This window comes from Arachis hypogaea, chromosome 3 (genome assembly GCF_003086295.3).
Source record: "Arachis hypogaea cultivar Tifrunner chromosome 3, arahy.Tifrunner.gnm2.J5K5, whole genome shotgun sequence".
Taxonomy (NCBI): Eukaryota; Viridiplantae; Streptophyta; class Magnoliopsida; order Fabales; family Fabaceae; genus Arachis; species Arachis hypogaea.
This window is the reverse complement of record NC_092038.1, coordinates 47,359,582-47,431,670: the sequence shown is the minus strand read 5'-3', so window position 1 is coordinate 47,431,670 and position 72,089 is coordinate 47,359,582. Positions and strand designations below refer to the sequence as shown.

Sequence of the window (72,089 nt, the reverse complement as noted above, 5' to 3'; positions counted from 1 at the left end):
ATACTTGCAACGCGATTTTATTGAGAAATTCTTTACCGACATTTATCCTCCGTCACCACGTCCATCATGACACTGAACAAGCGGTACACTACCACAATCCTTGCCAGATAATAGTTCAAATTCAAAACTACAATCTTTTAAAATCCTGACCTGGAGCAAGTGGGACTAAGCCACAACCCTTGCGTACCGCACAGGTATTTTTCAAATATTAAAATCTCTCTTTTTAAAACAACTCAAATCCATTTCTCTTTCATTAAACTCCTTTTCTTGATAAATCAAATTCAAACATAATACATTTCTGATAAAACTCAAAACATAATCATTTCTTTAATAATTCAAAATTAGCTAATATAATTCTTAAAGATTTTGAAAATCTATTTTGACTCCCAAAATAATCAAAATACCCTAGTTGACTGTTCATACCTAGCGTAACCAAAATCTCAAGCAAACAACAATAATTCAACAATAACTCAACCTAAACTTAATCAAACTCAAACAATAATCAATCAAACTAACATTCAATTATCAAATTCACATTTAATTATTATAAAATTACCAAACCCGACCTCTGTGCAGAAATCAAAGCAATAGAAGCTTCAGGGAAGGTTCCTGAATGAGAAATCAAAGGAGAAAACGTCAAAATCGGCTACTCCATCTCCGGGGCACTGATGTGAGAATTATCGTCGGTTTAGAATTAACCAAAATAAGAATCACTTCATTAGTAGCATAGTCTAAACCAACAATGAACTCTCACAATCAAAATTTAAATCAAGAATTATCACAATTCAAATCAAATAACCAAGAATATTTAAACTCCCGGGTCGTTCTCCCTAGGAATTGCAATTAAGTGTCATATTATTGGCTATGAGGGATTGGGGGTTGTGATTGCAAGGAGCAAGAAACTAAAGTGGCAAGAAGGTAACTTAACATGCAAGAAATTATATGAAGGTAAGTAAAGACAATGAAAATAGAATTTAAATACTAAAAGAGCTCTTGGTGAGAATTGGGTCATTAGGGCTTTCTATCCTAGTAGTGGACCACAAACATGGTAATTGTGTATGAATTAATCCTAAATAGTCAATCCTACATCGAGGGTAAGTCAACTAGGCATAATTAATCTCAATCCCTAAGTCCTAATCAACTCACTAATTAGCTTAGTGAAATATTAGCGTCAAAGGAAACTAAATTAATTAACAACCCACACACAATGTGGAATGGACATCCACCACTCAAGTTCACCCAAACCACACAAGTTTCCAACCAAGAGTATAGAAAACTAGGCTAAAACCCAATCAAGCATTTTGTCAAACACTTGGTAGGTATAAAAATAAAGCATGATAAAATGACAAGAAATAATAAATGCTACAACTACCAAGCATAGAAAATAAAGATAGCAACTCAATAAAGCAATAAATGACATAAAACATAAAATTGCATTAAATGTAAATCAAAAGTAACAAATAGTGCAAATACATAAAAATAGCAAAAATGGAGAAAATGACAAGATAAACTAAAGAGATTAAAGCAACAAAACAAGGAAAGATAGAAGAGACTAGATGAAAACAAGAATTAAAACAAGAAATTACAAAGTAAATAAACTAAAAACCCTAGCTTCAGAAAATGAGTTGGACTGGGTTTTGGAGGCCCAGAAATCGCCCCCAGCGATTTGTATTATTGACCTCACGTGCATGTAGATGTTCGTACACACGACCTGCAGTGCGTAGGCATCTTTGTGCAAAAATTCCGTCGTGCGTACGCACGACATTTGGTGTGTACACATCCTTGCATGAAATCACCATTGTGCATACGCACGCATCACTGTGCGTATGCATGCGTGTGTACGCATCTTTGCAGCAGTTTCCAAACTCTATTTTTTTCATGATTTCTCCCCTTTTGGATGCTCTTTCTTCACTTCTTCAACCCAAACTTGCCTTGAAAACCTGAAAGCACTTGACAAATACATCAAGGCACCAAATGGGATCAAAGTGAATAAAGTTTAGCAATAAAAAGGCTTAAAGAGCATGTTTTCACTTTCAAGTACAAATTAAGAAAACATCATGAAACTATGCTATTTCAATGTATAGATGCAAAAAAGTCAATGAAATCCACCTAATTAAAGCAATTAAATACCATGAATTGTGGATTTATCAGGCACCTGATGAGCGGATAATTTATACGCTTTTTGGCATTGTTTTTAGGTAGTTTTTAGTAAGTTTAAGCTACTTTTAGGGATGTTTTCATTAGTTTTTATGTTAAATTCACATTTCTGGACTTTACTATGAGTTTGTATGTTTTTCTGTGATTTCAGGTAATTTCTGGCTGAAATTGAGGGACTTGAGCAAAACTCTGAAAAAGGCTGACAAAAGGACTGCTGATGCTGTTGGAATCTGACCTCCCTGCACTCGAAATGGATTTTCTGGAGCTACAGAACTCCAATTGGCTCGCTCTCAACGACGTTGGAAAGTAGACATCCAGAGCTTTCCAGCAATATATAATAGTCCATACTTTATTCGGAAATTGACGACGTAACTTGGCGTTGAACGCCAAGTACATGCTGCTGTCTGGAGTTAAACGCCAGAAAAACGTCATGTTCCGGAGTTGAACGCCCAAAACACGTCATAACTTGGAGTTCAACTCCAAGAAAAGCCTCAGCTCGTGGATAGATCAAGCTCAGCCCAAACATACACCAAGTGGGCCCCGGAAGTGGATTTATGCATCAATTACTTACTCATGTAAACCCTAGGAGCTAGTTTGTTATAAATAGAACATTTAACTATTGTATTAGACATCTTTTGACAGTTTAATCTTTTGACTATTCGGTCACTTGATCATTCAGGGGGCTGGCCATTCGGCCATGCCTGAACCTTTTACTTATGTATTTTCAACAGTGGAGTTTCTGCACACCATAGATTAAGGGTGTGGAGCTCTGCTGTACCTCAAGTTTCAATACAATTATTATTACTTTCTATTCAATTCTCTTCTATTCTTATTCCAAGATATACGTTATACTTAACTTTGATGAATGTGATGATCCGTGACACTCATCATCATTCTCACCTATGAACGCGCGTGACTGACAACCACTTCCGTTCTACCTTAGGCCGGGCGCATATCTCTTAGATTCCCCAACAGAATCTTCTTGGTATAAGCTAGATAGATGGCGGCATTCATGAGGATCTGGAAAGTCTAAACCTTGTCTGTGGTATTCCGAGTAGGATTCTGGGATTGAATGACTGTGACGAGCTTCAAACTCCTGAAGGCTGGGCATGATGACAAGCGCAAAAGAATCAAGGGATTCTATTCTAACCTGATTGAGAACCGACAGATGATTAGCCGTGCTGTGACAGAGCATAGGAACGTTTTCACTGAGAAGATGGGATGTAGCCATTGACAACGGTGATGCCCTACATACAGCTTGCCATGGAAAGGAGTAGGAAGGATTGGATGAATGTAATAAGAAAATAGAGATACGAGAGGAGCACAGCATCTTCACACACTTATCTGAAATTCCCACCATTGATTTACATAAGTATTTCTATCCTTTTATTTTCTTTTTATTATTAATTTTCGAAACCCATAAACATTTAATCTGCCTAACTGAGATTTACAAGATGACCATAGCTTGCTTCATACCAACAATCTCTGTGGGATCGACCCTTACTCACGTAAGGTTTATTACTTGGACGACCCAGTACACTTGCTGGTTAGTTGAACGGAGTTGTGTCCACACATAAGTGCCATAATAATGATTCCATACAACAACAAAGAATACTACATTGATGTGATCACAATTTTGTCCACCAGCACCCTTGGCCGAACCTTGCATGCAAGGATAACAGCTCCACCATCAGTTTCTTCCGAATAAAAGTAATGTCAATATGAAGAGGATGAAAATACGAACACTTTTATCGGATTAGATTTTTTATCGGATTTACGAATTTAAAGAAATCGGGCTCGGAAGCTTTGAGTTCATGTAGGTTTCTCGTTTTTCTCTCTCAATTCTTTCTTTTTCTTTTTTCCCCGAGTTCAATTTGGTGGTGGGAGCAATGAAAGAAAACATGTGTCATTATTATATATATGTTTATACACATTTTAAGCCACGTTTCTTTTCTTTTCTTTCTCCTTTGGATCTCGGCCAATTAAATGGAGGTAATCAAAGATGATTCATGTTCAGTGATTAAGTGGCATTCGTTATATATGTATATATACATATAACCCATGTTTCACTTCCTTTCTTTTGCTCCCAAATGGCTTCGGCCAATTCTTTCTTCTTCTTTTTTTTTTGAACTTTAATAATAATGTTATTATACAAATCTTTATTTTAATTGAAGTGGTTAAAAATAAAACAATAATAATAATAATAATAATAATAATAATAATTTTTTTATCTTTTTTAGAATATCTCATTATAATAAAAATTATTTAAAAATCCTTATGGAATTTAAAGTTAAAGTACCATAAAATTTAATTTAATTACTCTTAAAAAAATAATTTTTTAAATAAAATAATAAATCATGAATAATTCATTATTTAATTTTCAAAAACTCTGGTTGTTATATCTTATCCACTTTACAAAAATTTTTGTCTTCAAAATTTAATATAAAATAGAAAAGATTCATATCCCAAGAAGGAAGTTTGAAACAAAGAATTTCACTATAAGCAATCAAGGAAGAGATTCACATTAGCACAAATAAGTATTATACGTTGAAACGGAGCTAACCCCTAAAACTTAACTTCTAACGTTCCTAAAACCCGTGTTTCATATTACCTATAACTTCTATTTTGTCTATAACAACCCATTAGTTTTTTCATATACATAAGTCATTAGTATTAAGTTGGACAGACTCAATACCATGAGGTATGCAATGGTAAGCTAACAGCATTAATCAACACATAGTCATGCATATAAAACTCAAACTCTTGTCATTAAGACAAGTCTTACTATATGACAGACACTCAGAGTATGCAGTGAAGCATAGTCAGTCCAATCTCAAGGCTCTAACAGGAACGAACTGCTCTAATACCATAATGTAACATCCTAACATTTAGCACATCATGATTGTACTAAAAGTTCAGGCATTGTTTACCTCTAAACTTTTTTATTTTATACTATATTTATTTAATATTGAGCCTTTGCGAATACCAACCGAAACTTTAGCCAAGAAAATGAAGAGTCTATACTTTAAACCATTTAATCACAAAAATATACATATTCACGTAGCATTATATACATAGACTTATTCAAAGATCCTCAAAGACAAGTCCTACTCCTCTAAAAACCAAAACAATAAACGATGAGAGGAAAATAAAATCTAACAACTTAACTCATAAATATAATCTTCTATACTCCTGTAGATTCGCACTAAACCTTCGCACTTGTGACTGAAAGTAGTGGAGATAGGGGATAAGAATTGGGGAGTTCTTAGTAGGGTCGGGGTGAATAGTTAGGTTCTTTATCCAAATTCAAAACTCATATTTTTCTTATATAAAATTTTGCACAAAACAGCACTCCACACATTTCACCGCTTACTAAGAAACCATTTTAACCAAAACTTACCGCGGATCCTACTAATCACGGCCTCTGGCCCAACTCAAATCAACTCGGCCTCTAACCCAAATTAAATCAACTCAGCCTCTGACCTAAATTAAATCAACATCAAAACTCAATTACAAAACATAATCAATCACAAGCACAAACAATGCAAGACAAACACAATCAGAGAGCAATTACAACAAGTACAACAAATAACAATTAGACAAAAATCATCAAATAGGCAAACTCAATTAAACAAATGCAGTATGATGCATGCCTGTCCTATTGGCCATGAGCTCATGTATTGGTTACTTTGCCAGAACCCGACACACCTGGTAGCTAACCCGGATATCGTCTTCTTGAAACCGGTGGGCGGTATACCACCATGAACCCCACCATTGCAAGTGGTACACCACCATGAACCTTGCAAGATCTTTAATTGGAAAAACAACACACACATGGACGGTAAATAACCACGATCCCACAAATACATTCACAATCCGTGGATAGTAAACAACCACGATCCCCACATTCATCGTGACACTGGACAAGTGGTACACCACCACGATCCTTGCCAGGTCATAACTCAAATTCAAAACCACATTCTTTTAAAATCTTGACCTAGAGCAATTGAGACTAAGCCACAACCCTTGCGCATTGTGATGCAAAGAATTTATGCTGGCTTAGAATTTGTCAATACAAATAGAATGGTTTCGTTGCAGGCATAGTCCAAACTGGCAATTAATCCTCAGTGAAAACTCATGTGCAATCGGCTTCACGTGAAGTTGATAACTGAGATCCATTAGATGATTTGACTAATTTGACTAAATTTTCATCTAACGGCTCTCAACTATCAACTTCACGTGAAGTCGAATGCACCTGAGTTTTCATCTTAATCCTCGCATCAAAGTTTAATTATGTTTGTCATAAGTGCAAACCAATAAAAACTGAGTATTAGATCTTGGGTCGTCTCTCAAAGGAATTGCAGTGAGGTATGTGTGTTATCGGTTATGAGGTTCAAAGTGGGTGATTTGTGGATAAGAACACAAGAATTTAAATGACAATAAGGTAAAATAATTTTTTTTAAATTTTTTCATTACAAAATAAATACTTTAGATTTGTTTTCTAAATTTACTCTATCAAACACACTATAAATTGAAAAAAAGAAAACCAAAAATCACATAAACATAATATTCATAGATAAACATAATATTCATTACCCGATACCTATAAAATTGGATGTTATTTTTCAACACCATTATTCAATATCTTACTGTTTCAATAAAAAGATACCCCAAAAAAATAAGATGACCATCCCAATTTTGCCATCTAAACCTCATCATAGCAGCAGGACCACCAGTCTCTATCTCATCTAAAATATGTTTCAACAATGGATCTTATTTTATGCGTGCCATTCTCTCCTCAAGCTGATCTTTATTTGAAGGACTAGTAAGACTTTCAAGCATGGAAGACATAGATAGATCCTGAGATAGATAGTATAGATATGTTATCAACCAATAGATATTTTATATAACGGAGTACAGGAAGTTTATAAATACCTCCATCAATGCATTACCCAGGCGCTCAGCCATGGTCATGAAGTTAGGATTCTGCATCACCTACTACAACATTTAAATTATATAATTCTGCATCACCTGTTGCAACATTACCCAGTCGTATATTTGAATTTTACAGACAGATTTGAACAGAGCAATATCACAGCTTTGAATAGTTCAATGTTACTACTTCACATATGATTCAGAATTCAGTGGCTATTTCAGTTATAGCAATTCACTTTATTTTCTGACTAGAAAACACATGAGATCTAAAAAGTTGCCAACAGAAACACCAAAATTTGAGGGCAAACATCATAAAAACCAAAATCTATCTATCATATGTAAGCTAATATTTTATTCTAGTCGATGCTTTGACATAAAAAAATAAATAAATAAATAAATAAAAATAAAAAATAAAAATCCTCCTTTCTCCAACACTTGTTACAGATAGATCTATTGTCCAACCAACTAAAATCTCAGCCTAATAAACCAACCAAATAATCAAGCTCTTTCAATATCATTTTCCCTCAATAAGTTTATATGTTATAAAAACTTAAAGGTTTAAATAAGGTTATAATCCATGTAAAATTTAGCAATTTTATGGTAAACTAAACCTATGGTTCCTATGATTCAAAGATAAGTAACCATATCCAAATTTCTTTAATTTTGGATGACAGAAGGGACTAATTTCACTTTTGAATACTTTTTTTTTTACCAAAACCACCAAAAGAAAAAATCTGTAAGGCCAAAAATCTATTTAAGCCATGATTCAAACAATCTTGTTCACGGTTGAAGAGATCTCACATGACCCCCAATTAGTTTTTTATGATCAAGTGAAGTGATAAATAAATAAATAAAGAAGGAAAGAAAGAAACAAAGAAACCTGGAGCTCAGTGGTGACAGGATACTCATCCATGTCAACATAGTTCTTGTTAAGTGAAGCCATGATGATGTGCCAGTTTATGAAACCAGTTTATGAATTTTCAAATAAGTAATATATATGCTCAAAAAGCAAATTTTATTGTCATATGATTCAGTATTTTAACAATCAGGAATTACATTAAATCAAACTATTGGCAGTTTAGTATTTTAACAATCAGGTTCTAAGCATGAGATCTGAAAAGGAAATAGAGTCACTATCACCTTCACAGTTTGAAGAAAGTCACTAAGGAATAATTCCTGTGTTACCTTGGACTGGTGACTGCAGGCCAAGATTTTCATCATATGCTTGACAGCCACACCATACATCCCAAGTGAAGCATACCACCTATAACAATGTAAAGTAAGAAAGTTTAAAGAATCTAGATGCATATGTTCTACATTATTAAACAACCAGAACCTATATGAAATTGAAAATGAACATGATCATTGATGTAGCTCCAAGTAGAAGGATCACTATCACACTGCAGCAAGAAGTAGCAGCAAAAAAAAAAAGATTGTGATAGTGAAAGGAAACACCAAAAATTGAAAAACCATGCGGAAAAAAGTTTCAACAACAAATTTTAAATCAAACTAATTACTAAAATTAGAAAAAAACAAATCTAACTAAACCTAATCTAATCAAAACCTAAAAATCCACTACACCTAATCTTTATTAGTGTTTGACAAAAATTAAAGCTGTGAATCCATTCCTTTACCGACAACTGATTGACCCTTCTATAATTCTGCAAGTGAGAAGTTGAAGAGGACGCCAATATTTAGCAACTCCGATCCCCTAGGTTTTAATGTTTAAAAGGTATATATAACAGTTTCTATTCTAGAAATAAAAAAATGTCCTAAAGATACACATTTTAATCTATTTAAGAAATAAAGTGACATGACAAACACTATTATAATAGCAATAAATATCAAATCGAGTTGATTAACAAAACTAATAAGAAAACAAAAATTCTTTTTCCCTTTTCAGATTTTTTATGTGTCTTGTTTAATAAAGTCTTTTCATCACCCTTCTTCTCCTCGTACTCCTCCTATTTTATCAAAACAACTTCAATCGAGTGAAGTACATATGACATGTATGCATCTATATTCTTCAACTTGTTATCTCACTAGAGTTATACAGTAAATAAGTACGACATAGAATAGTACATGACATGCATGTGGCAAAATTGAATGCAATAATACATAAATAGTAAATTCACCTCTTTATCCCAAGTTGTTGCAAGAGAATCAAGCAATGCTGGACAATTTCCTCCTAACTCCAAACTCACAGGTGTCAGATGCTCTGCTGCTGCACTCATAACAATTCGTCCCACCCTTGCACTTCCTATAATACAATTGCATTATTATTTCGAAACACAAATATAGTTAATTAATAAATTTAAGTGATGATTATTAGTTAATATAAAATAATTTTATATATGTATCTAATTATATTATATTATATCAATAAAAATAACTATATTTTATATTGATTATGTAAATAGCTACCAATTATAGCCTATATCTTCTCTACAACTGAATTCACACTATCAACAGAAGTACCCTCAATGGATGCAAAAGACCATTACAACAAATCATTTAGATATTGGATTTCCTTATAGCACAGTAATAAGGAGTCAAGCTGGTAAGAGGAAAGAGGCTCTACTTAAATGAAAATCCACCAACTGAGCCAATGAAAGATTCCTGCACATATAATTACTATGTGCTGGTCTCTTGGTGCACGAATTTGTGATCCGTACAACTAACCAGCAAGTGCACTGGGTCGTCCAAGTAATACCTTACGTGAGTAAGGGTCGATCCCACAGAGATTATTGGTTTGAAGCAAGTTATGTTTATTTTATTATTCTTAGTCAGTATATTAATTAAAATTATCAGTTGGAATTATTAGAAAAAATAAAAGAGTGTGAAATAGTTACTTGTTGTGCAGTAATGGAGAATATGTTGGAGTTTTGGAGATGCTTTGTCTTGATTTATTCCTGTAATGTAATATTCCATCCATGGAAAAGTGCAAGTTCCCTCCATGGCAAGCTGTATGTAGGGTGTCACCGTAGTCAATTGCTATTTCCCATCCTCTCAGTGAAAATGGTCCAAATGCTCTGTCACAGCACGGCTAATCATCTGTCGGTCCTCAATCAGGTCGGAATAGAATCCAATGATTCTTTTGCGTCTGTCACGAACGCCCAGCCTTCAGGAGTTTGAAGCTCGTCACAGTCATTCAATCCCAGAATCTTACTCGGAATACCACGGACAAGGTTTAGACTTTCCGGATTCTCATGAATGCCGCCATCAATCTAGCTTATACCACGAAGATTCTGATTAAGGAATCTAAGAGACACTCATTCAATCTGATGTAGAACGGAGGTGGTTGTCAGACACACATTCATGGATTGAGGAAGGTGATGAGTGTCATGGATCATCACCTTCTTCATAATTAAGCGCGAATGAACATCTTAGATAGGAACACACACGTTTGAATGGAGAAATAGAAACAATTGCATTAATTCATCAAGACGCTGCAGAGCTCTTCACCCCAACAATGGAGTTTAGAGACTCATGCCGTCAAAGTGTGTAAAATTCAGATCTGAAAAATGTCATGAGGTCCAAGATAAGTCTCTAAAAGTTGTTTAAATAGTAAACTAGTAACCTAGGTTTACAGAATATGAGTAAACTAAGATAATTGGTGCAAAAATCCACTTCTGGGGCCCACTTGGTGTGTGCTGGGGCTGAGACTAAAGCTATCCACGAGCTGAGGCTTTTCTTGGAGTTGAACTCCAAGTTATAACGTGTTTTGGGCGTTTAACTCCGGATCATGACGTGTTTCTGGCGTTTAACTCCAGACAGCAGCATGTACTTGGCGTTCAACGCCAAGTTACGTCGTCTATCTTCGCGTAAAGTATGGACTATTATATATTGCTGGAAAGCTCTGGATGTGTACTTTCCAACGCCGTTGAGAGCGCGTCAATTGGACTCTTGTAGCTCCAAAAAATCCATTCCGAGTGCAGGGAGGTCAGGATCCAACAGCATCAGCTGTCCTTTTCCAGCCTAACTCAGATTTTTTGATCAACTCCCTCAATTTCAGCCAGAAAATATCTGAAATCACAGAAAAACACACAAATTCATAGTAAAGTCCAGAAATATGATTTTTGCCTAAAAACTAATAATATTTTATTAAAAACTAATTAAAACATACTAAAATCTACATGAAATTACCCCCAAAAAGCGTATAAAATATCCGCTCATCACAACACCAAACTTAAACTGTTGCTTGTCCTCAAGAAACTAGATGAATAAAATAGGATAAAAAGAATTTAAGGAGTAATAAAATCTCCGAGTTTTAAGTGAAGCTCAGATTCTAATTTAGATGAGCGGGGCTAGTAGCTTTTTGTTTCTGAACAGTTTTGGCATCTCCCTTTATCCTTTGAAATTCAGAATGATTGGCATCCATAGGAACTCAGAATTCAGATAGTATTATTGATTCTCCTAGTGTAGTATGTTGATTCTTGAACACAGTTACTTTATGAGTCTTGGCCGTGGCCCTAAGCACTTTGTTTTCCAGTATTACCACCGGATACATAAATGCCACAGACACATGACTCGGTGAACCTTTTCAGATTGTGACTCAGCTTTGCTAAAGTCCCTAGTTAGAGGTGTCCAGAGCTCTTAAGCACACTCTTTTTGCTTTGGATCACGACTTTAACCACTCAGTCTCAAGTTTTTCACTTGGACCTGCATGCCACAAGCACATGGTTAGGGACAGCTTGATTTAGCCGCTTAGGCCTAGAACTATTTCCTTGGGCCCTCCTATCCACTGATGCTCAAAGCCTTGGATCCTTTTCACCCTTGCCTTTTGGTTTTAAAGGGCTGTTGGCTTTTATTCCCTTTCTTGATCCGATGATTCCTTGTAAATTTTTTTCTTAACTTTTTTTCGCAAGCTTGTTTTTCACTGCTTTTTCTTGCTTCAAGAATCAATTTCATGATTTTTCAGATCATCAATAACATTTCTCTTGTTCATCATTCTTTCAGGAGCCAACAATTTTAACATTCATAAAATTCAATATCAAAAATATGCACTGTTCAGGCATTCATTCAGAAGACAAAAAGTATTGCCACCACATATAAATAATTAGAATTTTCCTTATTAAGAACTCGAAAAATATTGCCTCTTTATTCTAAGAATCTACTAATTTATTCATGTTTGATAATGATGAGAAAAATAAATTATAGCTTAATTGGAGATAAAATCAAAATAGAGATACTAATTACTACTACTCCTATATAACTTCTAAGGTAAATTTCTATAAAAATACTATTACAGAGTTAAAGCTTAAAATTAGAACTTAACAACCTGTATTTTGGGAAGTGGATGTTCCTCTAGTCTGTGGGGTGCTTGGTCCTTCAAGGAATAGCTTCTGACGCTTTAGTTTCTTCAGTTCACATCCTTGCTCTTCCTGTTCCCTTAGGTGCCATGATCTTGATGAGTTTTAGCTCAGTGATCATGGCAACTCACACCAAACTTAGAGGTTTGCTTGTCCTCAAGCAAAAGAAAGGAAAGGAGAGGAATAGAGGGAGAGGCAATTTCGAAATCCAAAAGATATGATGAGTTGAAAAAGATTTGAAAAAGATTTGGTTTGGAAAAAGATTTGTGTTTATGAATTAAGATACATTTGACATTTTTGAAAAAGGGTGTTTAGAAATTAGGATTAAAATTTTTGGAATTGAAGGATGATATTTTAAAACATGTTTATGCAAGAAATTATGAATTGAAACATAAAAATTAGAAAATTTGTGAAGAAAAATGAATTTTACCTCCTCCCCACCATTCTGGCGTTAAACGCCCAAATGCTGCTTGTTTTGGGCGTTTAACGCCCAATTGCTGCTTCTCCTGGGCGTTCAACGCCCAGCTGTTGCTTCTTTCTAGCGTTGAACGCCAGGAAGTCCTTTGTCACTGGGCGTTTTTCTGAACGCCCAGGACGCTGTCAATCTGGCGTTAAACGCCCAGAAGGTGCTTCTTTCTGGCGTTCAACGCCCAGAAGATGCTCCTTTCTGGCGTTTAACGCCCAGATGGCTACCCTTACTGGCGTTGAACGCCCAGTGGGTGCTTCTTTTGGGCGTTCAACGCCCAAAATGTTTCTTACTGGCTTTTTCACGCCAGTGAGCTTCCAAATTCCCTTGTAACTCTGTGAATCCAATCAATTGCTATTTTACCTTTTGAAGATACTTTGACATATACTTGTAAAAATTAATTAGCAAAAACAAATAAAATTAAATTTTGTGAATGGCTGGGTTGCCTCCCAGCAAGCGCTTCTTTATTGTCCTTAGCTGGACAGTGAGCTCTCATGGAGTCTCACAGATAATCAGAGCAATGTTGGGACCTCCCAACATCAAACTTAGAGTTTGAATGTGGGGGTTCAACACCAAACTTAGAGTTTGGTTGTGGCCTCCCAACACCAAACTTAGAGTTGGACTGTGGGGGCTTTGGTTGACTCTGCAGTGAGAGAAGCTTTTCATGCTTTCTCTCCATGGTTACAAAAGGAGAACCTTGTGTCTTATAGTCTGCAATGTTTGCAAACCGCAGAGCTTCCCGAACAGCAAACAATTGTTCATCCGGAAAGGTTTCAGAGATCTCAATAGGAGGGAGGGATGCTCCTGCTACTGGTTCTACCCGGGACAGGTGATCAGCTACTTGATTCTCTGTTCCTTTTCTGTCTCTTATTTCTATATCAAACTCTCGCAGAAGCAACACCCATCTTATGAGCCTGGGCTTTGAATTTGCTTTGTGAGTAGATATTTAAGAGCAGCATGGTCAGTGTACACAATCACTTTTGATCCTACTAAGTAGGATCTAGACTTGTCAATAGCATAAACCACTGCAAGTAATTCTTTTTCTGTGGTTGTGTAATTTTTCTGGGCAACATTTAAAACACTGCTAGCATAATAAATGACATGCAGAAGCTTGTTATGCCTCTGTCCCAATACTGCACCAATGGTATGTTCACTAGCATCACACATTAGTTCAAAGGGTAATGTCCAGTCTGGTGCAGAAATAACTGGTGTTGTGACCAGCTTAGCTTTCAGGGTCTCAAACGCCTGCAGACACTTTGTGTCAAACACAAATGGCGTGTCAGCACCTAGCAGATTGCTCAGAGGTTTGGCGATTTTTGAAAAATCCTTTATAAACCTCCTATAGAATCCTGCATGCCCCAGAAAGCTTCTGATTGCCTTAACATTGGCAGGTGGTGGTAATTTTTCAATTACCTCTACCTTAGCTTGATCCACCTCTATTCCCTTGTTTGAAATTTTGTGCCCAAGGACAATCCCTTCAGTCACCATAAAGTGACATTTTTCCCAGTTTAAAACTAGGTTGGTCTCTTGGCATCTTTTCAGAACAAGTGCTAAATGGTTAAGGCAGGAGCTGAATGAGTCTCCAAATACTGAAAAGTCATCCATGAAGACTTCCAAAAACTTCTCCACCATATCAGAGAAGATAGAGAGCATGCACCTTTGAAAGGTTGCAGGTGCATTGCACAAGCCAAATGGCATCCTTCTGTATGCAAATACTCCAGATGGACATGTGAATGCCGTTTTCTCTTGATCCTGGGGATCTACTGCAATTTGATTATAACCTGAATATCCATCCAGGAAGCAGTAGTTTTCATAACCTGCTAGTCTTTCTAGCATCTGGTCTATGAATGGTAAAGGAAAATGATCCTTTCGGGTGGCTGTATTGAACCTTCTATAATCAATACACATACGCCACCCTGTAACTGTTCTTGTAGGAACCAGTTCATTTTTTTCATTATGAACCACTGTCATGCCACCTTTCTTAGGGACGACTTGGACAGGGCTTACCCAGGGGCTATCAGAAATAGGATAAATAATCCCAGCCTCTAGTAACTTAGTGACCTCTTTCTGCACAACTTCCTTCATGGCTGGATTCAGCCGCCTTTGTGGTTGAACCACTGGCTTGGCGTCACCCTCCAGTAAGATCTTGTGCATGCATCTGGCTGGGCTAATGCCCTTGAGATCACTGATGGACCACCCAAGAGCTGTCTTGTGTGTCCTTAGCACTTGAATTAGTGCTTTCTCTTCCTGTGGCCCTAAAGCAGAGCTTATGATAACAGAAAAAGTGTCACCTTCTCCCAGAAATGCATATTTCAGGGATGGTGGTAGTGGTTTGAGCACGGATTTAGGAGGTTTCTCCTCTTCCTGAGGAGTTTTCAGAGGTTCTTTTATTTCCTTTGGTTCCTCCAGATCAGGCTGGACATCTTTAAAAATGTCCTCTAGCTCTGATTCGAGACTCTCAGTCATATAGACCTCTTCCACCACGGAGTCAATAATATCAACGCCCAGGCAGTCGTCTAATGTGTCTGGATGTTGCATAGCTTTGACAACATTCAACTTAAACTCATCCTCATTGACGCTCAGGGTTATCTCCCCTTTTTGGACGTCAATGAGGGTTCGTCCAGTTGCTAGGAATGGTCTTCCTAAAATGAGAGTTGCACTCTTGTACTCCTCCATTTCCAGCACTACAAAGTCAGTAGGGAAGGCAAATGGCCCAACCTTGATAATCATGTCCTCAATTATGCCTGATGGGTATTTAATGGAGCCATCAGCAAGTTGAAGACAGATCCGGGTTGGTTTGACCTCTTCAGTCAAGCCAAGCTTTCTGATAGTGGATGCAGGGATTAGGTTGATGCTTGCCCCAAGATCACATAGAGCTGTCTTGGTGCAGTTACCCTCTAATATGCATGGTATCATGAAGCTCCCAGGATCTTTAAGCTTCTCAGGTAAGCTTTTCAGAATGACTGCACTGCATTCTTCAGTGAGGTAAACTTTTTCAGTCTCCCTCCAATCCTTCTTATGACTTAAGATCTCTTTCATCAACTTAGCATAAGAGGGTATTTGCTCAAGTGCGTCTGCAAATGAAATCTTTATTTCAAGAGTCCTGAGATAGTCTGCAAAGCGGGCAAATTGCTTATCCTGTTCCGCTTGGCGGAGTTTTTGAGGATAAGGCATTTTGGCTTTGTATTCCTCAACCTTAGTTGCTGCAGGTTTATTACCTGTAGAAGTGGGTTGGGAAGCCTTTTTAGAAGGGTTGTTATCAGCACTTGTATGTGACTAATTTCCCACTGGCGTTTGAATGCCAGGGGTGGAAGCTGGAGTGGCGTTAGACGCCAACTCCTTATCTGTTACTGGCGTCTGAACGCCAGAACTATGCTTTCCTTGGGCGTTCAACGCCAGATTCATGCTTGTTTCTGGCGTTGAACGCCAGAAATGAGCATGGTCTGGGCGTTCAGCGCCAGCCTTATTCCTCTCTGGGCTCTGATTGTCCTCAGAGGGATTTTGAGTAGCCATTTGTTCATTTCTTGGCTTCCTGCTGCTTTGAAGTGAGGTATTTAATATTTTTCCACTTCTTAATTGAACTGTGTGGCATTCTTCTGTTATTTGTTTTGACAGTTGCTTTTTTGTTTGCTTTAACTGTACTTCCATATTCCTGTTAGCCATTCTTGTTTCCTGTAGTATTTCCTTGAATTCGGCTAGCTGCTGAGTTAGAAAGTCTAATTGCTGATTGAATTCATTAGCCTGATCTACAGGACTAAGTTCAGCAGTTACTGTTTTAGCTTCTTCTTTTATGGAAGATTCACTGCTTAGGTACAGATGCTGATTTCTGGCAGCTGTATCAATAAGCTCTTGAGCTTCTTCAATTGTTTTTCTCATATGTATAGATCCACCAGCTGAGTGATCTAGAGAAATCTGAGCTTTTTCTGTAAGCCCATAGTAGAAGATGTCTAATTGCACCCACTCTGAAAACATCTCAGAGGGGCTTTTTCTTAGCATCTCTCTGTATCTCTCCCAGGTATCATAAAAGGATTCATTATCTCCTTGTTTGAAGCCTTGGATGCTTATCCTTAGCTGTGTCATCCGTTTTGGAGGAAAGTAGTGATTCAGGAATTTTTCTGACAGCTGTTTCCATGTCTTTATGCTGTTCTTAGGCTGGTTATTTAACCACCTCTTAGCTTGATCTTTTACAGCAAATGGAAACAGTAATAATCTGTAGACATCCTGATCTACTTCCTTATCATGTACTGTGTCAGCAATTTATAAAAATTGTGCCAGAAACTCTGTAGGTTCTTCCTGTGGAAGACCGGAATACTGGTGGTTTTGCTGCACCATGATAATGAGCTGAGGATTCAACTCAAAGCTACTAACTCCAATGGAGGGTATACAGATACTACTTCCATATGAAGCAGTAGTGTGGTTAGCATATGACCCCAGAGTCCTCCTGGACTGTTCATTTCCACTTAGTTCCATGATGGAATAAAGGAGATGATATGTATGTTGATATTATTTATTTTATAAAAATTTATTTTATAAAATAAAATAAAAACGAAATAAATAAAAGAAATTGAAAATATTTTGAAATTGAAATCTGAATTTTTATATAAAATTTTCGAAAATGTAGTTTAAAATTAGTTAGGAAAGATATTTTTTTTGAATTTTGAATTTTATGATGAAAGAGAAAAACACACAAAAGACATAAGATTTAAAATTTTTAGATCTAATGCTCCTTATTTTCGAAAATTTTGGAGGGAAAACACCAAGGAACACCAAACTTAAAGATTTTAAGATCAAAACACAAGAAAGACTCAAGAACACCTTGAAGATTCACAAGAACACCAAGACAAATTTTCGAAAATTAAAGAAAAATTAACAAGGAAACACCAAACTTAGAGTTTGGCACAAGATTTAATCAAAGAAAAATTATTTTTGAAAAAGATTCCAAAGAAGATACCCAATTATCAAGAACAACTACTAAAGCTCCAGCCAATTGGGCAGTAACTTCAATGTTGATTTTAAAGATGTACTATATTTATGGATAAAAGTATAATTTTTGAAAGTTAGTGTTTTGAAAAAGCACAAGAAAAACAAGAAAAGACACAAAACAGGAAAAACTCAAGATCAAACAAGAAAAATAAACAAGAACAACTTGAAGATCAATGAAGAACAAAGAACACAAGTTCGAAAATTTAAAGAAAAATATAAAATATGCAATTAACAACAAACTTAGAACAAGACACTAAACTTACGAAAAAAATTGATAAAGAAAAATAATATTTTTGAAAAATTTTTAAAAAGGGATAATAGAAAATGCAATTCTAGTGAAAAAAAGGATAAATTCTTCCTAATCTAAGCAACAAAATAAACCTTTAGTTGTTCAAACTCGAATAATCCCCGGCAACGGCGCCAAAAACTTGGTGCACGAATTTGTGATCCGTACAACTAACCAGCAAGTGCACTGGGTCGTCCAACTAATACCTTACGTGAGTAAGGGTCGATCCCACGGAGATTATTGGTTTGAAGCAAGCTATGTTTATTTTATTATTCTTAGCCAGGATATTAATTAAAATTATCAGTTGGAATTATTAGAAAAAATAAAAGAGTGTGAAATAGTTACTTGTTATGCAATAATGGAGAATATGTTGGAGTTTTGGAGATGCTTTGTCTTGATTTATTCCTGTAATGTAATATTCCATCCATGGAAAAGTGCAAGTTCCTTCCATGGCAAGCTGTATGTAGGGTGTCACCGTTGTCAATGGCTATTTCCCATCCTCTCAGTGAAAATGGTCCAAATGCTCTGTCACAGCACGGCTAATCATCTGTCGGTCCTCAATCAGGTCGGAATAGAATCTAATGATTCTTTTGCGTCTGTCACGAATGCCCAGCCTTCAGGAGTTTGAAGCTCGTCACAGTCATTCAATCCCAGAATCCTACTCGGAATACCACGGACAAGGTTTAGACTTTTCGGATTCTCATGAATGCCGCCATCAATCTAGCTTATACCACGAAGATTCTGATTAAGAAATCTAAGAGACACTCATTCAATCTGATGTAGAACGGAGGTGGTTGTCAGACACATGTTCATGGATTGAGGAAGGTGATGTGCGTCACGGATCATCACCTTCTTCATAATTAAGCGCGAATGAACATCTTAGATAGGAACACACACGTTTGAATGGAGAAATAAAAACAAGTGCATTAATTCATCAAGACGCTGCAGAGCTCCTCACCCCCAACAATGGAGTTTAGAGACTCATGCCGTCAAAGTGTGTAAAATTCAGATCTGAAAAATGTCATGAGGTCCAAGATAAGTCTCTAAACGTTGTTTAAATAGTAAACTAGTAACCTAGGTTTACAGAATATGAGTAAACTAAGATAATTGGTGCAGAAATCCACTTCTGGGGCCCACTTGGTGTGTGCTGGGGCTGAGACTAAAGCTATCCACGAGCTGAGGCTTTTCTTGGAGTTGAACTCCAAGTTATAACGTGTTTTGGGCGTTCAACTCCGGATCATGACGTGTTTCTGGCGTTTAACTCTAGACAGCAGCATGTACTTGGCGTTTAACGCCAAGTTACGTCGTCTATCTTCGCGCAAAGTATGGACTATTATATATTGCTGGAAAGCTCTGAATGTCTACTTTCCAACGCCTTTGAGAGCGCGTTAATTGGACTCCTGTAGCTCCAAAAAATCCATTCCGAGTGCAGGGAGGTCAGGATCCAACAAAATCAGCTGTCTTTTTTCAGCCTAACTCAGATTTTTTGCTCAACTCCCTCAATTTCAGCCAGAAAATACCTGAAATCATAGAAAAACACACAAACTCATAGTAAAGTCCAAAAATATGATTTTTGCCTAAAAACTAATAATATTTTATTAAAAACTGATTAAAACATACTAAAATCTACATGAAATTACCCCCAAAAAGCGTATAAAATATCCGCTCATCATCTCTCAATTAATCAAGTGCTATATATATAGAGTTAAGAAACACTCATGAACTGAATATATTATATTGTGAATGAATTATATTAAATCAGCTATGACATAACCATGTCAAAGTTAAAATGAAAGCATAATAGAAAATAAACATTTCAATTTGATCCATACAAGTTAGGCAGTAACTTAGGTACAGCCAGGAACAGAGGAACTTACTAACAAAATCATCTTCTTTTGAAGTAGATATTATTATCTTAACCCCCAATTCCTCTTCTATCTTCTGTTGTGTAGATCCCTTGAAACAATATATCTTATAGATTTGCAGGTATATATTGATATGTAGGTTATTTATATAGGAAGAAACTAAGAAAACAGACCAGAATTATACTAACCCTTCATGGCAGGAGCCTTGATCACAGATCTTGACTTGTCATGGGCCTCCTGTAAGCAAGTTTTAAGCAAAATGATGAAAACATTGCAAGCAGTTTTTACTAGATAAAGTACAGAAACAAGCAAGCACAAGTGCTTTTAAAGTAAATGAGCTTATACATGTAAATTAGAAAACACATAAAATAGCCAATGAGGTGAAAATTGATTTCATATATATATATAACCGAAAGCTCTGGCTAGTAGCTTTTTCTTTTGAAGCCTGACATCTTAATAAAACTTCACGATTAAACACGTGCACCATAGCAAACAGGAATATTACAGTATCCCAAAGCAAAGAAATTAGATGTTGAACCTTTATGAGGTTTCCATGAATCTTCTGAAGCAATGACACAGATAAACTTCCTGAGTTACCAACAGCTAATAATTTTTCCATCACATGAACAGAGAATGAATTGGTGGCTACCTGAAAATTTACATCCACTTGCATAATAAAAGTATACACCTTCATGCTATATTTGAATTAGAAAAGGAATACTAATTTCTAATCAAATAATGTCTTCACCACCACGACCTTGGCCACGTGGGATCTCAAATAATTCCTAAAGAAAAAAGTCATCAAGTTAATAAATATAGTTTCATCTTAAGTAAAATATAGTTGCATATGCCATCTATATGTTCTAATTCCTAAGTAAAATATCCACAGACATTACTGCTATTTTATTAGCTCTTGCTTTGCATAGGATTGAAGAATAAGCTTATCTATGACGCATGTAGAATTCATAGTGTGTAAAATAGAACACTCCAAGCTAAAGCATTACAATAAAAAAATATTTTATACTTTACTCACAGACATTATTATTTTGCTCACGTTTTGGACTTAAAGCCATATAATCATCTCAGTAATTGAAAAAAGAATGAACTAATTGAACAACAAAATCTACACAATCAATATTTCAAACATGAAAATAAAAATCCAAAAAACTAAAAGTGATAAGTTCAGAAATTAACCGAATCCGAGGATAGATTCTTGATATTCTGGAACAGAAAATTCTATGAGTGGTAGCAGATCCAGAAGTGCGAGAAGGAAAACGAAGGAGAAAGAAATAAAGAAAGAAAGCAAAAGAAAAATAAAACAAAATAGCAATGCATGCGTAAGAAGATAGCAAAAACAATAAGAACTAGACCACAAAAACCATACCAAGACTAGAACGATGGTAGTGCACTGCAAAGTTCGAGGAGAGGTGGTGAATCGGACGAGATGCAGAAAAGCTTGATGAAAAATGGCGAACAGGAGGAAAGGCTGGCGTCAGTATAGCAGCGAATAGGAAGAGTGATAAAGGTATGGAAGAGGTTAGGGTTACCTGCACAGCTGAGGCAAGATCGAAACTGAGCGATTTCTGCACATTAAGGTTCGATACAAAGCGACGCGAGCAACACACGAAGAAAAGCCGGGAGGGGGTGTGACGGAGCTTCGGTGTGTCGGAAGTTCAGTGCGACGATGGTGCAAGGCAGAGAGGCGCCACCGATGGAGTGCTTGGAAGAGAGGGGTGTGGAGGCGCGGATAGGTATCGTGTGAAATGAGGAGACATGCTTAAAGCAAATCCCTTATTTCAATATTTTCGACGGAATTTTTTAAAATTATAGGCAGAAAATCTATCTGTAATAATTTAATAAAATGCAGCATTTTGTTTATTTAATTACAGACAGATTTTTTGTCTGTAACCATTTTCTACGAAAAAAAATATTTTTTTCGACGAAATTATTGATGGATTTTCTTTTCTGTTTATAATTTATGCTAATTCATTTTTTTTGTTTTTCGACAAAAAATCCCTCTAAAATTTCTTCTGTATTTCCGTGGGATAAAATCCATTGGAAATATCCATCTGTAATAACTAGTTTTCTGGTAGTGGGTTAAATTGGTATTAGATATGTGAATTGATGTTGTGATTGATTGTTGATTGAATTTTACTGAATTTATGTTGAATTTTTGTGATATATTATTATTTGTGATTGGTCAGGGGTTTGGTCGGTTTAAGTACAGCTAAGAACCGAATTACTTTTATGAATTCGAGGCTGGAATGTTGTTAGTAATCAAGTGGAATTGGTGAAATTTGATGATGACATTTGAGATTTAATAAGAAATAAATTGATGACATGATTTGAGATATGAAAATGGTTTGTTTTGGAAACGGTTTGATTTTAATTGGTTTGATTTTATAAATATTTTGATATTAGAAATGGTTTTGATTTATTGGAAATGATTTGAAGAGTTTGAGAAATGGTTTGGATGGGACCCGAGAAGAGTGGAAAAGTCCGAGTTTTAGGGGAGATGCTGCCGAAATTTTGTTATAAAATTTAAGACTTTGTTTGAAATGTTATTTAGAAAAAGATTGGATTTGAAAAATTGTATTATTTGATTTTTGATTTATTAAGAAAATAGTTATGTTTCGAGTTTAATTCATTTAAGAAAAGTATATGTTTTGAGTTCGATTTATTTAGAAAAGAATTATTTTACGATTTTAAATTATTTAAGAAAAGTATTATGTTTTAAGGTTGATTTAAATATGAAAGGGCTTATGTTTTGAATTTGACTTAAGAATTTCATTAAGAAAATAGTTATGTTTCGAGTTTAATTCATTTAAGAAAAGTATATGTTTTGAGTTCGATTTATTTAGAAAAGAATTATTTTACGATTTTAAATTATTTAAGAAAAGTATTATGTTTTAAGGTTGATTTAAATATGAAAGGGCTTATGTTTTGAATTTGACTTAAGAATTTCATTCGGAGGAGTTTTAGTGAACTTTAAAAATAATTGAATTTTGTTTGAATGATTTCGTTTTGCGACGTCTTGAAAAAAGTTAAAGAATTAGTTTTAAGGATGAAATTGAGATTGGTTTTGGTTTTGAAATTGGTTCGAAACTTCTGATTTGTACAATTTGGTTTTGATTTGATTTAGGAACTTTAGTTGATTAAATTCAATTTAAGAAAACAATGATTGTTATGGATTTCTAATGAACCTAAGAAAATGAGATTGGTTGTCGCTCTCCTAAAGTCTAGAGGCCTTGCTAAGGGATTTAACGAATAAATGATTTCCCTTTGTCTTTTGAAAGAAGAATTGGTTAAGTGAAATTGTTTTAAAGGTTTTGGAGAAAGTCATAAAGAGGTGGTTTTGGTTTTAAAATAAAAAGAGAAGATAAATCGGCACGTGTGATTATGAGAATGATTGAAAGGTCACAAGAGGGTGACGGAAACTAAATAGTTATGGGGCCAAAGTGAAAATATTAAGCCGTGGACTTTGTATGTGAATGATAGTGTGGGGACGCCCATAAATATGAAATGACTTCCAGGAGAAAAGGGTCACATGCTTCAGCTGGAGAATTAGCGCCTGCAAGTACTTGCAAAGGTCATGTTTGATATACTTCAGTTGGAGAATCAGCGCCTGCAAGAAGTGGAAACTTGCAAAGGTTATGTCGTTGGAATGCCTTATCCGACTTGTGAGTTGGATTGCGTCGGGTGCGGGTCGAAACCGACAAATGAGCTCATTACCTGCGATAGGACTAGGCATGAATCATCCTTGTTTGCATATTTTGCATTTGGTTCGGTGTTGTGAATTGTTTGTGATTGCCTCAGTGTGTGTCGTGATTTTCATTACTTGTTAATTTGAGCTTCTATGACTGGTTATTGTTCTAGGTCCCTATGTCAGGCTCTGAATGTCTAAACAATGATAATACGGATTTAATTATCTACCCCAATCCTACTAAAAACTCCCCAGTTCTTATCCCCTATTTTCACCCCTTTTCAGCTACAAGTGCGAAGGTTTACTGTGAAACTACAGGAACATAGAAGAATATGTTCACAAGTTGAGTTGTTAGAATTTCTTTTTCCATCGTCAATTATTCTTTTAGTTTTTAGATGGGTAGGACTTGTAATGAGGTTCCTTGAATAAGTCTATATATATATATATATATATATATATACTTTTGTGATTAAGTGATTTAAAATAAACTCTCCTTTCGTTTTCTTAATTAAAGTATCAGTTCGTATTCATGAAGGCTCAATATTAAATAAAGATAGTATATAATAAAAAGGTTTAGAGGTAAGTAACGCCTGAGCTTTTGGTACGATCATGAGGTGCTAAAAGTTAGGGTGTTACAGTAGAAAATCCATACCTTGATAATGATTCACACAAACCACATGCATCCAACAATTCACTTTAGTTAAACTTAAACGATTTTTTTAATATACACAAAAAAAATTGGGTTCATCAGTTTTTAATATTGGATTGAATTGGTGTACATTGGATATAATTAATCTAGTGCTTCATAAAATTTGCAATCAAGCATATATGGCAGAACATGATTGTGTCTGTAGAAAACATTATCAAGGAAAGATAACCTGTTGCATGGATTTTTCTTTGAAGGAGGTAATTTGCTAATTTGATACACATTACCGCGACGCCATTTTGCTGGCACATGGCCCATTCCTTTGTCACTGATGCTCTTAGATTCAGGCCAAACACCTGTATGTATATGCAAGAGGTGAAATATAAAATAGTTTTTATTTAAACAATATAAAAATAAAATTCACTTTACTTGAACAACCAAAGATTTTATCACAATATAAAGGAATGACCAAAAAGCAGAGGCTGAGTCTATAAACTCACATTACTCGAGAAACTCTGCCAATCACATCACCACTCAGGAAGTAGATTAGGTACAGACCCCATACCTTGATAATGATTCACACAATAAAACCCATTATCCATAAATATAAGAAAATAGGAGTAGAAATTTCATTTTTAGAATCATTACAATATCCAAAAAAATTATAAAATGCACAACCCACATGCAACAAAAAATTCAACAGATATCAAAAGGAGAAACTATAATCAAATTAACATCAAATTCCAAAGAATGAAGTGAAGAAGATGAACCTAGAAACCCACTAAAATAGATAGACAATTTGCAGATTCACAAACCCTAGACATTGAAATATGAAATAACTGTGCAACACATACTAAATTTGATCACAAGGAAACACGGTGAAGGAAAAGAAGAAGCATAAAGAGAAAAACAAGGTTGGAACTAAAAGGCGCAAAATATACCTGATTGATTAATTGGAGAGGGAGAATTTGAAACTCTATGGCAAAATCCCTAATTTGCAATGAACGCCGCAGAAACAGCGTCCAAAGAAACACATCCTGTAGACAAGAATTGGTAGGATAGAGAAAAGAAAAATAGGAGAAAAAAGCAAAGGATCTAGGGTCAAATTCATCATTACTTGTGGAACTGAATCCGCGAAATTGGCGTCGTGCGTGAGGAAATTCAGAGAAGAGACACTTGAGCGGCAGAATTAGAAGGGTTTACGTGCACCGTTGAAGAGGAGATGCCACACAGGAAGGGAGCTTCCACCTTGGATGCAAGCCGGCTTGAATCGCGGGGAGCTCTCCAGCTCGGGGATGATTCCACGCGAATTCTATGGTTTATTTGATCATTGTTTATTAATATTATTAATTAATAATTCATATTTCATCATGTATCAGTAGTCTTTCTCAATGCTTCTTAAATTCAGTTTCAAGTAACTCAACTGCATCAACCACCATGGATCCTCAACCTCCGGTGACCGTAGCACCAACAAGCACCGCCCCACCGCTGCCGAACCCTCGCCATCACAACCTCCTTAACCATCACCACCACCATAATCACAACCTTCACCTTCTCCTTCTTCTTCTTCTTCGTCTCTCCCTCCATCTTCTTCTTCAGCTCCGCCAATTCCAAACCCTAGCTCCGTACAAATCCCAACAACAACCTTCAAACCTCTCGCACCATCCCCAACCCCTCCTCAACATCGCCACCCTCCTCTTTCCTTCAGTCGCAACCTGCCACCATAACCACCGCAACAGCATCAGCCTCACTCTCACTTCTCGTCACTCCCTCCTTCTTCCTCTGCCGCTGCTCCTCCTCCTTCACCATCCTCCGCCTCTCCGTCCGTTTTTGCCACTCCGCATGACGGCATGGCGATCGGTGTACTCGCATACCACCAGAGCCCTTCCCCTCCGCCATCCTCCTCTTCCTTTGGTCAGCATTTCAGTGGTTTGGGCCGAACTGTGCTTCTTGCGATTCTTCTTGAAGCGGGTTGTCATCTTCAATCGAGCACTCTCTGTGAATGTGAAGTGAATGTAGGGTTCGGCGCAGTGACCCAGAAAATTTTAAAAATGGGGGCAAAAATATATATACTAAAATAAATTTTGGTAAACATTATTAATTATATGAATATATAAAAATTAAAAAGAGTTAGTGAACACTTTTATTTTTAAAATACTATTCATTATATATAATTTATAAAAAAATACTTTTTTATTTTTAAAACTTGAACTTAAAATATTTTAATTAAATTATAGATAATTTGTTATCCTAACTAATTTTTTTATGCACAGTTAATAATAAAAGACTGAATCAATTGGCACATTAGCGTCTAACGATACACTAGTATTTATAATTTGAAACTAGAATTATATATAAATACTAAAAAAATTAAATCTATATATGAAAAGTATATTTATATATAGAAACTTAATTTATAATTTTTTTCTTTCTTTTTAAAATAATTAAATTTGTTATATATTTTTTAATTTAGTTTTGATATAATGTTAGATGAAAAATTTTATGCATCTGTTTAATTATGTATTGTAATTAAAATATTTTTTCATTATTATTTCTAAAAATAAAAATCTATTTTAAATTATTAAATTAATCAATTCATTTTAAAATTTATATGCAACATAAGTACGTATAATAGAACAAAAATAAAAAAAACAAGTAATAAGGATGAATAAATTGAGAATAAAATAAAATATATAAATTCATGAAGAGAATAAAATATTAGATTAATACCTAAATTATAATTGTTTGAATTAAAATTTGCAATTGAAAATATCAAAAAGAGAAACAATGAAATTAGAAAATACATACATAGAGTCATGGAGAGATATATAAAAAAACATGGAGAAATTAAAATTTACCTTTTGATGAAGAGAGGATAAATACTAGACAAGAAATAGAAAAAAATGTTGAAAATATAAAAATAAGAGGAGGGTTTAATGGAATAAAAGAGTGACGATATAAGAACTAAATTTGATCAGGTTAAATAATAGTCAAAATGATAGAAAAATAAAAAAATAAATTTAAAACTATAGCCAATTGAATTTAATTTATTTGTAGTGAGATCTTAAAATTTAAAATGGGGTCACATTATGTTTAACTATTTCTTTAAAAAAGAAAAATTGAAAACACAGTGAGAGCAAGTGCCCCCTCACTGTTGTGGCTAGATCCGTGTCTGATTCGGCGGATAGAGATAGAAGATTAGGGTTTGGGTGTTTAGAAGTATTTCATTATCGGATGAGTTATGGTCATGAAAATGAGAAGTGGGTTGACCTTAGATTCTACCAAAAAAAACTTGTAGCTGAGACATGTGATGCAGTGGCAAAAGTATTTGTCTCAAACTAAAGTTACACAGGTTCGAATGCTAGCCACCATGACTAGATTAGTGTGTGTGAGTGTGTAAGTGTGTTTATATGATAGAACAAAAAAACAAAAAAAATCTTAAAAATTAGTTATTTTTTATACTTAGCTCAATTGGTTTGATATACAAAATAAGTGGGATGACCTATATAATTAAAGATTACCATGTGTTCATAACACGCAGTAGAAGAAAAGAAGGTAATCCTAAAGATCTATTTTGTGCTTAAATTTTATTCTAGAAATAATACATAGTAGATCAGATCTAAATACCTGTGTACGGTAGTAAAACTCACTTTCTCCTTCGATTGTACGAAGGCGCTATGCGTATCCACACTGAGACCAACCTTTGATGTCAACTCCTTGACAAATGGACATCTGATCTAAATTGAGAAACCTCTTGCAACTCTTTGCACGCCATAAAATTCTTGTCCAAGAATCAGGCTCACATACATTTATGTGTGTACAGGTAAAGGAATAAAACTCTTGTGTTTTATTCTCATCTCCATCACATTGCTTTACTCATGGCATACATATATATAGTATGAGATTTGTTATTGATTTTAAATTTGAATCTCACTTCAAATTTAAATCATATCTTAAAATTCTAAATCTGGATCCTTCAAATTTATGAATCATATCATAACTCAATTTGAAACAGAATCAGTTAGCATCTCATCCAAATTTAGAATTCAAATTTAGAAATAGAATAACTAATTATTCTCAAATCTCATTTAATATTCTCAATTATCATATTATTATTATATTCTTGGTGCTAGCAAAGAATATAATAATATTTCATTTGAATTAATATAATTATTTATTTGATCAAATCAAAATAATAATTAAATAGTTCTATAGCAAAGATTAGAACACCCGTTAGTGTGTGACCCCATAGGTTCAATACTAAGCAAGTAGTAAATTAGTCATACTAAATTTACTAATCAAGGTTGGTATCTAGCAACACTCTTTAACGACCCAATAGTATGAAGTAATATATTTTTACTAAGAACCTTAGAAGAACAAAGTATAATTCCTTCTATCTTTCCAGCACTTGGTTAACCCTTAAAGTATAGTTTAATTGCCAAACTCTAACTTGTTACCAGTATTATAATGAACTGTGAATGAACTAAGAAACTCATTTCTTTATTCATTCTATCCCCTTGGCCAAGGTTTTATTCATCTCAGTCATTATAATCATAGAGCTCAAACTCTTTATCGAGAGTTGACGGATTCCTTATTGACTTATCATTAATTCTACAAGTATTTAAATCATACCCAATATCCATTCAACTAGCACCCTAGGGTATTAGGTGTCCGGAATTAAAGTATAATAAATACATTGTTAATTATTATGACAGTCGCAGGTCAAAAAAAAACTCTATTACTATGTTCATCTTGAGAATATCCTATTGACAAATATACAGTAATTATAACCATTAGGAATTCTCAGAGTGAGTCAGTTCAATTGTCATATCTCTATATACACCTACTATATATATAATTTAATAATGAGATCTATTAATCTTCATCCAATGAAGACCATTATATATATATATATATATTGATCTTTCCAAAATTTTAGTGTCCTTTTCAATAATCCTATGACCAAGAAAATTTAGATTAAATTATAAAAGATTTATCTCTCAATATTACGATTACTATCACAATGATAAATCTCTAAATTTATTCAAGGACTTTATTATATTAACATTTTAATATAATAACAATAACAAATTATTCGACACATGATTGATTGGATTGTGGTCATACTCCTTATTCCCAACAGTCTCCCACTTGCACGAGAGCCAATCATGATAGATTGGATCTTGGGCATACTATTATCTCGATAATCTCTCACTTGCACTAGAGCCAATCAATCATGTGTATAATTTTTAATGCATATTTGTGTTTATAAAAACTCTTTTGACCTTAAACACCTTAGCTTTTGAGCACATGTGCTTGACCTTTTACAAGATACACCTAGTGCATAATAATATCACGTTTTCTCAAAACATAAAATCTCCCACTACAATAGTGCATAATTTTATTTTAAAGACAATCCTTTTTAAACATGATTATAAAAAAATCTAAGTAACCATTGTCCATTGGATCTATCTTTATAGAATTGTATCATTATACAAATAGGTTACTTTTTCAAAAAATTAGTTTGATGATCAAACATTTTATACTTCCCGAAGAAAGTATATCCTCTGTTGAGTGGTAAACAATTTTAATAAAAATAATTGTACTCCCACTTTTTCTTTATAAATACAAAGTTTCTCTTGACATTATATAAATCAAACTTTTCAATTGTTTTGACTTTATCAGGTTCTATTTGTTCACCTTATCTTCCTTTGGGAGGAAATCCCTTTTTTCCAAGAAAAAGAGTTCAATCTCTTATCACAAACACTTTGTCTTAATAAGGGTGATAGAAATAATACTCATTATTTCTTTAGAGAAACCAATAAATCTCATTTATCAGACCTAATATCAATTCTATTATTGAGCAATCTTTTAACACATAAAACATCTCCAAACTCTAATGTTCTTGAGTTTCAGCTTATGCCTTTTCCATATCTAATATGGATAAAGAAATTGATTTAATGAGAAATTTGTTAAACTAGCCACGTTTCTAAAACCCGCAATCCAAATATTTAACGAAAGATTAGCAGCTAAATCAAATTCCTTGTTTCTTAAACATAATGAAGTACAGAGAGTACTAGTATTTGTGTATTGAGAGAATCTCATTCTCTATTCAATAAAATATCAATTAGATATTAGAGATTTTACTTTAAACTCTTATAATAAAAATACTCAATATCTTTATTATTGGTCAAACCAATCCTTAATAGCAATTTTGATTCGCATCCTCAATACTCATATTGAGTTTTTCCAAAAAGATCTCAAATCTTAATCATATTAAGTCTAATTATAAATTGTTTGTAACAAAATAAATCTCCAAAAATACTTGCAAGAACAATTTTCGCAAAGGCCATTTATTTAATGGTATTTCAACTTCTAAAGTTGTTTAATTCAAAATATACTGCCCAATACTCCCACTCGTTTAAATAAAATCTTTGATAGTCATACTATCTTACTTTAGGTACCATACATCTTCTCAAGATGTTTAGTAATAAATAGTGGGTGTATGCTTTTGAAATTAGAAGTCATAGTTGTCAAAATAACCCATATTGTAGTAAAATAATATTTTAGATACTTCACAAGTTCTAACCATTCCATAACTAAAATTATGGGAGAATATTATTTCAATAGGATTGTCATCTCAATGATAACCTTTTGGAAAAATAATTCTCAAATTGTATCCAATATATTACTTTCAAGTATGTCACACAAAAGGTGGACATATTTAAAAATTTAAAAATATGAAACTAAATTAAGAAATCTATATTTCTATCAAAATTATTTAGAATCATGAATGAGTACCTTGGTTGTCAAGTTGTTACTCATACCTATTCCAAATAAACATGATTAAATTATATCCCATATAATTATAATCCTAAATAGTTACCTGGTTGTCTGACAATTATTTAACTGAATTATATTTTATACCCCTAGGTTGTCTAGGTTTAAGTGTAAAATTAATTGTCTTTATACATCATTATATGCATAAATAAATTTTATTTTTGAGTACAAGTCTCCTGATTGTCAAGTTGCTCCTTGTAAACAAGAGATAAATTTATTTTTCTAGGTAATCTCATAACTTTTAGGATTTATTTTTATTATTAGAGAATTTTTATACTCATGGATTAAATTTAATACTCCTAGTTTGTCTAGGTAAAAATATAAAATTAAATTCTTAATATGTATATACTGATTATTATCTTGAAAATAAAACTTCTAGTTGTCAGGCCACTTTTTATAATCAAGAACATTAGAAAAAATTAATTTCTAAACTTATAGTGTCCAAAACACCTCAATCAAATCAAAATTTGATTTTGAATAGACTAACATTTAGCCTTATAAAACTATCAAATCAAATTTAACATTCTTAATATATACACTTATATATAACATCAAATATTTTTATTCCTTTAAAGTGACGTTTCAAAGTCATGATAAAAAAAAAGCAAATAAAATTTGATTAAAATCATAAGCATAAAAAATAATAATTTAATCACAATTAAATAGTTAACATTGAAATAAATTAACTATTAATTTATTAGAAAATCATTTCAATGAAAATAACTGCATCACATGCTACAAAAAATTGGAATTAATCCTATTAATTCACAAACTTTAAAAAATATAGGAATAAAGATTTAAACATAAAAAGTCAAAGCTCGGATGCCACTGAAGGATTACCATGTGTTCATAACACGCAGCAGAAGAAAAAAAGATAATCCTAAAGATCTATTTTGTGCTTAAATTTTATTCTAGAAATAATACATAGTAGATCAGATATAAATACTTGTGTACGCTAGTAAAAATCACTTTCTCCTTCGATGGTACGAAGGCACTATACGTATCCACACCGAGACCAACCTTTGCTGTCAACTCCTTGACCAACGGACATCGAATATAAATTGAGAAACATCTTGCAACTCTTTGCATGTCATAAAGTTCTTCTCCAAGAATCAGGCTCACATACATTTATGTGTGTACAGGTAAAGGAATAAAACTCTTGTGTTTTATTCTCATCTCTATCACATTCCTTTACTCTTGACATACATATATATTGTATGAGATTTGTTACTGATTTTAAATTTGAATCTCAATTCAAATTTAAATCATATCTTAAAATTCTAAATCTGAATCCTTCAAATTTATGAATCATATCATAACTCAATTTGAAACAGAATCAGTTAGGATCTCATCCAAATTTAGAATTCAAATTTAGAAATAGAATAACTAATTATTCTCAAATCTCATTTAATATTCTTAATTATCATATTATTATTATATTCTTGGGCTAGCAAAGAATATAATAATATTCTATTTGAATTAATATAATTGTTTATTTGATCAAATCAAAATAATAATTAAATAATTCTATAGCAAAGATTAGAACACTCGTTAGTGTTTGACCCCGTAAGTTTAATACTAAGCGGATAGTAAATTAGTCATATTAAATTTACTAATCAAGGTTGGCGTCTAGTAACACTCTTCAACGACCTGATAGTATGAAGTAATATATTTTTACTAAGAACCTTAGAAGAACAAAGTATAATTTCTTTTATCTTTCCAACTCTTGGTTAACCCTTAGAGTATAGTTTAATTGTCAAACTCTAACTTGTTACCATTATTATAATGAATTGTGAATGAACTAAGAAACTCATTTCTTCATTCATTCAATCCCCTTGGCCAAGCTTTTATTCATCTCAATCATTATAATCATAGAGCTTAAACTCTTTACTGAGAGTTGACGGATTCCTTATTAACTAATCATTAATTCTACAAGTATTTAAATCATTTCCAATATCCATTCAACTAGCACCCTAGGGTATTAGGTGTACTGAATCAAAGTATAATAAATACATTGTCAATTACTGTGATAGTCGCAGGTCAAAAGAAACTCTATTACTATATTCATCTTGAGAATATCTTATTGACAAATATACGGTAATTATAACCATTAAGAATTCTCAGAGTGAGTCAGTTCAATGGCCATATCTCTATATGCACCATCTATATATATAATTTAATGAATGAGATCTATAAATCTTCATCCAATGAAGACCATTATATATATATATATATTGATCTTTCCGGATTATTAATGTCCTTTTTAATAATCCTCTGACCAAGAACAATTTATTAAGTATCTTGGACCTGTATGTTCATCGTATAATTAAACTCAATACTTTCCTTTTTATATATCCCCTTTGATTCCTTTTATCTGTCAGAAGATCTGCACCAACAATTACTTGCTAAAGACGTTGATCTTGGAGCTTTTTGCAGAAATACAAGAAGCTACATAGTGCTTATCATAGTAAAAATCTGATACATCTTGTAGCTAGAACATCAAATATTTGAGAACCAAATTAGAAAATATAGAACTTGAGAATGTAACTCCTTGTTTGTCAAAACTTGAGAATGTAACTCCTTATTTTAATTATGTCATAACATTGATTTGATATTTATTATAAATCTCACCAGAAAAAATATGAAGCCTCAACTTACTTACACTACCAACCATATTTATATACACTTAAAACTACTTATACCATTGATGAGCGGATAATTTATACACTTTTTTGGCATTATTTTTAGGTAGTTTTTAGTATGATTTAGTTAGTTTTTAGTATATAATTATTAGTTTTTATGCAAAAATCATATTTCTGAACTTTACTATGAGTTTGTGTGCTTTTCTGTGATTTCAGGTATTTTTTTGCTAAAATTGAGGGACCTGAGCAAAAATCTGATTCAGAGGCTGAAAAAGGACTGAAGATGCTGTTGGATTCTAACCTCCCTTCACTCGAAATGAATTTTCTAGAGCTACAAAAACCCAATTGGCGCACTCTCAATTGCGTTGGAAATTAGACATCTTGGCCTTTCAACAATATATAATAGTCCATACTTTGCCCGAGTTTTGATGACGCAAACTGCCGTTCAAACACCAACTTCCTTCCCTATTCTGGCGTTAAAACGCTAGAAATAGGATAAAAGCTAGAGTTAAAGGCCCAAACTGGCATAAAAGCTGGTGTTTAACTCCAAGAAAAGTTTCTACACATGAAAGCTTCAATGCTCAGCCCAAGCACACACCAAGTGGGCCCGGAAGTGGATTTCTGCATCATTTACTTATTTATGTAAACCCTAGTAACTAGTCTAGTATAAATAAGACCTTTTACTATTGTATTAGACATCTTTGATCAGTTTTATGCTATCTTAGACTTTTATGGGGGCTGGCCATTCGGCCATGCCTGGAACTTCATCACTTATGTATTTTCAACGGTGGAGTTTCTACACACCATAGATTAAGGTGTGGAGCTCTGCTGTTCCTATAGTATTAATGCAAAGTACTATTGTTCTTCTATTCAATTCAAGCTTATTCTTATTCCAAGATATTCATTCGCACACAAGAACATGATGAATGTGATGATCAAGTGACACTCATCACCATTCTCACTTATGAATGCGTGCCTGACAAACACTTCCATTCTACATGAAAACAAGCTTGAATGCATATCTCTTGGGACTCTAATCAACGATTCACATCGTTTCCCCTTTGACAATGGGGCATCTGAATCTGAGATTAGAACCTTCGTGGTAGCAGCTAGAAGCAATTGGCAACATTCCTAAGATCCGGAAAGTCTAAACTTTGTCTGTGGTATTTCGAGTAGGATCTGGGAATGGATGACTGTGACGAGCTTCAAACTCGCGACTGTGGGGTGCAGTGACAATGCACAAAATGACCATTGGATCTTATTTCGACACGATTGAGAACCGACAGCTGATTAACCATGCGGTAGCTGTGCCTGGTATTTTTCATCCGATATGAGAAATCCGACAGTTGATTAGCCGTACAGAAACCATAAAGGACCATTTTCACTGAGAGGACGGGAGGTAGCCATTAATAACGGTGATCCCCAACATACAGCTTGCCATGGAAAGGAGTATGAATGGTTGAATGAAGGCAGTAGGAAAGCAGAGATTCAGAAGGAATTACGCATCTCCATATGCTTATCTGAAATTCCCACCAATGAATTACATAAGTATCTCTATCTTTATTTTATGATCATCTATCTTTTAATTATCAAAACTCTATAACCATTTGAATCCGCCTGAATGAGATTTACAAGATGACCATAGCTTTCTTCAAGCCGACAATTTCCGTGGGATCGACCCTTACTCACGTAAGGTATTACTTGTACGACCCAGTGCACTTGCTGGTCAACTGCACAGAGTTGTGAAAAGTGTGAATCACTATTTTGTGTACCAACTATCCAACCAATTTTAACTCACATGACAGTTGGTTAATGATGAGCGGATAATTTATACGCTTTTTGGCATTGTTTTTAGGTAGCTTTTAGTAGGTTCTAGCTACTTTTTAATATGTTTTTATTAGTTTTCATGCAAAATTCATATTTCTGAACTTTACTATGAGTTTGTGTGTTTTTCTATGATTTCAGGTATTTTCTGGCTGAAATTGAGGAATTTGAGCAAAAATTTGATTCAGGCTGAAAAAGGACTGCTGATATTGTTGGATTCTGACCTCCCTGCACTCGAAATGGATTTTCTAGAGTTACAGAAATTCAAGTGGCGCGCTCTCAATTGCGTTGGAAAGTAGATATCCAGGGCTTTCCAGCAATATATAATAGTCCATACTTTGCTCGAAGATAAACGACGTAAACTGGCGTTTAACGCCAGTTCCATGTTCCATTCTGCGTTAAACGCCAGAAACAGGTTACAAGTTGGAGTTAAACGCCCAAAAAAAGTTACAACCTGACGTTTAACTCTAGAAACAGCCCAGGCACGTGAAAAGCTCAAGTCTTAGCCCCATCACACACCAAGTGGGCTCCGGAAGTGGATTTCTACAATATCTATCTTAGTTTACTCATTTTCTGTAAACCTAGGTTACTAGTTTAGTATTTAAACAACTTTTAGAGATTTATTCTGGACCTCATGACATTTTTAGATCTGAACTTTGTACTCTTTGACAACATGAGTCTCTAAACTCCATTGTTGGGGGTGAGGAGCTCTGCTGTGTCTCGATGAATTAATGTAATTATTTCTGTTTTTTATTTAAACACGCTTGTTTCTATCTAAGATATTCATTCGCACTTCAATATGATGAATGTGATGATCCGTGACACTCATCACCATTATCAACTTATGAACGCGTGCCTGACAACCACCTCCGTTCTACATTAGATTGGATGAGTATCTCTTGGATTCCTTAATCAGAGTCTTCGTGGTGTAAGCTAGAATCCATTGACACCAAGTGGGCTCCGGAAAGTCTAAACCTTGTCTGTGGTATTCCGAGTAGGATTCAAGGATTGAATGACTGTGATGAACTTCAAACTCACAAGGGTTGGGCGTAGTGACAGACGCAAACGGATCAATAGATCCTATTCCAGCACGAGTGAGAACCGACAGATGATTAATCGTGCAGTGACAGCGCACCTGGACCATTTTCACTGAGAGGACGGATGGTAGCCATTGACAACGGTGATCCACCAACACACAGCTTGCCATAGGAGGAACCTTGCGTGCGTGAAGAAGAAGACAAGGGGAAAGCAGAGATTCAGAAGACAAAGCATCTCCAAAACTCCAACATATTCTCCATTACTGCATAACAAGTATTATTTAATCCATGCTTTTTATTTACTACCAATCAAAACTGAAAATTTTTATTATCCTGACTAAGAGTTACAAGATAACCATAGCTTGCTTCAAGCCAATAATTTCCGTGGGATTCGACTCTTACTCACGTAAGGTATTACTTGGACAACCCAGTGCACTTGCTGGTTAGTGGTACGAGTTGTGAAAAGTGTGATTTACAATTTCGTGCACCAAGTTTTTGGCGTCCTTGCCGGAGATTGTTGAGTTTGAACAACTAACGGTTTATTTTGTTCCTTAGATTAGAAATAATTTATTTTGCTGTGTTTAGAGTCACTAGGATTGCATCTCATATTTTTCCTTTCAAATTTTTTTTTCAAAAATATTATTTTTCCTTATTAATTTTTAATTTTTCTTTGAGTTTAGTTTCATATTTTAAGTTTGGTGTCCATTGCATGTTTTTATTTTTATTTTATTTTTTTTCATAATTTTCGAACTGCATGCTTGTCATTTTCCTTCAATTTTTCAAAAATACTTCTCTTTTGTTTTCAAAAATACTTCTCTTTTGTTTAGTCTATGCATTTGTTGAATGTGTCTATGTTCTTGTGAATAGTTGCTCCTTTGAGTCTTTCTTTCTAAAACCTTTTCAAAAATTTATTTATTAAATACCTTATTAAAATATGTTAAATTTATAGCTCAATTGACTAGAGCGTTGTGCCTATGTTCTTGGTAATTGGGTATCTTCCTTTTAAAAAAATTTTTCAAAAATAATTTTTCTTTGATTAAATCTTGTGTCAATTTTTAAGTTTGGTGTTCTCTTGTTAATTTTTCTTTAGTTTTCAAAAATTTCATTGTGGTTTTCTAAAAATTTTAAGTTTGGTGTTTTATCTTCATGTTCTTATTGTTCTTGTGAGTCTTCAAGGTGTTCTTGAGTCTTCCTTGTGTTTTGATCTTAAAATTTTTAAGTTTGGTGTTCCTTGGTGTTTTTCCTCCAAAATTTTCGAAAATAAAGAGCATTAGATCTAAAAATTTTAAGTTGTGTATCTTTTGTGTGTTTTTCTCTTTCATCATAAAATTCAAAAATAAAAAAAAATATATCTTCTCTAACTATTTTTTTAGCAAAAATTTCGAAATTTTTCAAAAAAAATTTCAGATTTTAATTTCAAAATTTTACCTTATCATATCTTAGTTGTCAAGTTTTTAAAAATCATATCTTTTTCAATCATATCTTTTCCAATCAAATCTTTTCAACCATATCTTTTTCAAAAATCAAATCTTTTTCAAAACCTCCTAACCACTTTTTCTCTCTCTTCATTTTTCGAAAATCCTCACCCATTTTTCATTTTATTTTATTTTATTTTTTAATTTCTGTTTTCTAAAAAAAATATTTTAATACTATTTGAATCTCCAATTCACAACATCTCCCTTTCTCCATCATGAACCTAAGTGGAAATGAACAGTCCAGAATGACTCTGGGGTCATATGCTAACCCCACTACTGCTTCATATGGGAGTAGTATCTGTATACCCTCCATCGGAGTCAGTAGTTTTGAGTTGAATCATCAGTTCATTATCATGGTGCAACAAAGTTGCCAGTATTTCGGTCTTCTACAGAAAGAACCTACAGAATTTCTGGCACAGTTTTTGTAAATTGCTGACACAGTACATGATAAAAAAGTAGATCAGGATGTCTACAGATTATTACTGTTTTCATTTGCTATAAAAGATCAAGCTAAAAGGTGGTTAAATAACCAACCTAAGGCTAGCATAAGGACATGGAAACAGCTGTCAAAAAAATTCCTGAATCAATATTTCCCTCCAAAACGGATGACACAGCTAAGGCTGAACATCTAAGGCTTTAAACAAGGAGATAATGAATCTCTTTATGATGCTTGAGAAAGATACAGAGAGATGCTAAGAAAATGCCCATTTGAAATATTTTCAGAGTGGGTGCAGTTAGACATCTTCTATTATGGGCTTACAGAGAAAGCTCAGATGTCTTTGGATCATTCAACTAGTGGATCTATACACATGAGAAAGACAATTGAAGAAGCTCAAGAGCTCATTGATACAGTTGCCAGAAATCAGCATCTGTACCTAAGTAGTGAGTCTTCCATGAAAAAAGAGGCTAAAATAGTAACTGCTGAACTCATTCCTGCAGAACAAGTTACTGAATTCAATAAGCAATTAGATTTTCTAACAAAACAGCTAGCCAAATTCAAGGAGATACTACAAGACACAAGAATGGCTAATATGAATATGGAAGTACAGTTGAAGCAAACAAAACAGCAGTTATCAAAACAAATAACAGAAGAGTGTCAAGCAGTTCAATTAAGAAGTGAAAAAAATATTAAATACCTCACTTCAAAACAGCAGGAAGCTAAGAAATGAACAAACTGCTACCCAAAATCCCTTTGAGGATAGTAAGAGCCCAGAAAGGAGTAATTCTGGCGCTCAAACGCTAGAAAAGGGTGAAGAGCTGGCGTTAAACGCCTAACCCATGCTCAGTTCTGGCGTTCAAACGCCACAAACAGGCAAGGAGTTGGCATTAAACGCCCAATGGAAGCTCAGTTCTGGTGTTCAAACGCCAGAAACAGGTAAGGAGTTAGCGTTAAATGCCAATTCAGCTTCCGATCCTGGCGTTCAAATGCCAGTGAGGGATCAGACACATACAAGTGCTGATAGTAACCCCTTTAAGAAGGCTTTCCCAACCACCTCTGTAGAAAATAAACGTGCAGCAACTAAGGTTCAGGAATACAAAGCCAAGATGCCTTATCCTCAAAAACTCCGTCAAGCAGAGCAGGATAAGCAATTTGCCCGCTTTGCAGACTATCTCAGGACTCTTGAAATAAAGATTCTGTAGAGGCACTTGAGCAAATACCCTCTTATGCTAAGTTCATGAAATAGATCTTGAGTCATAAGAAGGACTGGAGAGAAACTAAAAAAGTTTTTCTCACTGAAGAATGTAGTACAGTCATTTTAAAAAGCTTACCAGAAAAGTTTAAAGATCCCAGAAGCTTCATGATACCATACACATTAGAGGGTACTTGTACTAAGAAAGCGCTATGTGATCTTAGAGCAAGTATCAACCTAATACCTGCATCCACTATTAAAAAGCTTCGTTTGACTGAAGAAGTCAAACCAACTCGAATATGTCTCCAACTTGCTGATGACTCCATTAAATACCCATCAGGCGTGATTGAAGACTGATTGTTAAGGTTTGGCCATTTGCCTTTTCCACTAACTTTGTGGTGCTAAAAATGGAGGAGCACAAGAGTGCAACTCTCATTCTGGGAAGACCTTTCCTAGCAATTGGACGAATCCTCATTGACGTCCAAAAAGGGGAATTAACCCTGAGAGTCAATGAGGACGAGTTTAAGTTGAATGTTGTCAAAGCTATGCAGCATCCAGACACCCCAAATGACTACATGAGCATTGATATTATCGACTCTCTGGTGGAAGAGGTCAATATGACTGAGAGTCTCGAATCAGAGCTAGAGGATATCTTTAAAGATGTTCAGCCTGATCTGGAGGAACCAGAGAGAATAATAAAACCTCTGAAAATCTCTCAGGAAAAGGAGAAACATCCTAAACCCGAGCTCAAACCATTACCACCATCCCTGAAATATGCATTTCTGGGAGAAGGTGACACTTTTCCTGTAATCATAAGCTCTACCTTAGAGCCACAAGAAGAGGAAGCACTAATTAAAGTGCTGAGGACACATAAGACAGCTCTTGGGTGGTCCATCAGTGATCTTAAGGGCATTAGCCCAACCAGATGCATGTAGAAGATCCTATTGGAGGATGACACTAAGCCAGTGGTTCAACCACAGAGGCGGCTGAATCCAGCCATGAAGGAAGTAGTGCAGAAGGAGGTCACTAAATTACTAGAGGCTGGGATTATTTATTCTATTTCTGATAGCCCCTGGGTAAGCCCTGTCCAAGTCGTCCCTAAGAAAGGTGGCATGACAGTGGTTCATAATGAAAAGAATGAACTGGTTCCTATAAGAACAGTTACAGGGTGGCGTATGTGTATTGATTACAGAAGGCTCAATACAGCTACCAGAAAGGATCATTTTCCTTTACCATTCATAGACCAGATGCTAGAAAGACTAGCAGGTCATGATTACTACTGCTTTTTGGATGGATATTCAGGTTATAACCAAATTGCAGTAGATCCCCACGATCAAGAGAAAACAGCATTCACATGTCCATCTGGAGTATTTGCATACAGAAGGATGCCATTTGGTCTGTGCAATACACCTGCAACCTTTTAAAGGTGCATGCTCTCTATTTTCTCTGATATAGTGAAAAAATTTCTGGAAGTCTTCATGGATAACTTTTCAGTATTTGGAGACTCATTCAGCTCCTGTCTTGACCATCTAGCACTTGTTCTAAAGAGGTGCCAAGAGACTAACCTGGTTTTAAACTGGGAGAAATGTCACTTTATGGTAACTGAAGGAATTGTCCTTGGACACAAAATTTTGAACAAGAGAATAGAGGTGGATCAAGCTAAGGTAGAGGTAATTGAAAAATTACCACCACCTGCCAATGTTAAGGCAATCAAAAGCTTTCTAGGGCATGCAGGATTCTATATGAGGTTTATTAAGGATTTTTCGAAAATCGCAAAACCTCTAAGCAATCTGTTGGCTGTTAATACACCATTTGTCTTTGACAAAGAGTGTTTGCAGGCCTTTGAGACTCTAAAAGCTAAGTTGGTCACAGCACCAATCATTTCTGCACCAAACTAGGCATTACCATTCGAACTAATGTTTGATGCCAGTGACCATGTCATTGGTGCAGTATTGGGACAAAGGCATGATAGGCTTCTGCACATCATTTATTATGGCAGCCGTATTCTAAATGATGCGCAGAAGAACTACACAACCACAGAAAAGGAATTGCTTGCAGTGGTTTATGCCATTGACAAATTCAGATCTTATTTAGTAGGATCAAAAGTGATTGTGTACACTGACCATGCTGCTCTTAAATATCTACTCACAAAGCAGGATTCAAAACCCAGGCTCATAAGATGGGTGTTGCTTATGCAAGAGTTTGATATAGAAATAAGAGACAGAAAAGGGATAGAAAATCAAGTAGCTGATCACCTGTCCCAGATAGAACCAGTAGCAGGAGCATCCCTCCCTCCTACTGAGATCTCTGAAACCTTTCCAGATGAGCAATTGTTTGCTATTCAAGAAGCTCCGTGGTTTGCAGACATTGCAGACTAGATTAAAAGCTCAGTAATAGTCCAGCTAAAGACAGTAAAGAAGCGCTTGCTGGGAGGCAACCCAATTTTATCTATCTATGTTAAAATTCCATTGTTATTTTGGGTTTTCTTTAGGTTGATGATCATGTGAAGTCACAAAAACAACTGCAAAAATTAAAGCAAAATCAAAATCAGCATTAAAAATAGCACACCCTAGAGGATAAGCTTACTGGCATTTAAACGCCAGTAAGAAGCGTTTAAACGCCAGTAAGAAGCATCATACTGGCGTTTAACGCTAGAAAGGAGCATCAAGCTGGCGTTAAAAAAAACAGGCTACAAGCTGGCGTTTAATGCCAGAAACAAGCAGCAGTCTGGCGTTAAATGCCAGGATTGCACTAAGAGGGCATTCTACACGCCTAAATGACGCAGGAATGAGAAAACCTTGACACCTCAGGATCTGTGGACCCCACAGGATCCCCACCTACCTCACCATTCAAATTTAAACCATTCCCCTCCCAAACCCACCCATTCACACACCTCCATCTCCTCCACTTCTCCTTCTACTCCCTTCTTTCTTCTTTTGCTCGAGGGCGAGCAAACTTTTTAAGTTTGGTGTGGAAAAAGCGTTGCTTTTTGTTTTTCCATAACCATTTATGGCACCTAAGGCCGGAAAAACCTCTAGAAAGAGAAAAGGGAAGGCAGTTGCTTCCACATCTGAGTCATGAGAGATGGAGAGGTTCATCTCAAGGGTCCATAGCTCAGTGGTAGAGCATTTGATTGCAGATCAAAGAGCCTTGAGGGAAGAGCAACAAAGGCAAGGAAGAGATATAGAGGAGCACCATTAGATCTTCAAGAGGAAGAACAAGCCGCCATCACTAAGGTGGACTCATTCCTTAACTTCCTTGTTCTTATTTTTTCTATTTTTTTTCAATTTTCATACTTTATGTTTGTCTATGTTTTGTGTCTTTACTACATGATCATTATTGTCTAGTGTCTATGTCTTAAAGCTGTGAATAACTCCATGAATCCTTCACATCCCTTAAATGAAAAATGCTCTAAAAACAAAAAAATAAGAAGTACATGAATTTCGAATTCATCCTTGAAATTAGTTTAATTATATTGATGTGGTGACAATACTTTTTATTTTCTGAATGAATGCTTGAACAGTGCATATTTTTTATATTGAATTTTATGAATGTTAAAATTGTTGGCTCTTGAAAGAATAATGAACAAGAGAAATGTTATTGATAATCTGAAAAATCATAAAATTGATTCTTGAAGTAAGAAAAAGCAGTGAATAACAAAAGCTTGCGAAAAAAATGGCAAAAAATATAAAAGAAAAAGAAAAAGCAAGCAGAAAAAGACAATAGCCCTTAAAACCAAAAGGCAAGGGTAAAAAGGATCCAAGACTTTGAGCATCAATGGATAGGAGGGCCCAAGGAAATAAATCCAGGCCTAAGCGGCTAAATCAAGCTGTCCCTAACCATGTGTTTATGGCATGCAGGTCCAAGTGAAAAGCTTGAGACTGAGTGGTTAAAGTCGTGATCCAAAGCAAAAAAGTGTGCTTAAGAACTCTGGACACCTCTAATTGGGGACTTTAGCAAAGCTAAGTCACAATCTGAAAAGGTTCACCCAGTTATGTGTCTGTGGCATTTATGTATCCGGTGGTAATACTGGAAAATAAAGTGCTTAGGGGCATGGCCAAAACTCATAAAGTAGTTGTGTTCAAGAATCAACATACTAAACTAGGAGAATCAATAACACTATCTGAATTCTGAGTTCGTATAGATGCCAATCATTCTAAACTTCAAAGGATAAAGTGAGATGCCAAAACTGTTCAGAAGCAAAAAGCCACTAGTCCCGCTCATCTAATTAGAACTAAGCTTCATTGATATTTTGAAATTTATAGTATACTCTTTTCTTTTTATCCTATTTGATTTTCAGTTGCTTGGGGACAAGCAACAATTTGAGTTTGGTGTTGTGATGAGCGGATAATTTATACGCTTTTTGGCATTGTTTTTAGGTAGTTTTTAGTAGGTTCTAGCTACTTTTTAGTATGTTTTTATTAGTTTTCATGCAAAATTCATATTTCTAGACTTTACTATGAGTTTGTGTATTTTTTTGTGATTTCAGATATTTTCTGGCTGAAATTGAGGGATCTGAACAAAAATCTGATTCAGGCTGAAAAAGGACCCCTGATGCTGTTGGATTCTGACCTCTCTGCACTCGAAATGGATTTTCTAGAGCTACAGAAATTCAATTAGCACGCTCTTAATTGCGTTGGAAAGTAGACATCCAGAGATTTCCAGCAATATATAATAGTCCATAGTTTGCTAGAAGATAAACGACATAAACTGGCATTTAACGCCAGTTCCATGTTCCATTCTGGCGTTAAACGCCAGAAACAGATTACAAGTTGGAATTAAACGCCCAAAACAGGTTACAACATGGCGTTTAACTCCAGAAACAGCCCAGGTACTTGAAAAGCTCAAGTCTCAGTCCCAGCACATACCAAGTGGGCCCCGGAAGTGAATTTTTGCGCTATCTATCTTAGTTTACTCATTTTCTGTAAACCTAGGTTACTAGTTTAGTATTTAAACAACTTTTAAAAATTTATTCTGGACCTCATGATATTTTTAGATCTGAACTTTGTACTCTTTGACGGCATGAGTCTCTAAACTCCATTGTTGGGGGTGAGGAGCTCTGCTGTGTCTCGATGAGTTAATGTAATTATTTCTGTTTTTTATTCAAATATGCTTGTTTCTATCTAAAATATTCATTCGCACTTCAATATGATGAATGTGATGATCTGTGACACTCATCACCATTCTCAACTTATGAACGCGTGCCTGACAACCACCTCCGTTCTACATTAGATTGGATGAGTATCTCTTGGATTCTTTAATCAGAGTCTTCGTGGTATAAGCTAGAATCCATTGGCAGCATTCTTGAGAATCCGGAAAATCTAAACCTTGTCTGTGGTATTCCGAGTAGGATTTAAGGATTGAATGACTGTGATGAGTTTCAAACTCATAAGAGTTGGGCGTAGTGACAGACGCAAAAGGATCAATGGATCCTATTCTAGCACGAATGAGAACCGACAGATGATTAGCTGTGCGGTGACAGCGCACCTGGACCATTTTCACTGAGAGGACGGATGGTAGCCATTGACAACGGTGATCCACCAACACACAGCTTGTCATAGAAGGAACCTTGCGTGCGTGAAGAAGAAGACAGGGGGAAAGCAGAGATTCAGAAGACAAAACATCTCCAAAATTCCAACATATTCTACATTACTGCATAACAAGTATTATTTAATCCATGCTTTTTATTTACTACCAATCAAAACTGAGAATTATTATTATCCTGACTAAGAGTTACAAGATAACCATAGCTTGCTTCAAGCCAACAATCTCCGTGGAATTCGACCCTTACTCACGTAAGGTATTACTTGGACGACTCAGTGCACTTGCTGGTTAGTGGTACAAATTGTGAAAAGTGTGATTTATAATTTCGTGCACTAGTTAACAAATTATTGACCAACAGATAAAGACACATACGTGCTTCATTTCATTTACAAAAATACATATGATATGATTTAAAGTAAAAGTAAAAGGTTATGTCAACCAAATCTAAAAGATACAAAAATAGTACAAAGTCAAGAGAACCATCCATTTTTCGGTATATCCCTTGCTAAAATGTTTTCATAGCTTGCATCCATGTTCTTGAAATGCCATTATTCCAACATGTAAACCCTTAAACAATTTGCTAGCAGGATTGAACTAATAAATATAGCGACATACTGTTTCCCTTTAAATCAATTCCTCTTGATATCTTTTAGTACAAAAATGGCATCAAATAACCTATTACCAATATTAAACACAACCTCACACTTAATTTTCATGTATAATTTAAAATACAACACCTATATTAACTATTTTAGAACCTACGCCATCTATTTCTACTGCATTGATAATAGACCACACACATCCTGTAGTTATGAAACCCAACTCGATTGACACTGTTAAGAGTAGTTAGTTATTTAGTTTGTTAGGGTTTGCTTCTCTTGCCTCTTGTTATTTTTGTCCGCCCTTTTGGTTAGCCTCTTCTATATATATAGCTGATTAGTCTATTCCTGTACATAGATGAAGTACTACTCTTTTAATGAAACATACATTGATTTTCAGTTCTATGCTCTTTATTGATTTCCTTCTTGATCATTCATCTGTTCCTCTACCGTTCATCACTGCCTCCCTATGTTCTACTTCTAACGCTTCTTAGAAAGCTTTAAGACACAAACATACCATGCAAATACTTGACTTAATCATGATTTTTTTTCAAAGAAAGGACACAGAAAATTTAGAAACCGACTTCAAGTTGTATGCAGTTTGGCTTATTGTAATAAACCGACTTCCTTAAGGGCAACTTTATAGCCTTCAACATAAAATGGAAGCTAATTAAAGGCAATCAATTAGGATATATGTTTCATCTTTATATCTAAAGAAGAATTCTCGAATCGATCGAACTTTGATACATGCAAGCAGACTATAAGAGAGGCAGTTCAACAAACCTGGCAGCTAGAATTGAATTTTTCAATTTCTTTCATTATCCTCAAGGAATCATCCTTAAAACCATCCTGCAACAACACAGTTCATAGTTGTTTAGGAAATTCAGAGTTTACTAGTGCTCTCACCCTCTATGTCCTCCGCATAAGCGGAGAAGAATTCTAAACTACAATGAAACTTTAAATCCTAACTAAATGCAAAACTTACCTCCGCAAGCATTTGATCAGCTTCATCAAAGACAAGAATCTTCAATCTGGTCACAGCCAATTTCTTGAAAGAAATCCACTTCTTTATGGGGCCAGGACTCCCAATAACCACCTGAGCCATAATTGGGGCCCATTTTTTAATTGGAATTGAATCCCTCCTATCTGAGAACGGCACAATCCGAGCTAATCCGTGTCTCGTTGTGAGTTTGAGCGATCAAATCACAGTGTGGGGCACTTAGTGACACCCGCAAGCTTATATAGATTCAAGCTAGGGCAAGATACAAGCTATAAGCTTGCGGATGTCACTCAGCATGTCGCACCATAAATTGAACAAAAAAGTTTGCCGAAGATCCAAGCTATAAGCTTGCCGGCGACACCATATAGCTTATGAAAGGACTCAGGGCAAAACCAAAGGAGACAAGAAGGAATGTTGGAGCTCTAAAGGCAACGAGGATTCTCTTCTTGGGGAGTTCATAGTGGTGAGCTCATTTATAGGCAATGACTTAGTATGACTTGATTTACCCTATTTAGCGTGAAGGACAGTGAAATTTAGTTTGATAAAGTTTTTAACTTTTAAAGATAATTTATAAAAGGTCATTTTTAAAAAATAATTTTTTAAAAGTTGTGGTATTATTTTTGATAAATTAAAGTAAAAATAACTTTCAAATAAACACAAACAACAATAATTATGTTTAATAAAATAATTTTAAAATTTAAAATACTATAAATAGACATAAATACAAGTCTTAAATTTAAAAATTAGTTAACATATATGATTATATTAGACTTTTAAATTTTAAAAAGTATAAGGTAAATTTAAAAAATTATATTTTAAGTGTTTTTAAAAGTACTTCGATCTTTTAAAAATTGCAAACATAAGCATATAATTTTTTTGATTTACCAAACACAAAATAAGAAAATTGAGCTTTTAGAAAACACAAACATCTCTTCAAAAAACTTTACCAAACCAAATTTAAAAGCTAAGGTTAGTGGGTGATGCTATGTAAAGCATAATTGGAAAGTCACAATCAATTGTTAGCGAGCAAGCTGGACTTTTAAATTCAAGGAGACTGTAGCCTATAAAAATGGTTTTTTCTTTATATCTAAAAGGTACGAGGTATAGTATCATAATGATGAAGAGATTTAAAAGTGGGGCAAAATAAATAATAATTAAGAATGTAGTCTCACAAAGGGCTTAAAGAGAAAATAATTAATTATATACAAAAATAATAGAAAAATAGTGATTATTCTCATTAATAAGGCAAAGAGAATTAGAGTAATAGAAAAGTACCTAAATATTTAATCACACTACAAAAACAAAAATAAGTAATTTGTTTAAGGTTAATACTTATTTTGTGATGTCACAATCAGATATCAAAATCTCATTTAATTTGATGAGGAAGGCACCAAAAATAAATATAGCGACATATTGTTTTTTTTTAAGGCAACATTTCTGGTATGGATATACACAAACATTCATACATATAGATTATGAGGTGTATGAAGTAGATAGTGACGCGTGGCTTTGTTATCCTGTGCTACATGAAAACCCATGAAAATAAAAGCTTTGTAGTGCAGGTAGACACAGATAAAAGCAGGTATTGTCACTGCTAATCATACTTAACTGCTAACTGCGTGGAGCTTATGAAATGTGTTTGTTTTAATTTTTTTTTGAAATGGATTTATAGGGCCACTGCTCTTATTGCGATTTTCGGGTGAGAAATGTGAATTTTTGTGTTTTCTCTTTGTTGTAACGAGTTGGTACAAGGTGAGCTTAGTGGTGTTATTATTGAAAGGTATATTGAACTTATTTGATCTCCCCTAATCCTATTCGATCTCCCCTCATAGCCCACTTAATATATTACCAAAAGAACCATGACGACACAACTGAAAAAACCTATATATCCGTGTACAATCATCAATATTATTCAAAAAGCTTTTTAGGTTAGCATAGATGATATATCTGTATGCCTTTTGAATATTGCATCCGAATTCAAGTCTGAGCAAAAACTTGATGTAATTTAAAAATCCATAGTGTATAAGAATAAAGGGTGTATGAGTAATGTATAATGACAAAAAAAAAATTTTAAGTTACACCAAAAATAAAAATTTATTAGGTTCTTACCTTAACAAACCTCACCACAAAAAAAAATTATTAAATAACATATATTTCAATTTATTTAATTAAAAAATTATATAACGATCATTGTTATCTTTATATATATTAGTTACGATAATATAAAACATATATTTATTATTAATATACTCAAATTATTACTAAATAAAATTTATTATGTTAACAATAAATATATTACGATGATTAAAGTTACATAACATAAAACATGTATTTATTATTAACATAGTCAAATTATTAATAAATAAAATTTATTACGTTAAGTATAAATATGTTACAATGATTAAACTTACATAATATAAAAATTTTTAAGTTTCTCCAAAAATATTTAGCCAAAATATTTAACATTCGTTATGTTTCCATAACAAATAAAGTAAATTAAATATATTATAATAATAATAATACATACACCTCATATTATTTTTACTATTATAATAATATTATTAGTAACACCAAATATTTTTTATTAATATCCTAAATTTTAATTATTTTTTTATTTTTTACTAATAATATAATATATGCTAAATATAAAATTACATATTTATGTAATGCATTAATTATTATTTCTTTCTGACACCAATTTATAAATAAAAAATATTATTACAATGTAAATTAGTAAAACATTTTAATTTTTGTGGTGGAGGAGACTGTAACTTTTTATTTTCTGTAAAAGAGACAGTAATTTCTTACAATGTTGTCATTTTTTTCTCTTTTTTTTGTAATAACTTATGTCTTTTTTTATTTTTGGCCAATAGTTTATATGAGAGAGATTTTTTTTGGATAGGATTTTTTTTCTAAAATAAAATAAAAAAATAATTAATTCTTCAAACAAGATTTTTGAACTTTAATTTTCAGAATGTGATTTTTTTTTTCTTTTACATTAAGGACAAGTTCGCCGCACTCCCGGCGAACTCTATATAAATTATGGAGTTCGCCAAACCCCAGGCAAACTCTATAATTTATATAAAGTTTGTTGCAACCCCAGTGAACTTTAGGTTGGGTTTCCAAAATAAAAGCTTGGCTGCTAGAGAGTGGAGCTCAAAACCACAATTTTGTTCTCCACTTTTGCTCTCATTGTAGACATTTTTTCTCTACAATATCAAGAAATTTATTGTTATCCATTTATTATGATGGTAAAATAATGTATGATAAAAAAGGTTATATCATTTTAAGATCAGGGCAACCGATAATTATCTATATGACACCGGAAGTCAACAGTCTAATAATAGTATTGAAGAATCTCATATTGCATTCCGTCGGACATTAACAGACAAAAAGAGTGGAAAAATTTATTACAGATATCCGACCGAAGTAGATGACAGTTTATTTTATAAAAAGGTATATCACAGTTGTCTTGGCTCTGTTGATTAACGCAGCATATTCAAAGTCATAGCGTGAGTTCGCTGATTATTTTGGCCGTTTGAGGGGCAAAAATGTAGTGATCACAAACTGGCTTAAAGAAATGCCTCGATCATAGTGGGCGCAGTATGCGGATGAGGGTCATCGATTTAGTCACATGATGACGAATATCTCTGAGTGAATTAACGCTGTCATGAAAGGTTCTCGCAATTTGCCAATCACGGCTCTTGTTAAGTCAAGTTATTTCTATTTAGGTGAACTTTTTGCTAGAAAGCATTCAGAGGCCCTTGCCCAACTTCAAGTCGATGCTGAATTCTCACAGATGTTAATGAAGGCTATAGAATTCAACAATAAGCACGTTAATACTATGAAAGTTTACTTGTTTGATTGGTTGAGGACTAACTCCCGGTCGAAGAGTTAGCGGCAATGCTTGGATCCATACAGTAGAATTACCAGGTGCTACTTGATGACAGTAAGTGTGACCGTGGGTATTTTCAGGCTCTCCATCTTCCTTGCGTCACGTCCTTGCAGCTTGCACTCATGCAAGACTTGATTGGAAGCAGTTTGTACATCCTGTGTATCGCATGGAGTCGGTCTTTAATGTTTACAGATAAGCGTTTCGATCCATAGGTCACGAAGATGACTGACTATCCTATGACGAGCCCCATATTCGATCCAACCCTAGGATGATGATAGTGAAGAAAGGTCGCCCCGTCAGCTCCAAGATTCGTAACAACATGGATGACGTTGAGCATAACGGGGAGAAGACGTGCGGATTGTGTCGTTAAAGCGGTCACATGCGTAGGACTTGTACCGCTCTTGACGGTGGAGGGGAATCATCTAGCCGATGTTAGTTATCGGCATTGTTATAGGATAACTATATAATTGTAAGCTTTCTTTAATGTAATTTACTTCGGTAGAAAAGTTAGTTATGGAGCACTTGTATGAACCTTAAAGTTAACACAATGATGTTAAATATAATAAACGTCAATGGTTGTCATCACTTGCTAACTGTATATACATTTTTCTCACAAAACTAATTGTTTGTACATTACAAATTCATACAACAATCATAATTTCACAAAACCTACTAGCCACGCCCTCGCCTACCACCACGTGGAGCAGCACATTGTCCACGAGGCCTCGGGTCGAAACACCCACCTGTGCCACACACAGGAGGCCTGACATCGCGCTGACCTCGACCGAGTGGAGGATGCGGATCAAGCATTGGAGTGCTCATCTGGTCCCTCAGTATCGCTGACGATCAGTTTTTCTATCGGTAAAGAAATATAAAAATATAATCGCATTGTAAGTATAGCTTCTAAACCAACAGAAAATCCTTTCGTACAAACGTTTGGTTGTCACAAGTAACAAACCCAATAAAATTTATAAACCGAAGTATTCAAACTTCGGGTCGTCTTCTCAAGGAATTGCAAGGAGGTGTGTTTTATTATTGGTTATGGAAAATAATATTTTTGGGTTTTTAAAAGGTTGAATGAGAAAAATATATTGCAGGCAATTAAATCAATAGCAAAGAAAAACTCTTGGCAAAGTATGAAAACTGGAAGTCCTATCCTAGTTATCCTTATTAGATGTGATGAGTATTGTCTGTTGCTCCCACTTAGTCAACCCTTACTAAATAAAGAAAAGTCAAGTGGACCAATTAATTTGACTCCTCAAGTCCTAGTCAACTCCTAAGGAAAGACTAGCTTTAGAGGGATCCAAATCAACCAGCAAACTTCAAATATCAATCAACTAGAGCCAAGAATATAAGAAACTAAATAAAAGTCATATGTTTGAAATACCTCAAATATTAATAAAAGAAATTAAATCCAACATGAAAAAGTTCATAAGTCAAATTGGGAAAATAAAAGGAACATTGAACCTGTAATTTGAAGAAGTAGAAATCCTAATCCTAAAACTAAGAGAATCCTAAATCCTAATCCTAAGAGAGAGGAGAGAGCCTCTCTCTCTAAAAACTACATCTAAATTATGAAAATTGTGAGTTATGAATGAATGATCTCCCCCCCTCCGAACCTCTTCATGTTCCTTAACTTTAATCTGTGTTTTTGGGCCAAAATCTGGGTCAATATGCGGCCCGAACTGTCTCCAGCGTATTCTGAAATTTCTGCAGATCGCGCAGGTCACGCGTACGCATCGGTCACGCGTAAGCGTCATTCAGCGTTTTCCTTGCCACGCGTGCGCATCGTCCACACATTCGCGTCACTCGTGCAGTTTCAATCCACGCTTTCGTGTCAGGTGCGCGTTCGCGTTGCTGTGAATTTCTCCATTTCGTGCGGTCGCGTGAGCTATGTGCCCGCGTCACTTCTCGCTGGTCATCTCCTCAATTTCTTGTGTTCCTTCCATTTTTGCATGCTTCCTCTCCATTCTCTAAGCCATTTCTGCCTTATGAAGCCTGAAATACTTAACACACATATCACGGCATCGAATGGTATAAAGGAGAGTAAAAATATACAATCAAAAGATCTTTGGGAAGCAAGTTTTCAATCATAAAATATTTTTAGGAAGGAATTGTAAATACATGCAAATCATATGAATAAGTGGGTGAAGACTTGATAAAAACCATACAATTAAACATAAGATAAACCATAAAATAGTGGTTTATCAACCTCCCCACACTTAAACATTAGCATGTCCTCATGCTAAGCTCAAGGAGATAAAGAGAATGAATAAGGGAGAGTGAGACTCATGAAATGCAACCTATATATATGAATGCAACTACATGCTAAAATGATTCTACCTACTTGGTGAAAAAGTAAATAAATCTTTCAAGAACAAATATGAACTGGATTTCACTAATTCAAATCACAAAATAAAGTATAAATGACTTGCAAGAAGAAAATAGCTCATGAAAGCAGGGAACAAGGAATCGAGCATCGAACCCTTACCAGAAGTGTATACACTCTAATCGCTCAGGTGTTTAAGGTTTGATTCTCTCAATTCTCTACTAACCTTGCTTTCTAAGGCTTGCTCTTCTTCTACCAATCAACAAAAGTTTAATGCACAAATACACAAATCAAGAGGTCTTTTAAGGGTTGTAATGGGGTTAGGGTCAAGGTAGGATTGTATTTGGTCAAGTGGACTAAAATCTGAATCCTTAATTAACCTAAACTTCCCACCTAACTTAAGACAATCCATTTAATTAAAATGTAAAATCTAACTTCCCATTAATTATGTTTTCCACATATTCATGCATCCTAAATTTGAGTACAGTACATATGCATTGATACTAACACTTACTTTGGGGCATTTTGTCCCCTTTTTTATTTTTTTATTATTATAATTTTTTTTCTTATTTTTCTCAATGCATATGATTAAGGTATTGAATGCAATAATGTGTGTTCAACTATTATTTTACACATTTTCACAAAAATATACAACACCCAATTACTCAAACCAAATATTTTTAAACCCAATTTCTCCACACTTAAATCATGAGCACTTTTACTAGTCCAAGCTAACCAAGGATTCAAATTAAGGACATTATTATTTTTCGCTTAGAGTTAGTAATGAGCTAAAGTAAAGAACAAATGGGTAAAATAGGCTCAAATTAGTTTGCAAAGGATAATGAAAGGGTAAGGCCATATGGGTATGTAAGTTTAGTGAAACAAGGCCTCAATCATATAAGTTCATGCATACATCAAACAATGGAAATATAGAATTAAGCAAGACAAAGATTACAATTTTAGAGAGAATAACACACACAAAAATAAAATATATTGGTTGATAAAATGCAACCAATCAAATAGGCTCAAAATCTCACTGGTTTTGTGTGTTCGAACTCTAAACCATGTTCTAATATAATATTTCTTCAGACAAGTTTAATAAAAATTTTAATTCAAATTAGTGAAATGCTCTAAAAAATTTCTTGAAAAAGAAATTCTTACTTTAACCAAGTGATGGTAAAGTATGCAATCAAACATGCAAATACACATGCAAATGCAGCAATGAACTAACATAGAAAATTAAAAATTGGTGTTGAGAAGGGACTAACTAACCCGTAGAGATCGGTATCGACCTCCCCACACTTAAAGATTGCACCGTCCTCAGTGCATACAAAGATGTGCAGGTGGACGGGGGTTGTGGTTCCTCAGCTGGTGCTCGTTATAGAGGCTTTCTCTTTACCCTTCCTGGTGGCCATCCTGAAAAAGGAGAAGAGAAAGGGACATGAAGTCAAAGGGATAGACCAGAGAGGAGGGCAGTACAAGTGATAATCATGCCAAAGTAAAGAAGAATGTCGTTAACACAGGGTCGCGACTCCATGAAATTAGGACATCAATAGAAATATAGCATGATAAATTGAGGCAATTAAATGCAAGATGTTTATTGGCATGCTGGCAAGGGCATGAGTAGCATAGATCAAGTATTAAAAGCCAAAATGTATTATCAGTTGTAAGAAACTAACAATAATGTTTGTACTGACAATTATAATTAATTAATAAACTATAAAAAGGGTTTTGTGAAAAGCAAGCATTTAGAGTAGTAGAATAAAAGAAATCTAAAAATAGTGCACAATGCCATACGAGCGTTTTTACAAACACATAGCATGCATGGGAAATAAGTGGTGGAAAGTATTAAATTGAACAAGCAGGAAACCCCAAAAAAAAGTAATATATAATTGTCAAACAATTCCTTTAATAATCCATAAGCAAAATATAGAAAATAATGACCCAAATAAATCTCTAACACCAATAAAAATATGCATGAATGCAATGAATGAAAGTATGCAGATAAAGTAAGTAAAATAGAATGAAGGAAAAGAAGGATGAGAAGCTAAAGAGATGAAGAAAAAGAAAGGAAGAAAGGAGGGAGAAAGAAATAAGAAGGGAAAGAAAAGATTAGGATTTGGGGAAGAAAATATAAGATATTTGGCTGATTTGTATAAACTGTGCGGCGTAGGCGACGCGAGCACGTGGGGCACGCGGTCGCGTGGATAGCGCTTTGATGAAGTGACGCGAACACGTGACCGTGAAGTGATTCATGCCTTCAGTGCGAGTGCAGCCTCGTGACCGCGCAACTCTCTGGTGAAAAACTTAATTTGCCAAAACTTTGGGTGACGCGATCGTGTGGTGGATGCGATCGCGTGGTTGGCCTTGTTTTAAAGAATAGGGCAGACGCGTGGGGCACGCATTTGCGTGGTAGGGCTTGTGCTACTAGCACGAGGCCAGCCCAATTCCAACTCACCTTTCGACCATACACCCTTTTTACGTCGATTTTGAGGCACGCATTCGCGTGGGTGACGCGGTCGCGTGGGAGGCATTTTGCCCACATGACGCGGACGCGTCAGCGACGCGGTCACGTGGGTCAAATGGTGCCAAAGGCACATCTCCAGCCACACTTTCACGTGACTCTCTGTTCCTTTCTTCTTGTTTCTAGGGTACCTACGACGCGGACGCGTCATTGACGCTGTCACGTCGCGTACTCTTTTTTTTTTGAATATGCAAGATGCAAATGCAGATGCAAACTATATACACTAGGACTGAGAAGAGTTATTGAAAAAGAAAACTACGGAGAGGGAAAAGAACGATCATACCATGGTGGGTTGTCTCCCACCCAGCACTTTTAGTTAAAGTCCTTAAGTTGGACATTTGGTGAGCTCCCTGTTATGGTGGCTTGTGCTTGAATTCATCCAGGAATCTCTACCAATGTTTGCAAATCCAATATCCTCTGGGATCCCAAACTAGGCGCAGAAAGCCTTCAAGTAAGTTATAGCAAGTGACAAGGCCCCAAGAGTGTTGATTGCCATAATGAATTCCGGGGTCCCAAACCTTGCTTTTGTACCCGTCTTCTTGTTGATCATTATGATTCCATTCGGGTAGCAAACAATCTGAATTCTCACCAAAGCAGCCAAACAACTTCCTAGACCCATTCAATTGAGCTCTACACCAAACTTTACGTTTTAACTTGGAGCATACAACCATGTTGAACCTTGCTTGACAACTCCAACCACTAACCATCTTCCTCTTGCTCTTAATGCCACAAAGAGCTTTAAGTTGACCATCCGTCTCTAGAAGCCCATATTCAAGTGGGAAAGTAAAGGTCAAGGATAAGAATTTTACCCACTTGAATGTTGTGTTGGACGGTAATGGCTTCGGGAGAGGTGTTTCCAATGATCTTGCAAGCTCCACTCCCTTGTGCTCTTCTTTGACAACTTCCACCTCTTTGCAATCTTCTTCAATATCAACCTCCTCCTCTTGGTGGATATCTTTCAATACAATCTCTTCTTCATTGTTCACCAAGGGCATGGGAGGTTGTGCTTCCTCTTCTTTCATCTCCACGTCAAGTCCAATGGGAGAGGATACAAATGTAGATAAGAATTCATCAATGATTGAATCCATCTCTTGACCATCCCTTTCAAAGTCTTCATTCATGAGATGCCTTGGAGGTTGTACACCCTCCTCAACATCAGTTTCAAACGTCTTTGAAGGAGGCTCTATAACTTGACTTTCCCATGGAGGTTCAGCATCCCCTAAGTCTTGAACCACTCCTTCTTCTTCAATAATTCCGGCTTCCTTTAAAGAAAATTAGAAACAAAAAGTAACAAAAAGAAAATATTTTGAAAAAGATATGATTTTTGAAAGAAAAGGATAAGATAAGATTTTGAAAAAGATATGATTTTTTGAAAAAGATTTGAAATTTGAAATTTGATTTTGAAATAAGATAAGATAAGATAAAAATTTTAAAATAAAAATCTGAATTTTTTTTTGAAAAATATTTACAATAACCAATAATAAGGCACACGTTTGCAATTCTCCGGCAACGGCGCCATTTTCACAACTAAATTCTCATTGTAAGTATAGCTTCTAGACCGACAAGAATCCCTTTCTTACAAACGTTTGGTTGTCACAAGTAACAAACCCAATAAAATTTATAAACCGAAGCATTCAAACCTCGGGTCGTCTTCTCAAGGAATTGCAGGGAAGTATGATTTATTATTGGTTATGGAAAACAGTATTTTGGGTTTTGAACAGGAGAAAGAGATTGCAGGAATTAATAAATTAATAACTAATAAAACTCTTGGCAAGGTATGAAAACTGGAAGTCCTATCCTAGTTATCCTTATCAATGGTGATGAGAATTATATTTTTGCTACCACTAAGTCAACCTCTAACTATGAAGGTAAGTTAAGTGGACAAATCAATTTAACACCTAAAGTCCTAGTCAACTCCTAAGGAAAGACTATAGTTATAGGAATCTAAATTAATCAGCAAGGATAACAATTATCAATCACGATGAGTTTGACGACTCAAGAGTTACCAATTAATCAACCAAAGCCAAAAAGAAAAAATCTAAATTATAATAAATAGAAGAAAGCAATCATGAGTCTGAAATACCTCAAATTGAATTAATAAAGATATCAAATGTAACATAGGAGTTCATAAATTAAGTTGAAAAATAAATAAAAGGAACATTGAACCTGAGATAAAGAAGATGAAAATATTCCTAAATCCTAACAAAAATCCTAATCCTAATCCTAAGAGAGAGGAGAGAGCCTCTCTCTCTAAAAACTACATATAAATCCTAAAACTATGTATGAATGTATGTTGTATGATGTATCCCGTGTCTAGTATCCTGATGAATGGATGGATTCCTCCATTTATAGCCCTTTAATCTGTGTTCTCTAGGCTTGGATCTGGACCAAAAAAGGCCCAGAAGTCGCTGGGGCCGACTTCTGCAAATTCTACAGATCGCGCATGTCACGCGTCCGCGTGGGTCACGCGGTCGCGTTATCTGGAGTGTTGCTCTTCCACGCGGTCGCGTCAGTCATGCGTCTGCGTTAGTTGTATTTCGCGAGTCATGCGTTCGCGTCATTTATGCGCTCGTGTCGATGCCAATTTACGCAAAGCACGCATTCGTGTCGTCCATGCAGACGCGTCGCTGCCAGTTTCTCCAAAAACTCCAATTTGTGCTTTCCTTCCATTTTTGTATGTTTCTTTTCCATCCTTTAAGTCATTCCCGCCCTATAAAACCTAGAAGTACTTAACACACAAATCACGACATCGAATGGTAATAAAGGATAATTAAATTGAATAATTTTAAAGCATAGGAACATGTTTTCTCATATGTCATATCATAAGGAAGAAATTGTAAAACCATGCAAATTCATATGAATAAGTGGGTGAAGAGTTGATAAAATCATTCAATTTAAGCACAAGATATATCATGAAATAGTGGTTTATCAATCGCATAATCTCCAATGGAGGATGACCCGCTAGACGGATCATCCATGTGTCGTGGCTGTTATGCAGACTGAGGAAGAGCAGTTTGCATCTACGAAAATGGCTAGGTATGCTGCGACATCACCATAACATCCAGCAGCGCACCATCACCTCCCTGCATCAACCTCATCATCCAGTCAGACACCAACATCATCACATCAATCATGTCCTACGTATCCAAGATGGGCTCGTAGTCCGTCTGGGGCCTGAGCCCCGATGGGTTGAATGGGAGCTAAAACTGGGTCCCCAAGTCAAAATGCAGACTAGGCCCGACCTCCGGTGTATGTCCCTGGTGGCTGGTCCCGACCTCAAAGTGATGTGACCCAGGTGATCTCAGGGACAAGTAGTCTCCGAGGACGGGTCTTAAAAGAGACCCAACTGCCGCCGAGGCTTCAACTTCAGCTATCGCTATTGGAACTAGACCATGCAGTTGTAGGTCAGCATACAGCATCCACTCAACCTGTTCACAAAATGAAAATTAATGAAAGCATTCAAATTTCAAATGCAATATTCATATTAATTAAAATAAATTTGTAATTTATAAATATTTATCACTTACGTTTAGATGCCAATCTCGTTCAGGGTACGCCTGTAATACCTGTGCTCACCTCTGACATTGTCTGGCCGGTATTGAACCCACCTACAATACCGCGAATGAGGCCACATTATTGCTCAATTTCATTAACTAGTGAATAATTTAGCGAAGAGTTTTTACAAAAATAGATGATACCTCTCGACTAGCAGAAACCAGCGAGTATCAAATCCATCAGGCTATAGCAACGGGATATGGTAATAGGCTCAGGACAACAGCAAGCTAACACAACCATCCAAATTCCACTGACCATGCTCCGTGGCACGACACATCTGGCGGTACAGCCATGCCAGCACAGCCGAGCCCCACGATAACCTGCCACATATTTCAAGGTCCTCTAGGAAGGGGAGCCATTTGATGTGCATCCGAGAGTCAGATACATCTGGGAATAGGATATCCCCGATCAACTACATGATATATCCTCTCGTGTACCTTAACAGGCGCTCCTCATTGGCGTCTGGCTCCAGCTCTCCGTATACCATGTTGTGGAACCATGTGAGCTTCACAGTTCACTTGGTCTGTGACTGTCTGTCATCTAGGCCAGGAACAGCACCCAGTAGCTGCTGGCAGAAGTTCTCAATGAACCATCCCTAATGGTGCTGCTCCCAACCACCTATGCATTCACTAATAAGATCACCGTCAATCTTGAGTCCCAGCTGATAGGCCACGTCCTGTAGGGTGATAGTCATCTTCCTGCATGGTAGATGAAACGTGTGGGACTCGGGCCTCCACCTCTCTATCAACGCTGATGCTTATAGCCAGTCATGCTCGAACTCAACCATATATACCACTTACTCAAATTCGGCTCGTCTGAGATATAGCCTAATTTGCTCCAGTGACTGTCTCATCAAATTTTCTTTGGTGCGTAAGATCCGAGAAGCCTACCAAACAGAAACAAAAAATAAAAAAAAGGGACAATAAACACATAAAATAATAAATTCACCGTTTATTAATTACAATAAAATAAACAACAGTGATAAACGTGTACCACTCGATCAAGTCTACCTGCGATGTGCTCAGCCTGATCCAATCTACAAAGCGTATCCTCGTTGCCCAATAACTGCTGCTCCATCTAACCACACTCAAGTAAAATAAAATAACATATACTAAACTCAGTTTCTTTCACATTAACTAAATTCTTAAAAAAATATATTTAAACCTACTAATTGTCTACATTAATTCTTAATCACTTTATAAACTTATTAATTAAAATTTAACCCAACTAACACCCTAAACAACCCTAATCAATAACTAACTGAACTCTAAATTTTACTAATAATGTTTCTTTCTAATCTAACCTAACCTAACCTAACTAATTACACTAATTACCTTCTAATTCACAACTTAAACTAACTATTTTGACTAAACTAACAAAGAATTGACTAATACCTTATACTAATTAACAGGTTATAAATAATAAACAACAACTATACTTGAAAACAATAACATAAAAAACCTAACTAGCATGTTATATACTCTAACTAACATGTAAACAGTGCACAGTAACTCTAAATAGCATTTAGTTAGTAACTCTAACTAACATGTAAACAGTAAACAGTAACTCTAACTAACATGTAAATAGTAAATCTATTAATCTAACTAACATGCAACCAGTAAACAGTAATTTTAATTAACATGTAAACAATAACTCTAACTAACCTGAAAATAGTAACTCTAACTAACATATTATTTACTGACCTGAAACTGAAATATCGTGGATAACGAACTTTATGGACGTCAAAAGACAAAAAATCTCGTACAGAAGAATCTGACTATCACAAGTGAAGGAGGAACAAAGTGAATTTAGAGGAGAAATTTGGAAGGAATGCGACAAATGAGAATGGCTCCACGTTTATATACTCTGCCGAACTCAACCTAAAGTTCGTCAGTGGGTGCGACAAACTCTATATAAATTATAGATTTCGCCAGGGGTGCATCGAACTCTATAATTTATATAGAGTTCGTCGGTGGTGCGGCGAACTTGTCCTTATGCCAAAAATAAAATCGCATTCTGGAAATTAAAGTTTATTGATCTTGTTTGAGGAATTAATTTTTTTTATTTTATTTAAAAAAAATCCTATATATGAAGACATATTTGAAGCCTTTGTCTGAGTCACTTTGACACACCACCTGTCACATCCTTCGAAATCAAGTTTTTTAGTCACGAATATTTGTTCGAAAGTCTTCATACAATAAGGTTTTTTCTTTCGTCCAATTGGTGCGCAACATAAAAAAGAGCAGCTCTAAATGCTCATTAACCAAATAACTTCATTCCACTTATCAAAAATTATAATCACCAAACTCACATTAACCAAATATTTATCTTAACATAAACCTCCAACAACACGTCAGAATCCATAGGTATGGATGTTTGTGTGTATCCATACTAGAAATTTTGTCTAATAAAATATGCTTATTTTCATTGTTATCAAATTCAGACCGAATTGGTCGGTTCGATCAAAAATCTGGTAAATCGAACTCTTAATTGATTCGAACTAACATTCAAACCGTACAAACAAACAAATCAGTTAAACTCAAAAATCGGCCTGAACCGATCAACCCATACCATTTCAAAAAATTTACATTGCTGGGATTCAAAGTTGTGCGTGTTGGAGCATAGAGGACTTTGCAACTACTTGGCTAAGATACTTTTTAATGTTATAAATGCCTTTGTATAAATATATTATAACTTATTAGACATATCTTAATTAATAACTTTATCTTATTAACTCTTTTAATCATGCAAAATTTAAAATTTTCTTATCCTTTTGTCTTTTTATTCTAATAAATAATTTTTAATTTAATTTAATTTAATTTTTTTATTTTATATTTACTCATTTAAATTAATTATTTTTTAATTTTACATAATTATTAAAAAGATATTAAGTATTATTAAATATCTCTAAATTAAAAAGATAAACAAAAATATTTTTATTAATTATACCATATTTTTGTTATTGATAATTATATAATATTTATTAATATTAACTCTTTTTTAACATATATTTGATTAATATAATTAATTAATAAATTATTAAAATATTAAAATAAGTTAATTTAATATAAAAAATTATTATAAAAAATTAAATTTTATATAATTATTTAATTATAACCAAATTAACCGATTCAACCTGTAACATATCAATTAAACTAATAACCCAATAACCTAGTAGTATGATTTGATCAAGGTTCTGAAAACCGAACCGGTCATCGAACCGCTCTAGGTACTGGTTCACTGGTTCATAGGTTCAACCGGTCCGACCGTGGTTGAACCGTAAAAATCGTTTTATAATAAAATAATAAATAAAATATAAATAAGCACATAAAAATATAATTATAGTCTAATCTAAACTTGAAAATATCATTCAAATTAAAAGTACTACATAAACCAAATGTTATAATCTCATTCAAATACAAATTCAAAGTTCAAAAGTCAACAATCAAACAACCAAACATAACATAGCAGCATCAAAATGAGCCAAATTTGTCATCAACCATCAAAATCCTCCATAATTTGTTGCAGATTTGCGTCATTGATTTCATCACCTTCATTTTCACTACTTGGACCAGAAAAAGCAAGTGGTGCAGCATAAAATGTACTAGTACTACCACCACCACCACCTTGATCTAAATCAGCATCAATCTCATCTAAGAAAATATAATCATATTTTTGTATTATGCAAGTATCATAGATGTAGTAACTCACACCGGTAAGCAGGATAAGGAAAAATGATCCCAGTACTGATCCTGCATTCATCAAAACTCCATCTTTAGAAAATTTTCACATTTACTTGCTTTCAGGCTAATTAATAATGATACCAAGAAAAGCATTAAAAAAAAGAGAAGGCATAATGAAGTGAAAACTAACCTGTTGTTACTAGAGCTGTTGATGGTCCTGCAACTACACCAGTAAACTTAGATCATGCAATCACTTGAAAAAGCAATAACCCTGAATTTGTTGAACAAGTTAAAAGGTACATAAAGCTAGTCGGAATCATGGACTGATTCATTGATTTGGATGTCTAATGTTTTCATGAAATTCATCTACTTGCTTCAATTATTTGTTAATAAACATCTAAGAAAAAATCTACTCCAAAACAACAAGAGTCAAGCTTAATTAAATTGGCTATTAGTCATGTCAAATGCAACAAAATGAAAAAATAAAATAAAAAAATAATCTACCTTTATGGTTGTCTAAACAACTGAATTCATTCTTTGTACTATTTCAACTACACGTGTTCCCTTTTGATTCACAGTAATCTCAACTCTCAAGTTCACAACAAATGAACATTGAACAAACAACATCCAAATTCCAAAATCAGAGTATACAAACAATATCTCAGGTTCAAAAAATTCATAATTCAATTCACAAAATCATCTCTCAAAATCAGAGTATACAAAACGTCAAAACCAGAGTTCACAATGACAAAATCATGTCACAAAATCAGAGTTCACACAATCAGATTTCACAAAATCAGAATTCACAAAATCAATTCACAAAATCAATTCATATTTCATCACAAAATCAGTTCATAATCATATTTCATCACAGTTTCATGACTTCATCAGAGTTCAGTCAGTTCACAGAGTTGATATCACTATATCAGTTCATAACAGTTTCAAAGACTCAGAATTTCATCAAAATTCTTTGTTCATAGAGTTCACAGAGTATCAGATTTCATCACAAAATCATGTTCATAAATCATAACTAAATTAAAAAATAAAAATTACCTGGAAATGAGGACTTCAGTTCTTCAACGCTGCTGACGCTTCTCTATTGCTTTCTCTCAGAGGCAGACGCTGACGGCGAAGTGGCTGAGGGCGCTGACCGTGCTGACGCTGCTGAGGGCGCGACGCTGCTGAGGGCGCGACGGAGGCTGAGGGCGCGACGCTGCTGAGGCCATGAAGCTGCTGAGGTCGCGACGCTGCTGAAGGCGCGACGGAGATGAGTGCGTTTAGGGCTTCAGGCGTTCTGTCTCTCACAGTGGTGGCCGGTGGGTCGTGATGGGTCGTGGCTTGGTGGCCTCGTGGGTGTTGTTCTGTGGGAGTGGGAGTGTGGGTGTGGGACGCTGAGGCTGGAGTGAAGCATGAAGACGAAACTGACGAAGGAGAAAAGGGAATTAGGGCTTCCCACATTGCAAAACGACGGCGTTTTGCTGTTAGGTTAAAAAACCGGCCGGGTCCTGGTTCGGTTCGACCGACCGGTAACCGACCGGTTCGTCGGTTCAATGTCGGTTATCAAATTCTGCGGTTTCCTTTGTTGACCGAATCGCTTTAGCGTCCGGTTCATGGTTCTACCGGTTCGACCGACCGGTTCGAACCGGTTTTCAGAACATTGGATTTGATTGATTAGCGATTCCGTTGTGATAAATATGCTTATTTAGTTATTTTAACCGAATTATAAGGTGAGGCGTTTATTGTGTTCAGCATTGGTATATGTTAGCTATTCTATGTTATCGGATACTAAAATGCGCCTGACGGACTATCTGACATTCTGACTCAATTTTACTGTACCGTGATATCAAACACTGCGAGTAACGGCGATCCAATCGAAAATCTATATTCTATGAATAGCGACAACAATCGCATTCTTGAACGGAAGAGAATATGGCGACTGAGAGATACGCTTCTCCCCCTGCCACCTCGGCTGAGGAAAACGCTATGTCAGTAACAACTAATTTATTTGGTTCAGATTCACTTAGCTTAACCCCTTTTATCTTCAATTTCACGTTATGCTGTTATTTCTATGCATTGATAAATGATTCTTTTTTTACTTTTTTGTTTCTTAGGTTCCTTGATATATTGCATGAAGCTCCCCTATTCGCTCACCGCAAGCCTGCAAGGGTTTTTGGCAGTGTTTTTTATTGCATGTTACTGGCAAGTTCAAATCTGTTCTTTGTTTTAATTAATCGTTGTTGGCTGATTGATTTGGCAGGCATTGATGTTCTGGTTGAATTGAAAAAGTTGTTTGAGTTGTTATGCATATCTTATGTTTGTTCAAATTACTGAGTGAGTTGGCTTGTTGTTTCTTTACATTTTAGGCAGGTTATGCTACCTTGGCCATAGGAACTGAGTGGATTTTTCGCCCCAAGCAAGAAGTGATCTCTCCAGTGCTTTGTAGTTGCGATGTTCTTCTTTTGCTGTTAACAGGTTTTTTCCGTGCATTGCTCTTGTTTCATTCTCGAAATGAAGTTTTTCTGTTGGGGAAAAAATGTAGCTAAATTTGAAGTGGCCTTCAAATAGATATCTGATGACTAACGATGCTCCTGCTTTTAGTTAGTTCAATGTCAGTACTGACATTTTTCTAGCTTTCAGGTGACAAGTTTATTGCTAATAATGTTTCTAAATCATCAATTCTCTCACGTTAGAATGTATTAGAAGAACCTGTGCTACACATTTCCTGTTTTGTGAACGGTTGTAGAGTAGTAGTCTAGTAAATCAGAATCCTGATGCATTCCCCTCCCACCAAAATTTCAAAATTCTTTTTCCCATTTTGGTGTAGCTTGTATTTTCTAACTTGGTTTTAATAGAAATAGGTAGTTTCTGTTCTTGTTAATAAAGCAATATACTAGACTACGTAATTGTTACTTTAACATTAGTATTTCCCTTTTTTCCCAATGGATACAGTTATTGTTAACACATTCGTTGAAATTCACAGTCCCAGTTAATCTTCTTGTTAATGTGGTAGTGTGTAAATATTTATACAATGATGAATAATTTATATGCTAAATGCATTCAATTACTTTGAACTTACAATATAACTGTGTCGAACTTTGTAAATCCTGGAAACAGACAATGCTGTGGAGGTTTACATTGTTATCATGTTCATAAGTGCTGATGTATAAAATTAGCAATATTGAGTGTAGCATATATGATACATACATAATTTATTTTTATTAAGTACGATATACTTAAGCTATTTGTATTCAATCTTTTAATGCAGTGTTTTACTGGGTTTTCCATACTTTACTGTTTCAGGTATCTTTCAACAATATCTAGTTTATCAAGTGCAGAAGATACGCTTACAGGTAATTCTTCAATGGCAAATTTTTTTACCATAACAGTAGTTTCTTAATTTCACTGTCTGCAAGCATGCACTGGAATATTTTGGTTTTTTTTTTTTTTTTTTTTAAATGGAACTGTTTTACTTCTAGGACTCTGGAATCTGAGTTAACATCAAAAGCTTGAGATAAGGAAAGAATTAGCAAAATAAATTTTGCAAGATCTCTGAAGGTTTGAGTTATGTTTAGTGGTGTTTTACTGCTTATGTGGTTTTTATGGTTGACATGATTTTCAGGGCTATTATAGTTTCAGCCAGAAGTTGAAATTCATTATTCGCATACCCTTTTCAATTACAGCATATGGTATGTATTTTGGTTTCTAGGCCTTTTTAAACTTTCAGATCATGCTTAAGTGTCAACTGACATATATGTGTGAAGAATTAACTCAAAGTAGAAAACGTAAACTGTTTAGGTGGATGCACATGAATGGGTATATATTTATAAATTTGAGGATAGTTCATTTATAGGTTTACCATTATGATGTACATATATTCCTGTACTTTTTTAAATTTCAGGAACTGCTGCTATGCTACTTGTTATAGTCTGGAAACCTTACACCGGCTTTTTGTCAATCCCTGCAATATTGAGGTATACTCATCATCTTGTTATGATTATTTACTTTAGAACTTTTACAGGGATAAGATTATATTGAGATTGAAAATCCAATATCAGCAATATTATGTTAGCTCCAACTATGACTATATCCTTAACCTGAATCTTATCAGTAAAAGTGCCAAAGATCTTCGATTGATGAGAAAATGAAGCATTTTCCCTTTGCATCTTTTCTTGTTTATCTAAATTTTTTATTTTGTTTGGCTGATGATAAAGAATTGTCTTATCAGTATATGGTAATTTTAGCATATAGCAATTTACAGAATTGTCTAGCTGCTATGCTTAGCAGGAGGAAGAGTTGGTTGACAGTTGACAGCAGACATTATGTGGGGTTTTCAAAAATCTTTTGGCGTCCCCTGTTCAGTTGGATCAAGTTGATGCAATGAATCCATAAATCCAAGCTAAACCTGAAGGTCGTTTAGGATTAGTTCAAGTAATCAGATTACTTCCAGATGAAACCAGATTAAATCAAATGTCTTTTATAAATGGAAATACAAATAAACTAACTATTGTAGTGGTATAGCCAACCTGATCAACTGATCAGCTATTTGCACTTTTGCTTTGGTAATTAAGTTACTCATTATCTTCTTTTTCTGCATTCATTTGAAGTACCTACCAAAATCATTATTAAGCTTCTTATAACCAAGCTTTACGTTATTATGGGTTGCTAGAAGATTTTTTAACCTAATGACCTAAAGCAAATATTATAATTTCTTTGAAAAATTTTGTTTTACTATCCGTATAATCTCCACCGTTTCTTTATTATCATGTATGTCTAAATTTGTTATAACCAAGTCCGTGTTCCATGTCTGGCACATCTTATATTCTTATTCCCTTTGTGCTATGTTCTCTAAGCCATGACTGAAAATAAGCTGTTCCCCTATATGTCTTTCTTTGATTGCTTCAAAATTCTACAGGATCATTATGGTGGCTGAAGCAGTATGTGCTGGATGTTTCATGAGTCTTTACATTGGTAAGTGTTTTTGTTTTTACCTTAATTTTCCTTTGTTCTTTTTCCCTTTTTCTGGTGTAGAGAGAGTTTATTTATTTATTTATTTAGTAAAGTGGGAGTTTGGGGGAATTGTGAAGCTGAGGGGATGAGTTGAGCAACAAAATTCCATCCTAGGGGAGCAAGTACTAATTTGTTTCTTGCAAGGAGACAATAACAAAATAAAAATTGGCAAATTTTGGAAAAATTAAAGGGATGTCTGGAGCCTTTGGGTGCTTTTGCAACAGCTCCTTGTTGGATGATAATACTATAAAAATGTGCCTGAGGTGAATGAAATTATACAAAATTAATCTATGCAATGCAAGCATTTTTCTTCTTTTTTCTTCATTTTCTTTTTCTTTTTTAAGAACAAAATATCTAGGGATATCTTATGCTTTGGAATGTATGAAGTCCCCTACAGTCCCATTTTGGTTAAAAACTGAAAAAGGATGGGAAATGATCTATTGCGCTCTACAAATCTGTATTATTAGTTAGAAAAGATATTATATTAATACGCTTTAGTTAAATTCAACTCACTTTGCAGTTTCGATTGTTGTATAGGAATATTTTCACCTGATCCTTTCCTTTGTGTTTTTTGCTGCAAACAGGTTACATCCATCAGTATAATTCATTGAACTCCCATCCTGATGTTCTCAAGTCCTTATACTCACCACTTCAACCATCAAGTTCTTTGGAGGGTCTAAGGCAAACATTTTGTAATCTAGTTTCTTAATTAATTTATTTCTGTTATTCAATATACATGTTGAACTTTCAAACCACAATCAGCAAAATATAGTTTTTCTCCGTGCATAGTGATCTACCCTCTATGCATTCCATTGATAATGCAAAGGATGCAGATGCAAATCACATCTGCGAAGTTTAGACACTAAAATTAGTACATCTTTGATGTAATAGGTACCATGATGGTAGACTCTCTGATCAGCAAATGGCTTTGCTACAATATCAGCGTGAGAATCTACATTTCTTGAGTGAGGAGGTATATGCAATCTGAAACATCTATTTTATGTTGATTTAAGGCACTTCTTTATCATTTAGGGATAGTCTTTAAATTCCACTAACGAGAACATGTATTGTCCACCAACATTTTCCCTTTTAGGTTCTTCGGTTGCAAGAGTCCTTAAAGAAATATGAGCGAACTGATGATCGAAGCACACCACAGGTAATTATGAACATGAATGAGTTGAGTTTAGTTTGCATACGGATGCAATGAGCCGAGTTTAGCTAAACCAGGCCTGTTCTAAAACTTTGCTTACTTAACATATATTTATCAGGCTTGGCTTGAAAAAAAAAAGTAGCTTGTTTTCTTTAAGTGAGTTCAGCTCACAGGCTGCTAAGATCCATTGTGCCAATTTATACATTATGTTCAGGGAATGATGTTAGGTTTGACAGACGTTGATCTAGGATCCAATTAAAATGTAACCAGACAGCTGTTGTTTTACATAATTAAAATATGGTCTACCCAACTTAAGTATAAAATATGAAAGTTCAAGCTGAACAGATGTGCCAACATTTTCAGGTTAAGCACAACTCATTATTTTAGGAGCCCTACTTATTGTGTTATTATTAAAGAATTGAGCAATGACAAAGTTGAAAACTGTCCTAAAATCATTGTGTCATGTATATATTTGGTGGCTCCATCTTCATTCACACCTTTTTTCTTCTCATAAATTATTTCCTGGGAAACAATTGCTTGTGTTGCAGGTTGATCTTGCCCATCTATTAGCAGCTCGTGACCAGGAATTGCGGACACTTTCTGCAGAGGTAACTATTGCCTGTCAATTTTAAATACAAACAACAACAACAAAGCCTTATCCCACTAAGTGGGGTCGGCTATTGCCTGTCAATTTTAAATGTGAATATAAATTTTGGATAAGTTTTCAAATGAACCTTCAGTGATGCCGTTGACTCTATTGATGAGTTCTAACAAGATTAAGCATACATTGTTTCTATATTTAAGTTGACTCTATTGATGAGTTCTAACAAGATTAAGCATACATTGTTTCTATATTTAAACTTACCAACGCTCAAAAGGGTAAGGAGGGAAAGGTTCAAAAAGAGCAACAAAAGAAGTTACTACAGCCAAACCACCACAAAACGAGTTACAAAAACCAAACATTCTACACTCAACCATCCTAATACACCATATAGAAATTAATATGTTCCACTTCGTGTAGAACTAGGACACCAAGATCTCCAGCCATGGGCCAAACCAAGTCAGAGCAATCTTCAAGCAAACCTCCTTTTAAGCATAACCACCTTTGCAGCAGCACAACTCCTATGTGAACTAATAGCTGTTTTAAGTGAAGCATACCTATTAAGGTCAAGCTGTTTTAAATTTGATGGAGAACTTGCTATGAGAATTCATTGTGAGATCCCATAGGCTCAAAAAGAGAATTATTTGAATATTTAGCATTTAAAATCTGGCTACAAAATTTTCTAAGAACAGTTTACTTTCTGCGTTGATTTTCAACGAAATTGATTTGCTAATACCTATTGCGTTTTACACAATGAAGTGATGAATTAGTGATTAAGGACTAAACTTTAGTCACAATATGTATTAGATACCATTCTCTTTCATCTTTTCAAGACAAATGGTACCTTACTGGGAGTTTTTATTTTACACAGATGAACCAAGTGCAATCTGAGTTAAGGCTTGCGCGGGCCGTGCTTGCTGAGAGGGAGTCAGAGATCCAACATGTTCGTACAACTAACAATCAGGTAACTTGGAAGTTTTTCCTTAAAAACATTACCATGTCAATGATACCATAAGGTGCTAACTGATTCTCAATAAACATACACAGTATGTAGAAGAGAATGAAAGACTCCGGGCTATTTTAGCAGAATGGAGCACTCGAGCTGCCAAGGTAAATCGTATTTGTAATTGTATACTCATTATATGATATCACAAATGATATGGGTGAAACCACCAGTTACACCAGTGCCCCCAAGATATATTATATTTTCTTTTCAGAAGTTACTCCGTTGATTAATGTGTTGATAAATTAGTTCCTAATAAATCAATTTGCTAATGAAGTAACCTCCAAATTATTTTTAAACACTAAGAAAGCCCATATCAATAATAGAATTCAACATTAGCATACCATAAGTTAATATTCTTTAGCCACTAGTTTGTCAAAATAATGGTGATATCAAACTGGTGGCTCTCCCATGATGATGGTATGAAACAGCAATCCAATGTGAAGATAGTACATGCTGGTGTTTTTCCTTCTTAATATGGTTTCTGCTGAATACTTTTTAACCTAATGATTTAATGAAAAGCTTGAACGAGCACTGGAGGCTGAGAGGATGTCAAATCTAGAGTTGCAAAGGAAGATCTCCGCGCAATGAAATCGATCACGTACCTCAGAAGATGCAACTGAACAAGGAATCTAATTCAGTTGTCATCCAAATACACTATAAAGTTCAGGCAGGTGTAACGATTAAAAATGTGGTCGACTTGTGCGTTCAGTACCGTCACTGTTGTGAGAAGATCCAATCATTGTACATAGTAGTCCATAACGATGTAGTTTGATTATGAGTTGCCGTTTTGAGCCAATCCATATTTGTATCATTCATTTAAGAAAAAACAATTTTGTATTTCCGTACACAGCGGTGTTTCACTGTTTTATCATCGTCTCAGAACAATAACATGATATATAAAGAGATAAATGTACATAAATATATGTAGCGTGTTTAATTGTTAAGGCACATAAATATATTTCTCATTAAAATTTAATTTTACCTCTAATAAGGAAGAAATTGGTGATCAAGATGTGGCTGGTGAGGATAGAGAAATTTTAAAACTTTTGAAAGGATAAAATTGTAATAAAACTTTACGCCTCATGCTATTCATTTTCTAACTTTCCACTAAATACATATATTTCGTACGTAGTTAAAATTTGTCATAATAAACAAATAGTAGATATATCTCAACATGTCCAAACACAGCCCAAATGAATATAATTATAAACCATACTATCTGTATCTAATCAAACTTAGACTTGTGATGATGATGATGCACAACAGAGTGTGCACCAATTTGTATCTAATCAAACTTAGACTTGTGATGATGATGATGCACAACAGAGTGTGCACCAATTGATCTTGAACAATAATCTATATTTAACATAGTCAAGTTAATTTTCATGAAATAG

General features: G+C 34.9%; 2 protein-coding genes and 1 long non-coding RNA gene across 6 annotated transcripts; 1 reads left to right on the top strand and 2 right to left on the bottom strand.

Annotated features, from left to right (window-relative positions):
- Nucleotides 1–19,046: 19,046 nt before the first annotated feature.
- On the bottom strand, nucleotides 19,047–47,393 carry LOC112790511 (DEAD-box ATP-dependent RNA helicase 38). Of its 2 annotated transcripts, XM_025832950.3 has the most exons (6): nucleotides 46,931–47,393; nucleotides 46,729–46,794; nucleotides 24,854–24,918; nucleotides 24,586–24,709; nucleotides 20,017–20,241; nucleotides 19,047–19,659 (listed from the first exon to the last, which is right to left on the bottom strand). In XM_025832950.3, the coding sequence occupies exons 1-4, from the start codon at nucleotides 47,048–47,050 to the stop codon at nucleotides 24,697–24,699; spliced, it is 264 nt and encodes an 87-aa protein (XP_025688735.1). In that variant the 5' UTR covers nucleotides 47,051–47,393; the 3' UTR covers nucleotides 19,047–19,659; nucleotides 20,017–20,241; nucleotides 24,586–24,696. The 2 variants fall into 2 exon arrangements, 1 of the variants encoding a protein (XP_025688735.1); XR_011879896.1 differs by lacking the exons at nucleotides 19,047–19,659; nucleotides 24,586–24,709; nucleotides 24,854–24,918; nucleotides 46,729–46,794; nucleotides 46,931–47,393 and adding an exon at nucleotides 20,543–20,663 and having other exon boundaries at nucleotides 20,116–20,241.
- A 15,527-nt stretch (nucleotides 47,394–62,920) lies between these two features.
- Nucleotides 62,921–64,364, bottom strand: LOC112770493 (uncharacterized). Its single transcript, XR_003186605.3, has 3 exons — nucleotides 63,985–64,364; nucleotides 63,122–63,202; nucleotides 62,921–63,000 (listed from the first exon to the last, which is right to left on the bottom strand). It is a non-coding gene; the product is annotated as an uncharacterized lncRNA (long non-coding RNA).
- A 367-nt stretch (nucleotides 64,365–64,731) lies between these two features.
- Nucleotides 64,732–71,614, top strand: LOC112790510 (protein FIP1). 3 transcript variants are annotated; one of them, XM_025832949.3, is made up of 14 exons: nucleotides 64,732–64,916; nucleotides 65,043–65,130; nucleotides 65,295–65,403; nucleotides 66,232–66,281; nucleotides 66,551–66,617; nucleotides 66,830–66,902; nucleotides 67,844–67,899; nucleotides 68,523–68,619; nucleotides 68,830–68,911; nucleotides 69,032–69,094; nucleotides 69,637–69,696; nucleotides 70,561–70,653; nucleotides 70,737–70,799; nucleotides 71,215–71,614. In XM_025832949.3, the coding sequence occupies exons 1-14, from the start codon at nucleotides 64,861–64,863 to the stop codon at nucleotides 71,281–71,283; spliced, it is 1,026 nt and encodes a 341-aa protein (XP_025688734.1). In that variant the 5' UTR covers nucleotides 64,732–64,860; the 3' UTR covers nucleotides 71,284–71,614. The 3 variants fall into 3 exon arrangements, with proteins under 3 accessions (XP_025688734.1, XP_072089050.1, XP_072089051.1); XM_072232949.1 differs by having other exon boundaries at nucleotides 65,043–65,134; nucleotides 65,299–65,403; XM_072232950.1 differs by having other exon boundaries at nucleotides 64,774–64,916; nucleotides 65,299–65,403.
- Nucleotides 71,615–72,089: the final 475 nt, after the last annotated feature.

Excerpts from the sequence above, each read along its gene's own strand:
- LOC112790510 (XM_025832949.3), top strand. The coding sequence starts at position 64,861 with ATGGCGACTGAGAGATACGCTTCTCCCCCTGCCACCTCGGCTGAGGAA. Across the intron at positions 66,618-66,829 it reads CTTTTCAATTACAGCATATG|GAACTGCTGCTATGCTACTT; the intron begins GTATGTATTTTG and ends TTTAAATTTCAG. Across the intron at positions 69,095-69,636 it reads ATGATCGAAGCACACCACAG|GTTGATCTTGCCCATCTATT; the intron begins GTAATTATGAAC and ends CTTGTGTTGCAG.
- LOC112790511 (XM_025832950.3), bottom strand. The coding sequence starts at position 47,050 with ATGGCTCAGGTGGTTATTGGGAGTCCTGGCCCCATAAAGAAGTGGATT. Across the intron at positions 46,795-46,930 it reads CTGATCAAATGCTTGCGGAG|GATGGTTTTAAGGATGATTC; the intron begins GTAAGTTTTGCA and ends GTGTTGTTGCAG. Across the intron at positions 24,919-46,728 it reads AATTCAATTCTAGCTGCCAG|GTATGGGGTCTGTACCTAAT; the intron begins GTTTGTTGAACT and ends ATCATTATCAAG.